This window comes from Gallinula chloropus (genome assembly GCF_964237585.1).
Source record: "Gallinula chloropus genome assembly, chromosome: 4".
In the NCBI taxonomy this organism is placed as follows: domain Eukaryota; kingdom Metazoa; phylum Chordata; class Aves; order Gruiformes; family Rallidae; genus Gallinula; species Gallinula chloropus.
Window position 1 is genome coordinate 87,789,616 of NC_140088.1, and position 70,861 is coordinate 87,860,476.

Sequence of the window (70,861 nt, forward strand, 5' to 3'; positions counted from 1 at the left end):
TGTGTCACGTGGGTGTCACGCTGTCCCCAGAGCTCACCAGTACCCACTGAGATTATCCCTTCCTCAGCAGTGATTCCTGGCAGTTTGACTCCTGGGCAGCTTGTGCTGCCTCTCTTCACAAACTGAAGGGATGGCCCGCAGCACTTGGGACATGCAGCTTTACAAACCCCTTCCTGTTGTGGCTTCCAGCAAGCGTTATCTGAAAGTCTGAACTTGCAAATTACCGTCCAGCTGCCACTGGCACAGACCTAGTTTGACCACAATGTATGAACATAGCTGATGGATGGATGGCCAGTAGGATTTCTTCAGGATCAAACTTGAAGTCAGTTGGTGGCTGGATTTGCCAGGCTTGGGCTCAGTGTGCTGAAGCAGTGGCACAGGAGCTGTTTTGGCTTTTGTGTGTTTAGAAAGTTGCTTATAAAGCACCTCTGCTGTTTGTTCTTATTTATATCTGGAAGATCTTGTATTGCTGGAGGTGAGCATGGGCCTCCAAACTCCTTACAGGTATCTGTACCACGTGCAGGAAGAAAACTTACAGAGGATTTATTAATGCAGAGTAACAGCTGCACAGGCTAAAAGTTGTCATCAAAATTATTATGCATTTCTGAAAGAATATATTGCAGAAACATTTTATGATATTATTCTTCTGCATTGAATGTTTTAACAAGATACTCCAACATGGTTACAGCTGCAATTTTGGCACTGGCATCTTTTGGTCTTAAAAAGGTATTTTCCAAAATCTGTATGCCTTTGTTCCTCAAGATCACAAGGCTGCTCTTGACTATGAATGTTTATGTAAATCTTACTTGTTAGTTTTGTTATTCCATTGATCAGGAGATTTCTGCTAATGACCCCCCCCCATGCAAATTTTTTGCTTTTATGTGGGTTTATTTCTCTAAGCCTGTGTATAGTCCTGTGTGTGTCTGTTTCCTCCTCAATGATAGGCCACAATGTGATATTGCTTATAGATCACAGATCTCATGTACAGTGTCTTTCAGGATGTTTGGCCTTTATTTCCATAAGGTGAATATCTGGGAGGGAAAGAACATACCTTATTCTGCTTGGTAAAGAACTTTGCAGCAACTCTCAGGGGTTTATTTTTATCATCTCTTCAATTACACATTGTGCTCCTGAGAGGAGTTTTTATTTTGTCAGTCATCATGAGGCTTTTCAAAGCCAGAAAGCATCAGTGTTGCATCCTTTAGGGATCTTAAATACAGTCACCAGTGTTGTTGGGTAAGTCACATGAACTTTCTCTTTGAATGAAGTGTGTCAAGCACTGTAAGAAGAGGTACTGGTCATTACAAGATCTGTGTTTCCCTCCTTGTTCTGGTGAATCCCAACTTTGCTTAATGCTGTTTGCTCATCTGTGACCCAGTTAGAGGAACAAAAAGTGTCATGTTAGAGAGACTTTAGTCAGGCAGAAGATAAAGTTTCAGGTCCTCACAGTGGTTCCAGAAATAACCAGAAACCTGGATCTTCTGTATGGTGTTGTAACACAAATCTCTGCCCTGGCATCTGAGCAGAAATACCTTATGTGAAATGACTAATAGAAATGTACCAGAAGTAGTCTTTAAATCCTGATGTGTAAAGTATCTGAATTTAATGTAATTATGTTGTAGGATGCTGCCCAAATGGACAGAGGTTCTGAAAAAAACCCATTAAAATCTTCCATGTTAAACCATATCCTCAAAAGCTAAGCTGATGTGGATTACAATTTCTCACTGTTCTTGATGGGCAGAGCCACTGTGGCTCCACAGAATTAGTTATGGTCTATCATGCTGATAATGAGTTCCTTAATAAGTCCCTTAGTACTCATTGACAATGACTCATACATCCGAACCAGGATCTCCTTGAAAATCTCAGTGTAATGCATGAAACTCTGTAGCCTGGTGAAGATTTAGGGGTTTTGTAATAACTTGTGTGTTTAAGAAAAAGCTAGGCAAGTTGTAAAGGAGAATGGCATGCTTAAACACAAGAAATCCTGGGAAGGAGTAGTTAAATCTAACTTTCTGGAAAGGCAGAGGTGAAGTGTGAGCTCTGATCTCAGTGGCAGTTGCTCTCAGCTTTACAGGAGGATAGATGTTCTGGAGTAGTCGTTAATTGCAAGAGAGTTCACACAGAGCCTCTTTTCTTTTAAAACCAAATTCAGCCTTCTGATCTAGAGAGGATGATTGATTCTGTGTTTAGCATTAAACTAGCTCTGGAAGAAAATAAAACCCTATAAACCAAAGAAAGCTTCCAAAACCAATGAAGTAGAACTTCACCTACAATGCCAGTGTCTTGAAACTGTCACAAATAATCTGCCAAACTTGTACTTTAACCAGTGACTGTGTCTGCAAGAACGCTTCTGCCCATGTCATACCTTTAACAGTTTGGGTGGGTACCAGTCTATCAAATGATGATGCTTGAAAATGTTTTGCTTAGAGCAGAAGTGGCACAACTGAAGTGTTTTTGTGTTTTTTTTAACTAAGAATAGTGAAATATGGATTTGATTTGAATGCCTGAAAGTTCTCTGCCTCTGGTATAAGATACTAAATAGGATACTGGAGTATAATATACTGTACTTGCTTATGCATCGTTCATCTTCCCACTTGTGGTCTGTGTGTTTTGATAACATTGTGGTTGAATGGGAGCTAACCTTCAATTTGATTATTTTAGGTGTTTGGAAATAAGATGATAATCCCTTCTCTGGATGGGGACCTCTTCCAGTGGGATCGGGATCGAGAGAGCATGGAAGCGGTCCCGTTCACGGTCGAATCTCTTCTTGAGTCATCCTACAAATTCGGCGAGGACGTGGTCTTAGTTGGAGGAAAGTCTTTGACAACCTATGGGCTGAGCTCATACTCAGGGAAGGTAAAAGCCCCAACAGTTGCCTGGTGGATGTGTGTTTCCAGCACTGTCTTGCAGATAGGTTGTTTATGAGACACAAATTGCAGCTGGATTAGCTGTACTGTAGCCAGCTCAGCCAGGGGTTGGGGAGTGTCAGAGGCAGCACAAGGGAAGGGACCAGGGGTTTTGTGGCCAAAGGTGAGTGCAAACAGAGGGATGACCCCTTTCTCCTGAGCTGGGAGAGGAGTTCAGCTTTATTATGTAGCTCTGCTTGAAGTAGACTTTGCTTTTCAGCTTAACTGCATATCAAAGAAGGCTTTAGGTGACACTTTATTCACAGCTAATTTAAGATTTTTCACAACTAACAGGGATATCTGTTTGAAAACAAAAATAAACGTTCAAAAGGCTAAGATTTGTTGTCAGTGAGTTTACTATCTCTTACAAGTGTTACATTTTAGTCATATACAAAAGTTAAGTTGTAAACTACTTGCTGAGTTCAGAAGGTATTTTTCTTCTGAAATTCATTGGTCAAATAAAAGTTGTGTGTTTTGAAATAAAAATACAGAAGAAAAAAGTTAGAAAAAGCACAAGAATTAATTGCATTATTCAGAGTCCTAGAATTGACATCCCTCTCCCCCTCCTTAATTTTGGATGTCAGTGAAATGCTTGTAGGTACTTTGTGTAGTGAAGAACAGACATTTGCTAAATCAGAAATGTTGGTACATTTTAAAACATGTTAAAAAATAGATTTAGTTTAAAAAATTTTAAATGTCAGTGTTTTGTTTGCCACAAAATCATGTGGGTTTTATTTCATTCTGCCCATAGATTTTAATGTAAAAAAATTCTGTGGCACAGTGTAGAGTGATGACTGGTGATAAAGAGCATAGACCCAAAACAAGAGTTCATTAAATCATTTTGATTTCCTCATTGATAGCAACGGGCACTATGTGCCAGCAGACTGCTCCTCCCCCAGTGTTCAGGAAGTGGAAAGTTTGGTTTCTCATTTAGTCCCTGGCTTGCGCTCACAGTAGCAAAGGTGCCTCATACAGGAAATAGAGCCTGACTCTTCCCCATGAAGTTTGGGTAGTCTGTTGTCTTTGGCAGTATGATTTCAATTCAGACTCCCTGAAAGTATCCAAGTGCTTTTCAAAATTGCCCGTATCACCCAATTTCTGTTTGGGATTGAGACCATTGCAAAGTCTGTGTAACTGTGAGAGTTTCCCCTTTAATGGCTGACAAAGCAAAGGAGGAAGGCTCTCATTTTAAATATATAACAGTAGTACTTTGTTTGGAATTAGTAGAGCTGTGCTGAGGTAAGTATGGCACAGAGACAGAATTCTGCTGTGGGTCTTGTAGGGGATGTTCTTTTGATGCCTGCAGAAGTAGTGGGGAATGAGTGCTAAGGTGTCATTGCTGTTAGAAGTTGAAATACATGCAAAATACAATTAAAAAGAAAATAGTCAAAATAGCCCAAACTATAGATTTATGAGAATCTTTTGAAAAGCCCTTGTTCTGAAAAGCCCTTATCTCTCAAACCATGCTTTTCAACATCCTTCAAGTTGAGTATCTAAACCCATGGAGCTCCAAATGGCCTGCGAACCAGAACTGTGTTGTAAGGAGTGTGCTGTTCACACGTCTTTGTCTCAAAGTTCTTTGGAACTCTGAAGCACAGCTCAACCTCTTGCCTTGTCCCTTAGGTGAAGTACATCTGCTCAGCTATGGGCTGTCGCCGGTGGGATGATGATGAAACAGAACAGGAAGAAACGCTCCTGTTACACCGAACCCAGAAGACAGTCCGTGCTGTGGGGCCACGCAGCGGCAATGAAAAGTGAGTGTATGGACTGTTCTGAAACAGACCAGTTCTGAAGGCATTAACCTTTTAAGGATTTGCCCTTCTTTGTACTCTCAGGCTGGGAGTTGCAGAAGGGAGTTTAGATTGTTAACCAAAGGAGTGCAGCCAGGTTGTTGGCTAGGATCTAAGCTCTTTGCTTCTCCGTGGCTTTGAAAAATGAACTTCAGTTCTAAAGATGGTTAGATAGAAAAGTTATGTGCACATATTTCTTTCCTTTAAATTCAGTGTAATTTACTTTTGCTTGCCCTTGCATACATCCAAAGAGTTTGTCATTGCTCTTCTGCCCAAGGCAAATGCCACTAATGTTTGTTTCAATTTTTGAATTTTACACAAAAGGAAACAGTTTAAATTCATCTTATGACATCCTGATTCACTTTCAAGTTTTTTACCTACTTGTGCTAACTGTCACTGTTGGATTTTTTTTCCAATACTTGAAGTCATTAGTTTCCATTTTAAGCTGATATTTTAAAATGTCTTCAATCCTTATTTTTTAAAAGTCACATTCTTAAATGTGCTTTGTTCACTTTGTAACATAGGTGGTCTGTTCTCCACAAGCTCTAGAAACCAGTTCAGTCTTTGACTTTCCTGATGCTGTCAAACTGGAGTTTTAATACATCCAAGATTTCTATAAAAATAGGCATGTGTTCTACTTTAAAAACATAATCCACCTTATAAGATACGGGTTTAGAAGGCTGGGTGACATGCACTGATACAGCAACGGCGCAACAGTTTAGTAGAGAACTAGTTATTCCCTGTTCCCTTGCTCCCTCTTCTGTTTGCAGTAAGATTTCACAGGCTGTAGTGTGTCTGTTGCATATCAGAGAGAATCTATAATTAGAACTCCAGTAGATTAGCAGATCAGATGTCTGAAAAGATAAATATTGGGTTCTGTGGCTCTTGGAGATTGATATTGGAAGGGAGAGTTCTGCCATAAACCCCTGCTCTTTTTCTTTTGTACATCTGTCTCACAAATATAGTATGACATCTGGTGCACCAGAATCCTTTTGTCTTTATAGTCAGGAACAGAGGAGCTTTCCTGGTGCAACAGTGGGGCTGCTGTGGAGTTTACAGGTTAAATCTGTGGGTTTAATCCAGAAATAGAAAAACTTTTAATAAATCAACTGAATCATAGACTGGTCTGGGTTGGAAGAGAACCCAAGGATCACAGAGCTCCAACCCCCCTGCCACAGGCAGGGCCACCAACCTCCAGGCCTGGAGCTACACAAGGTTGTTGAGGGCCCCATCCAACCTGGCCTTGAATGTATAAGTATGGGCCTTGAATATATAAGTATGAATGTATAAAATATGCCAAAGTTCTGCTGTGTACATTCTTTAAGAAGGCACTGTGGTTGCCAGACTAGTACCCAAGCATATTGTTCAAGAAATGCTTTCCCTTTCTTGCTGCTCAAGATACAAACTTGCCATCCTTTCCATCTGTATCTTCTCTACAGCATTGGGTCATGGATAAAAGAAAAGAATCACTCTTTCTCTTTCTGTAAATAAGTTTCAGTTTCTGCACTAACTCACTGGTTTACCAGAATTAAAGAGCTTTTGGCTATGGGACATGAGCAGTCTTGGTTTCCTGAAGTACCCATCAAAGAGATCCTGTGTTAGGTTACATGTGGGATTAAAATTCATTACAGCATTGTCCCTCCCTCAGCTTGAAAAACCTTACACTCCTGAGTAAATCTGTGTTGTTAATGAGGAAAAACACATCTTGTGTAGAATGCTGCTTCCTAAATGCTTTATGCTTTGCTTGGCTACCTGTTTTCCTACTAAACAGACCCAGCAGTGCTTAATAGCATTGGCCTTGCTTCACCAGCTCTTCTCTGAACTCACCCATCCCGTTGGACAAGACTTCTCAGCTTGTTTAGTTTGTGTTCTGGATTAGCACTCCCCCTCCTGGTACAGCTGTGTGCAGCTGACAGTCTGAGAGTTTACTGTGAAATACGGGCCAAATAGAAGTAATTCAGTTTAAGAATCTTCTGGATGGGGGATCTGGGATTTCCTTGGAATGTGCAATTTGTTTCTAGAAAGTTGTTTTTCTCTTTTCCTTGAAGGTGGAATTTCAGTGTTGGTCACTTTGAGCTGCGCTATGTCCCAGATATTGAAACCAGAGCAGGATATATTGAGAGCAACTTTAAATCAAATCTGAACAAAGAAGAAACAAAAATTATTTCAGATGTGGATGAGCAGGAAGCTATGATGAAAGACACAGTGATAAAAGTTTCAGTAGCTGACTGGAAGGTGATGGCTTTTAACAGGCGAGGAGGACATCTGGAATGGGAGTACCAGGTAGGGGAAAAGACAGGGTGAAATGCTACCAAAGTTTTGCATGATCACAGGTGATGTCTTTCATCTTGGGTTTCAGGTGCTGGCTTTGTAAAGAAGCATATACCTGCTTGTAGTATTTCTAACTGAAGTTTTGAATTTGTGCTGCTACATCTGCTACAGAAACTGAAGTTTTGAATTTGTGCTGCTACATCTGCTACAGAAACTGAACTAAGGAATTTGAGCATTATTCTTATGTGCTGTCCAGTTAACACAGCTGTAACTTTCCAGTTACTTGTCTCTCCTCCAGTTTTGCACTCCAATTGCTTCTGCATGGCTGGTTAAGGATGGCAAAGTAATTCCAATCAGTCTGTTTGATGACACAAGTTACACTGCAAACAATGAAGTACTGGAAGATGAAGATCTTGTGGAAGCTGCCAGAGGGGCCACAGAATCCAGCGTCTATTTGGGTGAGACACCGACTGCAGCATTTTCTGTTACTCCTTTTTCCTCTGTTAAGGTTGTAGTAAAGCAGATCTTTCTGTACCAGGAGATTACAGTTAGGAGGAGCTATAGCATGTCCAGTGTGATATTCTGCCTAATGAAGGCTTTTAAATTTAACCCATTTTACTTTATAAAGCCCCGAAATTGAGGCTTCACTAGCATGCATACCCCACAAAGGCACCTTGACTTGATGTAAAGACTTTCAAAAGGTAGAGATGTGTTCTCATATCTTCATAGCCTGCTCTGATTGTCTGTGCTGTTGTCATTCAGAGTTCTGTGTACCAGTCTTAGACATTCTAACAGTTACAGAAGATATATTGTACCTTTGGCTGTGGCAGCAGAAGTGTCTATGACTGGTCAGCCTAAACAGTGATAGTTAAAAGAATGATTTTTCTTCTCTCCTTCCTTTTTCAAAACAAACATTCCAAACCCATAAATCTTTTTTCCAGTTTGATTCTGAAGTGTCCAGTGCTTTGTAGTTCAGTCCATTGGAGATGACTGGAAGTCTTGACATTTTTAAAGACAAGTGTATAGCAAACAAAGTGGTCTTGCTGCTCGATAAGCAACGTCTCCCTCCAGCCTGCTAATCAGTCCCATTCATTTTTCCTCTATACTGATTACAGTAACTTACCATAAGGAAATTTCAGTTAAGGTTTTATGTGACTGAGTTGTCATCCAGCTGTCAGAATTCCTTTGATGTGGTTTGTGACAATTTGAAATAGTGGCCCCAAGTCCTCCTTCCTCTCAGCTGCCTTTCTGTCTCTGGGAGGCAAGCATGCTGTGGTTTTCAAAGAGTTTGTTTGCCTTTTTCTGTGAGCCTTTACATGTTGTAGCTTTTCTGTGAGTGGTTGTATGGATAAAAAAACCACAAGGGAAGAAGGCAGATTCTTCCAGTCTTCCTGGTAGTGGCTGTTGAGGTGTAATCTCATTACTCCTCAGTACCAACATTAATGAGAGTAGGAGATTTGAAAGAAGCCTTACCTATGCAAAGCCCAAGATACTTCAGAGCTTAAAAGATCGCTGGCATTTTTTCTGTGGCTCCAGCTCTTCAACAATGAAAATGGTATGACCTGATCTCTTGCTTTTCTAGAACAGGGGAAACATGTTACTTGAATCCATCCAGCCTAGCAATGAGTTTGTATCTTAAAATTCTCAGAATATAAAGAAACATTTTCAGAAATATTTTAACTACTTATTTTAACTGGGCAACTTTATTCTGGGGGTGAAAAGAACTAAAGATTAACATGTTCTCTTTTTTCACTAAGGTATGTACAGGGGCCAGCTGTATCTTCAGTCATCAGTCAGAATTTCTGAGAAATTCCCAACCAATCCAAAGGCCCTGGAATCCAGGAATGATAATGCAATTATCCCTCTTCCCAAAATCAAATGGAAACCTTTAATCCGTAAGTAACGATTCAGTTTCATTTACCATCTTAGCTCTGGAAAGACCAGACATCTCTCTCATTTCAAATATGCTTCAAACTAGTCTGATGTTTCCAGCTGTAAACCAGTTCAGAAATCATTTTTTTTAAATTAAATGTTTAATACTTGCTTTCTTTTACTATGGATTTGACAGGGGCGAGAGACGTTTTCTAAGATTATACCATTGGAGTTCACATTAAATTTAATACAGGAACAGATTTTTTTTTTTTAATAACAATTCAGCTCAGAAAATTGTGTCTTTTCTATGCTTAGACTCTCCTTCCAGGACTCCAGTGTTGGTGGGGTCTGATGAGTTTGATAAGTGTCTCAGCAATGACAAGTATTCTCATGAAGAGTACAGTAATGGAGCGCTTTCAGTTCTGCAGTACCCATATGGTAGGTGGAAGTTCCTGATAGCCAGGTTTACCCATTTATTATCTGTAAAATTCAATAATTGGCTGTTTGTTTGGTCTTAAATATGTGTATATTAGGAGCTTTTAATGAACTAGGCAATTATTACCCACGATAGGATTTCCAAATTACGGTGTATGTACAATTAGCACCACACAAAGCACTTCAGAGTGCCAGAAGCTGCTACTGCAGAGGTGTTGTCAGTGATAGTTGGTCCAAGTGGAAAAAAGCTTGGGAATTCTGTTTTGCAGAATTTGTTAACAGTGCTAGAGGTTCAGCCTGGTGCTATGAAGTTTTCCATATGGAAGTTATTCAGGTTTAAAGCAAACAGAGGTCAGGTCTTCCAAAGTGGTAACCTTTGATGGGAGACCTAGTTGCTGTGGAGTCCTCAACCTTGATTAACTAAATCTGTTTATGTACTACTTAAAATCATGGGGCATGCAAACAAAAACACCCTGTGCCTACTGAGGAAACTTAATGAGAAGACAGAATTGCTTTGTGATGGCCTGCAAGCAAACCTACCACCTCTTGTGTCTTTTACACCCAGATAATGGTTACTACTTACCATACTACAAGAGAGAGAGAAATAAACGCAGCACCCAGATCACTGTCAGGTTTTTTGATGACACAAATTACAAGAACATTCGCAAGAAGGATCCTGTTCTCCTGCTTCACTGGTGGAAGGAGATTGTTGGCACCATTGTGTTCTGCATCGTGGCCACCACTTTTATCGTACGCAAACTCTTCCATCCCCATCCTTACAGCAGGGTAAGGCTTTTTTTTCCTGAATCCTACATACAGAAAGTGTTATTGTAGCCTTTTCTCTTGGATTTGAGTCTGCAATGAGTAGCAGTAATAAGTTAATAACTAATGAGATAACAAAATCAGAAGCCTGAATTTGTTTAATCTGTCTGTGAAGACTGTCAGCTGCTCTGTACAAGTTGTTTAACTGCTACAGCAAGCAGGTTAGATTTGTTTCCACCATATCTGATGTCTTTGGAGTTACTTGTACTGAAGTTGTTTAACGCCATACCTAGGGGTACAAGCTACCTCAAGTACTTAAGGACTTGAATTGTTTGGTGATGTGGTGTTTGTTCTTGTCCTGGTAACCCTTGTTAGCTACGGAAGGAATCCGAAACGCAGTGTCAGACTGACAGTAAATACGAGCCCACTTGTGGTGATGTTAAAGACACCAGCTGGAGCGATGTCAAGAACTCTGGATACGTGTCAAGGTGAGCTCAGTTCAGCACATGTGCAGGCTTTTAGTCAGTGTGACAGCTAGAGCTATAGGGAAGAAGGAGTACACATTCACCACTTCTGACTTACCCTAGTCCTAGTCCTCCAGCTTTGCAGGGTAATCAGCAACTGGCACAACCCTGTCACCCCCTTACCAGTGGGAGATTGCAGTTACAATTTGTCTAAGCATCCCAGAGAATCTTACAGGATACCTGTGATCAGGAATGTTGCTCTTCTAATTCCTGCTGATGCATGTAATGAAAGATCGATTCCCAAAGTTCTTAATCAGCGTTTTTTCCCTCTGTGTCTTGAGTTTATGGATTAAAGCAGAAGGGCAATTGCAGATGGGAACAGATGATGGTTTGTGTACTCTGCAGAATAACTAGACCTTTGTTGCTGTTATAAAGGAGTTAAGACAGAACGATGTGTAGGTGTATGTCATGCTCTGGAGAAAATGTGACTGTTTCCTGTACATTTGTAACTCACCTAAAAGTAAGAGCTGGAGTATGTAAAATGAGGAAGAATAAGAAAGGTAGTGAGACTTAAGAACAGTGATGTCTTGGAAGGGATGCTTAGAAGGACTAGTTGCAGAAATAGTTATTTGAGGTGGGATGAAAGGCAAATTGTGATTGAGAAAATCCTTAGCTGTCACCACCTAGTTAGGGTAGAGAAACATGGGTTAAATCCCTGTGATCCATGATCCAGTGAGCATGCAACAGGCATAACAGGTCTTGCTGGGTTGTGATAGACGTTGAATAACCTTCTTCCATTCTTCTGTCCCTTCCTCACACCCTTCTCCCAGATACCTGACGGATTTTGAACCCATTCAGTGTCTGGGTCGTGGAGGTTTTGGAGTAGTTTTTGAAGCCAGAAATAAAGTGGATGACTGCAACTATGCTATCAAAAGGATCCGTTTACCTAACAGGTAATGAATGAGTTCTTGGAGTAGTGAATGAAAGGTGGGATCCCATCCCACACTGAACCATCTGTTCCTGAACTGATTCTCAGATGTTACATCACGGTGAATGACACACTTTGTCATGGGGGGGTCTGACTTTGTTTTGGCATCAAGAATTTGGCACGTGTAATCACAGCAGAAGGGTGACCTGCTTGGCTAAATTACTTGCATAGCAGGACCCTTGTGAGGATGCTGCAGCTACATGGGAATTCCTTTGATTTCCTTGATGAACAGAGCCTTTGATAACAGGATCAGTTATTTGTGGCGCTGTTAATTTGCTTCTCTCCTTCCTCTCCTTACCTTTCCTACTCCACCTTTTCTTTCTTTTCTTTTTCCCTCACCAGCTTTTCTGACTCCCATTTGTCCATTTGTTTAGTTTTCTGGTCCCACAATCCCTACCTTTTCTTTCAGTCATAGGTGGTCAAGCCATGCTGCTGAATTACCCTACACAGAGCTTGCAGCACTTCCTTTTAGTGGGAGATGGGAGACACTGCTTCTGGAAATCTCAAGTTAGAACAGCAACAGGCAGGCCAGTAGAGGGAGGGGGTAAAGCTATGAAATCTAGAATTACTATTTTTTTTAATGTGTTAAATAAGTGTGACTCTTTTAAGATAAAAGTTTTCATTCAGAAATTTAAGGTAGCCTGAATTACTCTTTTCCAAGCTTATTCAAACACTTTATATAAAAACATCTGACTTCAGATGACCCAGTTGTGGTCTTATGAAAAGACACTACTTACTTCAGTAAGACAAGAGGCTACCTGCTTTCCTGTCTGTAGAATGGATGTAGTCTTTATGCAGCCTCCTGATGTTATGCCAATTAAAAAAGAAACACTAAGGTATTACTCTCTGTCTGCTTTTGTGTCAGTGTCTTCTACATCCCTGTAGAATATTGTTGTTTGTTTGGTCTTTTTTTTGGTCCTTGTCAACAGTTGAGAACGAGATGAACCTTCTCAGTTTTGGGGCCTGTAATTATTTGAAGAGGGATGACTAAATATTTGGCTGTTACCAGCACATGCTGCTCCATCACACTTGTAACCTAAAAGAGTTACTCTGGGGGATTTGAGACATATATCTGTCTTTTGGTGTGAAGAGCAATGCTGCTGGCTTGGTTTAGAGAGGGTAGCTTTGATTAAATCCCTTTGCAGAGTTTTCTCTGCTGTGCTGTTGCTTGATGTAACCATCCCTCTTGCTTTTCTTTTCCTCACCCCAAACCCTAGGGACCTGGCTCGTGAGAAGGTGATGAGGGAAGTCAAGGCATTGGCTAAACTTGAGCACCCAGGTATTGTTCGGTACTTCAATGCATGGCTGGAAGCTCCCCCAGAGAGATGGCAGGAAAAGATGGATGAACAGTGGTTAAAAGATGAAAGGTAACTCCTGGCTTTTTTAACAATCAACAAGGTTAGTAAATGACACAAGAAGAGGGAGAGACAATGTAGGAAAGAACTGCTTATTGTCATAGCTTGTCAATTGCTCAAATGAACAAGGTACAGATATATAACATTTGGGCCTGGTGTCTCAATTTTTGGGTCCTCTGTGGTGTTAAGATCTTTCAGCCTGGAAAAGAGAAGACTGCAGGGGGACCTCATTGCAGCCTTCCAGTCCCTGAAGGGAGCAGAGAAACAGGAGGGGAATCAGCTTGTTCAAAGGGCAGACAATGGCAGGACAAGGGGGATGGATTAAAGCTAAAGGAAGGAAGGGTTAAATTGGATATTAGGGGGAAGTTTTTCCCAGAGAGAGTGGTGAGGGGCTGGAACAGGCTGCCCAGAGAGGGGGTGGGTGCCCTGTCCCTGGGGGTGTTCAAGGCCAGGTTGGCTGGGGCCCTGGGCAACCTTGTGTAGCTCCAGGCCTGGAGGTTGATGTCCCTGCCTGTGGCAGGGGGTTGGAGCTCTGTGATCCTTGGGGTCCCATCCAACCCAGACCAGTCTGGGATTCTCTGATTCAGTTTAGGAAACATCTTGTAGTTCTTGATTTGACTTTTGTAATTGAATCTGTGGGTGGGTGGTTGGAAGGCTGTGGAGCATTGCTGCTGTGGTTCAATTTTAAACATTGTTTTTTCCTTTCCACTCCTTTCTTCCTCTTTATTGTCTTGGTTTTGATAGATCTGATTCAGTGCTCCAGTGGTTCAATGAATTTATTTTAGCAAAAATCTGTGAGGAGTAATCAGTGACAATTTACAAAGCTTGGTAGGAGTAGGCTAAAAATGGAAAAATTAGATAAAGGAGTTAGAGGATGTTGAGAGAAAGGAAAAAGTGGGTGTATGTTAGCATTTAAAGAATGAAGCCTAATACAAGACTATTTAGCAGTCTCATAATAACATCTTAACATGCCTAACAATTTTTAGAATACAGCGACCTTTATATTTCAGGCACTAAATGAATGTTTTACAGCTGTAATTCTTCCAAGACACTTTAAAGAGTCATTGCAGTGCATGTTGTAAAGGATTGGATTTTTTTCAAGCTGAAGATGAGCCTGATTGCACATTGGGAATCCAGGCCATAGAGCTTGCTAAATTTTCCTTTATCAGCACTCATGTCTCAATGAGAAGACGTCATCCTCACCAAGAGAAATGGATGCTGAATCCTGGTTACTAGTGATTCCCATGCTTGGGTAGTTATTTACCACTACAGTATGACACTGTGTTCTTGGAGGTAGCAGTTGTTAAAACCTGGGCTTCTGAAAAGGCATTTCTGGTGGGATGAAGTCCTGTAGAACTGATCTCTTGGTTTTGTTCTTCTAGCACTGACTGGCCACTCAGTTCTCCCAGTCCGATCGATGTCCCCTCATTTAAGATCAGAACAGAGCCATTTTCTACAAAGGAGCACATTGAGGTTATTGCCACTTCCTCAGAGCAGGTAGGGTCCATAGGAATCCCCTGTGGTCATTCTGATTCATCTGGAAGCCAGTTTTCTCCTCTGGAATTTTCTGCCACGGACAACAGGGACTTACAGGAGTCAGAAGATCCACTGTTAAACCTTCAGGACAGCGTCCTCACGGGCTGCGATGGAGAAGACAGTACTGTCAACAGCAAGGAGCTGGGTCACTCCTTGGAAATTGGTCCTCCAGCTGTTCCTGTTGTGCACCTGAGGGAAGGAACCTCCTCTTCCATTGTCTTTGAGGATTCTGGGTGTGGAAACGCTTCTAGTAAGGAAGACAAAATCGATGCTTCGCGTGATGAAAAACTCCCTGAGGAGAAGGCAAAAAGTACAAAGGAATCCGATAAGAAATCTGCTTCAGGAAGTCCCCTCTCAGTTTCTCCACCAAGACCAACGAGTTTAAGCCTGGACCTTTCTAAAAATGTCACTGAAAAAGTCAAGCCCCCCTCTCCAAAGGTGTATCTCTACATCCAGATGCAGCTCTGCAGGAAAGAGAACCTTAAAGACTGGATGAGCAGAAGATGCATGATAGAGGAGAGGGAAAGGACAGAGTGCCTGCAGATATTTCTGCAGATAGCTGAAGCAGTTGACTTCCTGCATAGCAAAGGATTAATGCACAGGGATCTCAAGGTTTGTATTCCTAGGGTACATGTGGGAAATGCTAAGGGTTGGGGTTTGATCATCACTGAATGTCCAAACTTTCCAAATTCTGGTTGTAACTGGGTATCTCACCAGCTTTGTCCTGTAGGCAAAATGTTCTGGTTTAGTACTGTGAGATTTCTCTTTGGAGCTACCATAAAAAATGAGCTGTGCTCAAAGCAGCCTACAAAGATCTCTCCTGCTGCAAAACTCCCAAAACACATGGACTGACTCAAATGAGATGACAGGTCAGCTGTCCCTCCCCTGCATTACACATCTCAGCATCAGCAATCCCAAATCAGACTGCTCCTAATACAGCAGTGCTAGGCAGCTTGACTTAGTCCCCAGTTCCAATTTAAACTGACAGATCATGAATGTGTGGATACAGGTAAGTATTTGTTTAACATGGGAGTAATATTGCACTGGAGACAAATCCTGCTGAAGCAGTTGACTCTCAGTGACCTCAGCATGGGCGTTACCAAAGCTGAGTTAATGTCTGTACAGTACTCCAGGAAATCAACATTAATCATTTGTTATTGCAATTAAAGTCTCTGTTACAGCAAGACTTCTTGTACCTGGCACAGATCAGCTGCATTTGTTTTATGGCACTTCTAGTTCAGGTTTGTTACACAAGGTTGCTCACTGCAGAGCTATGTGGCAAAGGAAGGTAATTTGGAACCTGCTCTACCCTTTCAAGTGAATCAGATAATTCAGGTATTTTCCTCCTTTTTTCTGCAGTCACACTGCCTAGAAGCAGCAGTGTTTCTCCTGGTTAGAGAAAGTAAAAATTAAATATTACTGCTGTAGACTTGCTGGAGTTGAATTCTGAGCCAATGCCAACTGTCATAATAATGCAGCTTTCTGAAGGATTCATAGTCTTTCTAACATCTGATTACATCCAGACAGTTCAGACTGGGAAAGGTGAGGTTTACCTCTGGCATTTAATGTATCTGAAGTCAGGTGGAAACTTTTATACATTCATTTTGCTTCTGATCCTGTGTTGGTGCCTAATCTTTCTGGAACTTCTAGCTCTGGAAGTGTCAGTATGTGTTACCAAATGCCAGAATTTAATTTAATTAGCTTTATTATTATAAGCACTGAGAATTTGATTGCTTTTGCCAGATGGGGAAGAGGTAGTTCCTTTTCCCTCTGTTTATTTGAGGAAACATTAGTAACCTCAGTGGAGTAAACACTGAATCATGTAGCTTTTCAGATGGTAATTTGGTGTCAGGAGAAACAAAAGATAAAGGTGCCATCTCAGATGTGGCAGCAAAAGGGATTCAAATTCAATAACACTGAAAGGATATGTCAAAGTTAGAAAAACTCCTGAACCCACACAAGTGTTTTCTTTCCCCATCAGCATTAAGCAATTACCTTGGACCAGTTATCAGAAAAATCTTTAGAGCTTGAGAAACTGACCAGAAAAGTAATTAAATCTCTCGACTAATATGTTGTTAGACATGTTAATTAATAACCTTTCTTAACAATACTGTCAGCTGTAACTCTCTGCAGACTTCACTGAGATCACTGCTCAGTAAAGCTCATGCAGCTCTTCACTTAAAGCTGTGTTGGTCTCAGTCAGCAGTTGTGTAGTTCAGTGAACGAGACATTTTAGTTTGTGTTTACGTGGTATGAACAGCTTGGAAGGGCTCTTCCTGCTTCAGAAAACTTCCCATGTGTGTACAGATGTTACTCTTGGAACCTGGAAGTTTCTGTTGTGTGTCAATGTGGTAAAAACAGTCAATATATTTTTTTTTTTTTCTAGTTTTCAGAAGCTCCTTGGAGCAGATCTCACCTGATCTAGTATTTCCCTAAGAGACTGGTCATGCAACCTGAAGTTCATGCTAGTACTGATAAGCCAGTAAAGCTGTTCAGTCTTAAACTGAAGGAGGAGAGATTGAGAGCCTAGGAAGCAATCCTCCCCTGTGAGGGTGGTGAGGGCCTGGGACAGGCTGCCCAGAGCAGCTGTGGCTGCCCCTGTGTCCCTGGCAGTGTTCAAGGCCAGGTTGGATGGGGCTTTGGGCACCCTGGGCTGGTGGAGGGTGTCCCTGCACATGGCAGAGGGTTGGGACTGGATGGGTTTTGAGGTCCCTTCCCACCCAAATCATTCTGTGATAAGTATTAGATATTTTACAGTATTAATTGAATTAAACAGGTGTCTTCCAGATGTGAGTAGCTTATTCACATCTGTGAAGAAATGGGGATTCTCACTCTGATTGAAGAGTCTGGAGAGAAATTTCTTTGTCCAAGTGGCAAGATAACTGATCTAGAGGGTGTTTGTATTCTTCTGATTTAAATCAAAATTCTGTCCATCTGCTTTAGTCTTTGTCTTTCCAGATGTGGTCTTGGTCCCTTTTTTTTGCTGGCCATTTGTGACAGCAGAGAATACATTCTCCTTAATCTGCAGAAACTATAAACCAGCCCATTCAGGGACTCCTTCTCATGGAGTTTTGCTCCATGAAGCAAGATGGATCTCACTGAGTTTTTGTGTGTTTGCTGGAGGAAAGGAATGGAGATCAAGGCAAGGGGATACAAATTCCTAATGGAGACAGTTGTGCCTTCAGCATTAAATTCTGACATAAGGATTTTTGCCAAGATGAGTGTGCAGACAGAGGGTAGGTGCTGTATAAGTGCTTCAGAGAGAGCCAGAAGATTCTATGGGTTTACAGGGTAGTAGCTTTTGTGCACTAAATGAACTGTGACTCTGAAGAGCGTGACATTAATTACAAGAAAGTATAACAGGAGATAAGACCTGGCACAGAAGGCAGTTTTAGAGGCAGGATGTGGGCACTGTGGAACTAAGATGCTTTATCTGTTCCTGTGGTGCTTATCTCAGAGCTGTCCGTTGCTTAAAAAAACCCTAGAAGCCTTTTTTTTCTGTCCTGTTTCTGTCTTGCACAGGGTGGGTTTGTGTTTAACTGGGGAAGTCAGGTGGACTTTGAAATAGGTCAGCTTTGTAGTCCTTTAATCTTGTGGAAAAATATTGCTCTGTATCTATCTGCCTCCCCCTGTTCCAGTGCTTATGTCAACAAAGCACCGTGTTCTCCCAGCCTTGAAGGTCCAGGAGCTGAGGGAGGAGTTTGCCCAGCACCACCTGTCTCTTTACCATGCCACAGCCCTTTCCTTACACATAACCCTGCTGCTGAAGCAGTCTGTTCTGCCCCCTAAAACTTGGGCATCAGACTTTATTTGCAACCAAGGCTGGAGTATGTTTCAAAGAAACAACCCTTTGTTTGGCATGTCCTGTTGTACCAGCCAGAATGCAAATCTCTTGAGAGGTCATGACACACACACTGGTAGCAAGGGGGCATCTCTGCTGCAGTCACTTCTATCAGCCAGTTTAGCCATGGATGGTGTTACCTGGCAAGCAGGCTAAAGGAGGCCTCAGCCAGATGATCACCATGGCTGCTTTTGTGAATTGCAAAGTTCTTAAGCTTTTATCAAGAATAAAATTCTAATTCTCTTCCACAAACAGCTGTTCCCACAGTTAAACTGCAACTGAAAAGCAGACCAGGCTTCTGCCAGTGTGTCTGATAGACCATTAAGGTGATATGCTGCATGCTGGTTACTAATAGGACAAAGGAGTTTAGTGCTTGGGGATTAGAATAAAAAAAGAGTAGGAGTCAGAGCTCCAGCTTCTGCTGTGAATTTGCCACGTGATGGAGAATTGGGTAACTTCCCTGAGGTGTTCCTAACAGCTGCTAACTTTTCTGTATGTCACTCAGCAGAGCTCCTTAGTCCTAGTAAACATCTGCTGCAGAACAAGAAGTGAGCAGTCTGAGTTTCAGGAAGGGAGACTAGTCCATGGCAGGAGTAATGCCTTTTTCCTGTGTAGCCAAGATTCTTACCTAGTTCCACTAACCTGATGTTCAGTGAGCAGTTTTAACCTTGACAGCATTGGCTTACCTGAATTGGAACAAGGTGGTGTATCTGCTGAAACACAGAGACTTGGTTTTTACTTACATATTTGTTTCTTTTCACCTGTTTGTTTGTTTCTTTAGCCTTCCAATATCTTTTTCACAATGGATGACATAGTAAAGGTTGGGGATTTTGGACTGGTAACTGCTATGGACCAAGATGAAGAGGAGGAATCAGTACTTACCCCAATGCCAGCTTATGCCAGGCACACAGGACAAGTAGGGACCAAACTCTACATGAGCCCAGAACAGGTTTGTGCTCTCTGCTTTAAAGCTGTATCTGGCAGTGCCTGATTCTTGAAGACACACAAATTCCTGGGAGCTCAAACATCAGGCACTCTTTCTAGTAAATTGTTGCAGTGAAGTTCTCATCCAAGTAGAGTTTTGGGCTATTCTGAATTCCAAAATTGGTATTTTAATATGTATTTATTACAGCAAACTCTGGTTAATGCATTCATTTACCTTGCTTTTAATGTTGTAGAAAGATAAACTCTGATATTCAAGGTAATTGACCAAGGACACACTGCTGTGCAGGAAGTTTAACTTGAAAACATTTTGCTTTGCAGTTGTGCCTGCAAAGAGGAGCTGATTGATGATCAGGACCTTGCCCATCCCTTCTCATGGAGTGTAGTTGCCCAGTGTGCTGGTCCTGTCATTTTCAGCTCTGCACAGGGCTAATCGCTTCCCTAGGTTGTTTTGAAAGGGAGTTGTTTACATTGTACATAATTACATACCTCCAGCAGCTTGATTGACCAAACCTTAATCTTGAATTTTCAGATCTGTGGGAACACCTATTCACACAAAGTGGATATCTTCTCCTTGGGATTGATCCTCTTCGAGCTGCTTTACCCCTTCAGCACGCAGATGGAGAGGGTCAGGGTACGTATGGTGCTGGAGGATCCTCAGCTGGATCGTTTGGTTACTCACTTGGTGGAGCACTTGCAGTAGGTTCTTCTCAGTTTTGAAAAAGCCTTGTAATTAGCAGCACAACTACTTTATCAGCCTTGTACAGACACCCTGAATCACTGGAAATAAATTGCAGTCTCCCTAATGTGTGCAGTTGAATTGAAGCCTTAATTTCGTTACAAAGCTCCTCTGTTGTCAAGCCAAGTAAGAGAAACTATTGAAGCTGGATATCCAAGAACTCAAGCAACAAATATAGCTTGTGACTTTAAGCCTAACAGCTTGTTTTTCATTCAAGAATTGGAACCATGCTGTGCATTTTTACCATTTCTCCCTTCACTTACGCCTGCAGTGCTTTTTCCCCCAGAGCACTGGGAAAAATTGCTGTTCCTTTCCCTAAAGTAAGTCTTAGCTGTGAGTCTCCCTGAGCTTCAAGCACAATCTTTCTGGCAATCGATGGCCTTCATTGCATCAAATGTGAATTTGGGAGGTTTGATGATGCATTACAGCTCTTCCTTGCTGTTAAAAGGCATGTGAGGTCTGTCTTGCTCAGGAACAAGTTGGTAGAGAACAAAAGCTACAGTCAGAAAGGTTTTTTTCTCTTGTATATGATGAGCTATGTAGTGGGGGGAGGGGGAAAGAAGGCATCATAACCTTTATTTATCATTAACATGTGTTTACAGGGGGTTAAAATCTTGTGTGAAGATGGATTGCTTTTAGCAGAAATGCAGCAGCTTGAACCATACCATGAAAGCAGCCTGACCCAATGCATCACCCTGGCTGGTGTTGCATTCTCTTGCTTAAAATACTCTGGCTTTTTACAGTGTATAAAAGAGTATATTCTAAAGGAGGAATGACAGTGCTTAATTTGAGCCCCTTGCACTGCACCCAATTTCAGTTTCCCCAAATAAAATCAATTTGGCAGAGACACATAAAGAGCTATTCTGATTCTCAAGGTCTCCCACAGCAGTGACTAAGAGCTTTGCCTTTCTGGTTCCTGAGCATAGAAGCAAAGCCAGGAATTGGAGTGGATCCTAAACTGCTCCTAACTGTTCTTTTGCTTTATAAGAAGGTGAAAAGAGCACCCTAATTTCCTGTGACTTCCACTGCCATTCCACTCTTTGATAAAGTCAGAAAGAAACCCATCCCTTTTATTGTCAAGTTCAGCTGCTTCAGCGGTGGTTTCAGAGTCAGGTTTTCCCTGGCATCAGCCAAGCATCACCAGCTCTGGCTGAAGCCAAACATCCTCTGCCTGACCAGGTAGCCCAGGGAATTCTAGGAATCTCTGACAAAGGGCTGGAGAAATCCTCAGAGGTGGAGTGCCAGACCTGCCTTTGTCTCCTCAAGCTGTTAGGCTGTGGCAGAGCAGTTAATTTCCAAATTAAACGTTTGAAAATGGATTGCTAAATGCAGGCTGGATTGGTAGAGAACATTGGGGTTTGAAGCATGTTATTGTGGTAAAAGGCAGTTCTTTTGAACGGGAGTTTGTTGCCCATCGGTAGCTGCTCAGTATCCACTGTCAGTGGAGTTACAGCCAATTGAGTTTTACCGTAAGGTTACAATTGTTATCTTCTGTGCTCAAACTTCGGTCAAAGGACATCCTTCCTAGAAGTAATCAAGTGCTAAATACTGCCCTTCTGGGCTAAAAACGTGCACGGGTTCCTGGCAAGTAGAGAACTTGGGACATGCCTGTCGGTAGATGGAGCCCATGTGCCTGTTAGGAAGAGGCTGGCACAAAGTCACAGCGCGAGCTGCCTTCCAAACGGCTGATCCAGCTGCCCTCAGGCCACCGAGGTGAAATAAAGACCACAGAGCCAGTCATTTTGTCTTAATAATGCTGGTGTAGGTGATCCAGGGGATTGCAGATTTCATAGAATCCCAGACTGGTCTGGGTTGGAAGGGACCCCAAGGATCACAGAGCTCCAACCCCCTGCCACAGGCAGGGACACCAACCTCCAGGCCTGGAGCTACACAAGGTTGCCCAGGGCCCCAGCCAACCTGGCCTTGAACACCCCCAGGGACGGGGCACCCACCCCCTCTCTGGGCAGCCTGTTCCAGCCCCTCACCACTCTCTGCAAAAAACTTCCCCCTAATATCTAATTTAACCCTTCCTTCCTTTAGCTTTAATCCATCCCCCTTGTCCTGCCAGTCTCTGCCCTTTGAACAAGCTGATTCCTCTCCTGTTCCTCTGCTCCCTTCAGGGACTGGGAGGCTGCAATGAGGTCCCCCCACAGCCTTCTCTTCTCCAGGCTGAACCAGCCCAGCTCCCTCAGCCTCTCTTCCCAGATTTGTTGACTTCATTGTTGACAAGCCTTTAAACTGAGGGGAGGGGGGTTCCCATGAGGCTGATTTATTTGCATAGTTTGCATATTTTTTTGAAGAATAGCAGAGTAATCCAGCAGAATGGTATTTTGGAAAATTTACATGCTTTTCTTGATTTTTTTTTTTTTTGCAGACTTTAAGTGATGTCAGGAATTTGAAGTTTCCACCACTGTTCACTCAGAAATATGCACAAGAGGTATGTAGATCTGATGTGTGAATTGTGGCTTTTTTCTTTAATAATCATGGATTATTTCTTTTTGTTTGCTTTCCAGTTTCATTGCAGGTAAAAATGAGGGTGGGGTCTTTCATGTTATTAAGCTACGTTTCTCCATCCCTGTCCTTTTCTTCATTACAATACTGCAGATGGCACTTTGGTCACACAGTTCACCACCTGTAACTATATGATGTTACCTGGCTTCCCTTTGTCACTTGCTGTCACTCCTTTCACATACATCCTGACAGGATTTCTTGTGACAAATCCACCTTCACAAAGAGCAAGTGCAAAGTTCTACCTGGGTACAGGCTGTCCCACACCATGTCTGTGTGGGATCCTACTCCAGTAACTGGGGGTCTCAAGTGGGGAAACCAGAGGAAACAGTTGTGCTGTGTTCTTCCTAGTCAGATCTTTCAGTGATATGGGTGCAGGCAAAGGTGGTGATATACAGAACCCCTCCAGTAAAAAGCAGAGATGCTTTCAGGTGTTCATGGTAGTTTCAGCCCAGGGGGAATGTGGGGTGCTGTGCTAAGCTGCACCAGGACACGAATTCTCATTACATTTGAGCCATATTTAAACTACCTGTATGTTTAATAAGAGGAACACTTCTTATTTGCCATGAAAAATGACTGTGTGGCATAAACATGAAGCTAAAAATCACTCCTATTTCATTTGTTTGAATGATGCTTTTTTTATTGCAGAGGTTTTATAACTCTATTGGATCTTGGGTCAGATTTGATTTACCAAATCGATTGGAGTCCCTGACAGTAAAGACAGTTTAATAGATGCACAGGGATACACTTTCAAATATTTAATGCACTTCTGTCCACTGTGCCAGAGCACTGACACCCGAATTACTCAGAAAGCACCTGGGGACACTTCCATTTGTTCATACAGCCACGATTGAAGTCATTATATTAAATAACAAAGGATTTCTGGTGCCTGTAACGTGTGCTGTGTTTTCTTCTAGTACACCATGGTGAAGGACATGCTCTCTCCAAGTCCCACTGAGAGGCCAGAGGCTGCAGCAATCATAGAAAATCCTGTATTTGAAGACTTGGAACTCCCACCAAAACCAGTGCTTAGGCAGAGGTCACGGACAATGAGTTTATCAGGAAACAAGCATTCCAGACAACCAAGCAAATAACTATCCTCAGGATCGCTTCTTCCACTCGGCAGGTTTCACAGGGATTGTTTAGCAGAAGGGTCCTATGATGCAGAATGTTTATCTTGGAAATAGTTTACTTCAGCCTTTTTTATTTTGGCCATGTTTAATGGCTAAGACGTGTTGGACTGATTTTTCATTTACTTTGACAGCCAACAGAAGCCAATAACCACACTTCCCACATTCCAGCTTTTCTTACCTTAACTCTCCTAGGCAGCTGGGTCCAGCTCCTGTGCTTTACCAACGTTGTGCTCCAAGATCAGGGGGGTGGGGTTTTTTTTGGGTTAGTTGGGTTGTTTTGAAGCTTGTAAATTGTCAGCTTGCTGGGTGAGTGAGAGATCTGTAAGATGTAAATAGAATTAAAATACTGTATTTTTATAGAGCAAATTACAGTCTCTAAGCCTAGTGAGTATCTTATCTGGACCACTTGCTCTTTGGTGAAATGAAGATGATTTTGAAATGAACTCTTGACTCTGTTTTTGTCCCTGGTGGGTAAACTGGGAATATGCACTATTTTTAAAGCAAAAAAAAAATATACCATGGTTGTACATACTGTCACTCTCCATAGCCAGTCATTAGAGGAAATAGTTTCATACTTCTGCACTATGGTAGCTCTTAGGGAATGCATTTTATAACGATAAACCTGTAGGGAAGGGAAAGGAGCTTTTTTGCCATTACAAAAGGGGGTTTTCTAAGCAGTGGTTGGAAGAGCCATAGTAAAAAAATTATGTATGAAAATGTTGTGATTCTGGAAGTTTAAAGCTAATGAAGTCATACATGTCGTATGTAATCTTGTAGATTTGTACTTTTTTTTTCCAAAAAAAAAATCAACTGATAGGCACTTGTGTAATCTGCTAATTGAACTGCCTAATTGCCATGCTTTTATTTCTCACTGTAAATATGTTAATTTTTATTTATAAAATACAGAATCAATCCGTTTGGGTTGGTGGTGTACAGAATGCACTTGCTGTAATTGTTCGGTGCATTAATTATTGTGACTTCTTTCAAGTCTTAAATGATTTAATAAACTTTTTTTATTTATAAAAAAAAAACCAAAATAAAATAGTAATTGCTTCTGTTCAGAGCCCACAGCAGTGAGTGCTGCAGACAGCAGCCTTGTGCAGCTGGAACAGGAGGAGGACAGGCACTCTGTGTATCTCTCTGACTTGCTTTGCTTTCATGCCTCATACTTCCCACAGTGCACATGGTGATGCAAAGACCCAGCTCCTGCTTGGAAGTGAGGTGCTATCTGAAGAAAGAGGGGAACTGGGCTCTCCTAAACAGGGTGGGTAATAGAAACAATCTCTCAGCTCTTGAGAGAGAGAAGTCTTGAAGGGATAATTCTTCCACCCGTACACCTGGGTTTGGATAAATGGGTTTTCCTGGTTTAAGGGCTTTGATTTCTGGGGCTGTGGGTTCTGAAAGGAGTTTCTTAAAATGATGCTGGATTCACATCCTTCTGAGGATCACTGTACTGTGCAGAGGGAGCACTTAAACCAGCTGACACTCTGCAGCCTCACGATAAAGCAGAACTGGATGACAGAGATTGTCCTCCCTGTGCTCTTGGATAACTCTCCTAGATCCTGGCACGCCTGGCTGATGCCAGGACACCGCAGTGAATATATGGCTAGAAACATAGGGGTTAGCTGGGTTAAAACAGAAGGCAGTGGATGTGTTCTCTTCCCTTGGATTTCCCTGTCAGCTTCAGCTGTAAATGGCCACATTTAAGCCCCTCTCACCTCTCTGCCAGCTCAGCGATTACCAGCAGGGCACTGGAAATTGGGAATAAGGTATTTTTAACTTGCTGGCTGTGCCTATTCCAAGAGCCCTGCAGCATTTTGCTACCAAAAATGTTATTACATGTTTGCACTAGGTGTGGCTGCTTGTTCTGGGATGTTACACTTACCCTCAGAGGCATGTACAAATCCCACCCTGTGCAGTGCCACAAAAGCACCTGGCCGTGCCCAGCTCTTACCCACCTGTGTTGGGGCTTCCTGGCTTCTCCCAGCGCTGTGTGCTGGAGGGTGGTGTCTCTGTCTCTCTTCCTCTTGCTCCCAGGTTTGACTGGAAGGCTTTTATATAACCAGAGAGGTTCTCACCTCTCCTTCCCCTGCCTGGGCAGCTCTGCTTGCTCCGCCTGACCTGTGGGGGACAAGGACTCTTCCCTGTGCTATGCAACATCCACCTGGGCTTCAACACCCCCAGCAGCTCCAGGACAATTCTACCAGCTCTTCAGAAACAGGCTACCCAGAGGGATGTGCCTCCCATGTTCTCTTCCTCCTTTACCTCAGGTTTTCATGCTATTACACTTCCCTATTCCATCCCTGTTGTCTTGACAGATGAAGTTCTTCAGTCAGCTCAGACCACACGGTCAACCCTGAGTGAGTCCAAGGGCCTTTGGTCTGATGTGCACTTGCTCCATGCTCACATGCAGGCAGGGGAAGCAAGGAAGGCAGGCTTCCCTCAGCTCCATTCAGATGACAGCAGCAGCTTTTCACCTTGCCTGTGAGACCCCAGTCTTTACATGACAGCCCCAATGGCAGGAACCTCTGGTAGCTCATAGACAGGTTCATGTGCCTTCTTTCAGTTTATCAATGTCTAGAAACCATCCGGCTGTCTCAGTCAGTCTGTACCTTCCTGATGACTGGTTTTTTGCAGGGGGACACCTGAATGAGAAGGCAAGGACAGTGGTCAGCTTGCAGCCTTGCAAAGGGAGCTGCAGTCTGGGGCTCTGCTGCGCTGTGCAGCACTGCAGCTTTGCCTGTTCCCACAGAGGATGTCCCCTGTCCCTCTGCTCCCTTCCCCATAGCTCTTGGGGCCAAAACACAATACCTTGGCCCATTTTATCACCATGAACTGAGTGGCAGAAGCAAAAATCCTGCCTGTCCACCCTTCTGCCTGCTTGACCTAGATGCTTCCTCCAGAACAAGGGCAGGATCGTGTAGTTGTTTGTACCACTTCCATGTTACTGGAGCTGTGGGAGCAGTCCTGCCTTTTCAGGGTGATCTCTCAGTGCAGCACTCCACAACCTGCCTGTGGGGAGCTGGTGCTGTTCAATGCTGCTTGAAGCCCAGACAAGCCCTTGGGAGTGGTAAAAACCATCATTCCCATTCACCATCTCTTTTTTTAATGGTTGTGTGGTCCAACACTGCTCTGTAGCTACAGTCACAGCGTCAAGGCGTAGACATCACAAGTGCAAAAGACTCAGGTAAGGAACCATTCCCCTTCACAGGCCCTTTGGCTGGTGTCAGTGTTTGAGAGGTGTTTCAGCACGTCTCACACATCAGATACTCTCTTCCAGAATCATTCACAGGAAGGCACTGAAACAATGATCTCAGAGGTTACCCACAACAGCCTGTGCGCACCGGGTGTTCCTCCTGCCCGTTCCCGCCTGCTGCTGCTGGACCCATCCTGCAGCGTTACACACCAAGCCTGGCACTGGAAAGCTCTGAACCCCTCAGGATTTCCCAAGTGCTCAGACTGTGGAGTGCAGAAGCTGCCAGACCACGTGCTGCCTTTGTAAAGACGTGTGACCTCAGCTCTTCGCATCCCTCCTCGCGTACGCAGACTGACACACAGGGAGTTACTACACCTGGTCAGATTTGGACTGCAAGCTGAGAGCTACAGGGGCTTGACAAGAAACAGACACTGTCCCACCTTAGGCTGTAGCTCGCCACATGTGCACAAAGACAAGGTCACATCATCATATTGGTTGGGGTTTTCCTTCCCCAGCACGAAGATTGAGCTTGTCTTGGGAAAAGCTCATTAAAACATAATTACCCAGGAAGGAATTAGCTCCGTTGGTTATAAGAAATTACCCCCAAAATATCAAAGTTCCTCATTTGTAAAGCTGTGGAAGATGAAGAAATGCATCTCTGTGGTATGCCCTGTGCTGTAGTGTTCCAGCCTCTCCATCCCCTGTTTTGCTACCCGGTATTTTTCTGTTGGGATGTGCTCCAGCACTTTCTGTATCCCCACCTCCAGCAACCCATTCTGCATCCCTGCTACTTGGGTTTGCCTTTCAGGGCACCATTGGGTCCTGGCACCGTAATGCTGTACTCTAGGTCTGGAGCAGTCTTGGAAAAGGTGGCTATGGAAACCATGTCTTCTCCAATGTCCACCTGAGACCTGTGCCTGCAGATGAGCAGCTTCTTCAGGGCCCGTTGGAAGTCCCTGTTGAGGAAAGCATAGAGCATGGGGTTGATGGTGGAGTTGCAATACCCCAACCAAGTAATGATCTTGAAGGTGTCAACCAAGACTGTGCTGGTGGAGTCGGCACCTCTAGCAGCGAGCCAAACGTTGAGGACAAAGTATGGCAGCCAGCACAGCACAAAGACTGAAATGATGATGCTTATGGTCCGTGTGGCCTTGTTCTCCAGCTGCAGGTGGTTCTGCCGCTTGCTGTTGGGGTGGTAGTGAATCTCCAGGGTCTGAGACATGATCCGAGTGGCCTTGAGCCGCGACGCTCGGTAGATGAAGAAATACATGCTGCACATGACCATGAAGGGAACAAAGAACGCCAGAGCAGAAGCCACGATGGCAAAAATCCAGTTGGTGACAAAGATGCATTCTCTGCCTGCATCAAAGTCCACACCAGGGATCTCGTTCCAGCCCTGCATGACTGGCAGGAAGGAGATGAGGGAGGAGTACACCCAGACCATGCAGGTCATCACGATGCATCTGTGAAAGGGGAGAGACGGGGAGGGGATACAGGGTCGGAGTTATTTTGAGTTCAGAACATCCAGTACGATTCAATCCCCATGGTAACCCGTGTGGGATACCACTGCTCAGCAGTCCCACAGGGTGTGGAGAAGTGGTCAAGCAGGGAAAAAAGCTGGGGTAGGACAAGTCTGTACGTGAGCATCTCTAAGGACTGGGTAACTGGGGCTGTGCTTTACAGGACTGGGGTCAGTGTCAGGGGTGCTCAGAGCTGAAAGAAGAAGAGGAAAGGTTTTTACAGAGGATTTTTGTTCATACTTAAGGCTGTGCAGACTTTTCTGCTTGGTTTCAGCTTGGCCACCATCTTACCCTCTGAGGAGCAGTAGGGGTGGAGCTGATGGACACCAGACCCTCGGTGACACGGGACGCTGCGCAGCCCCCTCCTTGTTTTGGTGACTGCCTGTGCTCCTCAAATCGTTACAGTGGGAAAAACATCCCCCAAAGAGCCCCAGCCGACCTTGTCAAGCATCCTGCAACCACAGTGTCCTCTCTGCCCACCCTCAGGCCTCCTCTCCCACCCTACAGACCTTCTTTCATCGGTTCATATGAAACCTTGACAGGAGCTCAGAAACTTTTCCTGGTTTTCTGTTTTCCCCACCTGAATATCATGAGTTTAAGAGCAGGAAGACTACTGCCACGTGCCTTCTTCTGAGTGTCATTGCCTTGGGGAAACTCCCATGAAATGCCCACAAAGGGCAGAAGTTGGAGGCACAAGTCAGTCCACACCCACCACCAGCTTCTACCCCGTTTTGCAGCCCATCCTTCACCCAGAAAGTGTTTTTCCAGGAACACCATCAAGCCAGCTCTGCTGCATTCTCCTTCCTTTTCTCCTGCACCACATTAAATGGTATCTGTGAAGTTTTAAACGGTGCCTTTTGCCACATCACTCTGCAGGACCTGTCAATACAGGCCATGGCCAAGTGAAAACCTGGAGGGACCCAAAGTGAGGAGCAGCTCCACTCACCTGCCACGGGACATCCTTCTTGAATAGTGGTATGGGGTCACCACAGAGCAGTACCTGTCCAGGCTAATGAAGCACAACGTGACGATGGATGCAGTGCAGAACATGACATCAAAGGAGATCCAGACTTTGCAGAACAGCTTTCCAAACAACCACATCCCCGTCACCTCATAGATGATACTGACAGAGAAAACAGGTAGAAACCAAAGTGAGAAGGGCTGTTTTCATGCATTTCCTCAATCTTCCACTCAGGTGACACCCTATTTTAACAAGGAGGTGCTACAGATGGGCATGCAATGGAGGAAGGCTCAGTTGTACAGCAGGGATTCAGCCCCATGCTGCAAACCCAAGACAATAACCCACAGGTTGGGGCACAGCTGAAGACCACCCTGTGCTCCTTGTGCATCCCTTGAGGGAGGTGCTTTGCCCCACAGAGCTCCCCAGATTTACATCTGCACACATCTGTTTCTCACAGCTTTGCCGGTGCCCTGTGAAGCACAGACTTTTAGGAATTCTCCCCAATTTCTGGAGCATGGAAGATGCTCCTTCCTCCAAGAAACTCCCATTTCATCTGGTCTCATGCTTCACAATGAAAGGGTTTTCAACTCTAGGGTAAAAAAATAATATATATATATATATATATATATAATATATAAGTATATATATATATTTCATCCTCCAAGTATATATATATATTTCATCCTCCAAGTATATATATATATACTTGGAGGAGGAAGCCTGAGTGGCTTGTAAATGATGTAGCTCACAAATGCCTCAGCAAGGTAAATTCACCAGCCAAAAGCAGGCATTATGCCAAAATTATTTGTAATAAAGTCAAGAGAGGGGCCTGTAAGAAGCGAGTAGCGAAGGAAGGAACATATGGCAGCTGTAGGAAGGCTGATGTGTGTTTCTACAGCATTCAATTACATGGTATTCGCTTCCCCTGACTTTCAGCAGCTTTCTGCAGCTCCTGGGGTGCTGCTGAAATAACCATTGTGTGTGAATTTGATGTGAAAGGCTGAGTAACCACCTCGCCCCACAAAGCTTTCATTACCCTGTAACTTCACAGCTTGCAGGCCAAACACGGTGAGAGCCAGGCTGTTGTGCTCAGCTAGGCCGAGCCGTCCAGCGAGGGTTGGGAGAGTCAACTTCATGTTGAGGAGTCAGGAAGCAGCCCCTGTTCCCCATCAAATTAGCAATGAGTCATTAAAATGGCTTTCTGAAGGTTCTTTTAGAGCACAACTGGTGTGAGTTGGGTACAGGGCTCCCTGGAGGGCACTAGGCCTTGGCAGCTTTTGGTTATGCAGGATGCTGTGCAATGGCTCAAGCAAATGCTAATGGCCAGCAGAGCCTGTCCCCACGCTGTGGTGGCCTCCAGAGGGTCCCACTCTCCACATATGGTGAGGCTGTGTGGGTCTTTTCTAGGTGAGGAAACGAGACGTGGAAGTTGAAGGTCTAGTAAAGGGTTTGGATGTCTTGGTGCCACTCAGACATCCTCCTTATCTCCAGAGGTCATAGAATCATGGAGTGGTTTGGGTTGGAAGGGACCTTAGAGATATCTTGTTCCATCCCCCCTGCTATGGGCAAGGATACCTCCCCTTAGACCAGGTTGCTCAAAGCCCCATCCAGCCTGGCCTTGAAGGTGCTGCAAAGTGCGTGGTGTGATCACCACAGCCTTCCAAAAGCAGACTGTGCTGCTGTCATGAGCATCCCCACACACAGATCCCATCTGAGCAGGTACCCAGCTCTCCCCAGCCTGCACCTGGTGGGATGCAGCTGGACCTAGCATGGACAGGATGCCCTCTCCCTCTTCTCTGGTGTAAAATGCCTCTGCAGCTTGGAAATGCTGCTGGTGAAAAGGAGTAACGATAAAAGCTCCGAGCAGTTCACAGCACGAGCAGAAGTGAAGTCATCTCTGTGTTTTCACTGATGCAAATGAGAAGAGATGCTGGAAATACTCAGCCTGGAAATGGCTGGGCTGGCTGGAGTACCCAGACGACAAGCTGAGCACAGCTGAGCTGCTCCTTCAGCCAAGCCAAACCAGGAACACAACAGAAGTTGGACTCTTACAAAATTAAGGCACCAGGAGACAACCTTGTTCTTCCTTCCCAGCACACTTCCTGAGCCAAACTGGCTCCAGAGATAATTCCTTCCCCTTCCCTTTGGCGTGTGCTAGCATCCAGGCAGAGGAGCAAAGAGCACTTCCAAACAGCAACACAGATACCAAGCTGAGACAGTGGGAAAGCTGTGGGCCAAGAGCCCCTCTGTCAGTGGAGCTGAACAACACCTGATGGAGGTGGCAGGGTCTGTTCCTCACCATGTAGCCCACCAAGAGCTGGGAAGGGAGAGCAGGTGATGCTGTGAGCTCGTGGAGAGGAGCCCTTGAGATACCTGGATTGCACTGGGCTGAAAACCTCTCATTTCTGGGCTTCAGAAGAACGTGAAAAGGAAAAAAAAACCCAATAAAATAGCCAAGGAAGTGCCAGGTAGCATAAAGGCTGCTGCTTTGGCTTACCTCTGGTGTCTGGCACACCCTTTTTTTCTCTCTAGGAGGGCTGACTGATGTGCCCTGCTGCCTTTTGCCACAGTGACTTCATCCACATAGTGGGAAACCACAGAGCTTCTCTTGGGGAAAAAAAGTAGCAGGTGCTACTGTGAGCACATGGGGCATTCCTGCATCCCCTCCAGGCAGGGCAGAGGGAACCATGGCGTTTTGCAGGCAAGCCCAGCTCAGGGCCTGCAGCCTCCACCGTTCCCAGTTGCAGCCCAGCATTATCCCAGTTTAGACTGGAAGCTGGGAATGTGGAAGGAAGCGGATAGCCAGGCTGCCACAGCCAAGTCAGGCAGGTCCTCACCCACACACTCTGCTGGTGATTCTCAGGGAGCAAGATCAGCCAACCTGGAGACCCTTCCCCCACCCCTGTCTGGCAAAGACCTGCTTCCACAACCCCCTCTCTCCCCAACATAGAGCAGAACCCCCTGTCAGCAATAAAAATCCCCTGGTTAAGTCACTCCCCTCCTTCCCAACGACTTTAATAGGGCAGAGGAGGTTCAACCATCATCACCAAAGATGCAGCCCGAGTCCCTCAGGCAGCTGCTTGTAGCACCAGGCAGAGGGGAGAGACAGGAATGATTTCAGGACCCGAACTGAAAAATTCACTCAGCTTAGAGCTGAAATGGGCAGTGATGTTTTTAAAGGGCAGCATTAGCTGCTTGTTTTTCCACCTGACACAGTACACTCACGGCTCAGGGTGTAACTGCTTGCTGGGAAAACAGCTTTCCGAGCCAAATTCAAACGCGTAGGCAGGGAACTAAAGCATGGAATGTGAAAAGAGCTGTTGCTCTAAGGACAATAAGTGGGGTGCAGCCCCCAGCTTTACACCAGTACAGCCCATTTCTGCCTGTGCTGTACGATGCGTTGGCTGGTGCCACCGCCATTGAGTGTAAATCTCATGCAGGATGAGTTGCCCCCTCTGAAGTGCTTCTTCCCCCATTAAACACAGGGCCAGCCTGAGTTACCCCACTTATGTTAAAGGGAAATGGGCAGCCCCTTTTCAGTGCTCTGTGGGGACAGGACAAGGGGCAATGGCTGCAAGTTGGAGCACAGGGAGTTCCACAGCAACATGGGGAAGAACTTTTCCCCAGTGAGGGTGAGGGAGCCCTGGGACAGGCTGCCCAGGGGGTGTGGAGTCTCCATCTCTGGAGAGATTCCAGCCCCGTCTGGACGCCGCCCTGTGCAATATGAGCTGGGGAGCTGCTTTGGCAGGGGGTTGGACCTGATGGGCTCTGGAGGTCCCTTCCAACCCCTACAATTCCCTGTGAGTCTATAAAGAGAGAGGGGAGGTAGCCTGTGCCCCCACAACAGCGCTGCAAGTTATCCATGTGCAATGGGGGGCAAAACCATCCCCCCCATTTGTTACCCCACAGCAGCCTGCGATTCTTCTCTCCTGTTGATGCAGGCAGAAGATGTATTTTGCAAGGGCACCAGCCTTCCCCACAAACTGTGGCAGCACAGTGTCTGAAGCAGAAGGAACAATCACAATTCTGTGTTTCACCAAGAATGTGAAGAATGACACATCTGTGACAGCCTTTCATGTTCAGCAACATGGAATAATCCATTTCCTTGTGCTAGGAACAAACTTTTTTAACCCCCCGGGTGCCCCCTCCAAAGGCCAATGGGATCCTGGGCTCCATCAGCAGAGGGGTGGCAGCAGGGACAGGGAGGGGATTGTCCCTCTCTGCTCTGCCCTCGGGAGGCCCCAGCTGGAGTCCTGTGTCCAGAACTGGGGCCCCAGGACAAGGAAGATGTGGGGCTGTTGGAGAGGGGTCAGAGGAGCCACAGAGATGATCAGAGGGCTGGAGCAGCTCCCCTATGGAGAGAGGCTGAGGGAGCTGGGCTGGGTCAGCCTGGAGAAGAGAAGGCTGTGGGGGGACCTCATTGCAGCCTGCCAGTCCCTGAAGGGAGCAGAGGAACAGGAGGGGAATCAGCTTGTTCAAAGGGTAGATAATGGCAGGACAAGGGGGATGGATTAAAGCTGAAGGAAGGAAGGGTTAAATTAGATATCAGGGGGAAGTTCTTTCCAGAGAGAGTGGTGAGGGGCTGGAACAGGCTGCCCAGAGAGGGGATGGGTGCCCCGTCCCTGGGGGTGTTCAAGGCCAGGTTGGCTGGGGCCCTGGGCAACCTTGTGTAGCTCCAGGCCTGGAGGTTGGTGTCCCTGCCTGTGGCAGGGGGGTTGGAGCTTTGTGATCCTTGGGGTCCCTTCCAACCCAGACCAGTCTGGGATTCTGTGTGCAACACAGAACTGGTCCTGCAAGAGGGGACTCATTGCAGAGGAGCCACCTGCAAAGCTGGATGTCTGATGTTCAGACCAAGAGCTGGGCTCCCTCTACAGCCAACATCAAATTCCCACCCTTGGGAATTCTCCGTTCTTTATGAGGGGACCCATTATAAGGGGTAGGGAAACTGAGGCACAGAAGCACCCACAATCACCGACCCACAGCTCAGCTCTTTGAAGGGCCCGGTGCTGAGCACAGCACGGAACCTGAGGAGGGTGACATGGCCTTCGCAGGCCGCCACCTTAGATCACACCCCAGCAGCACTCCTTACCTAAAGGGCATGACCAGGCAGGCCACAAGGAAATCCGCCGTGGCCAAGGACATGATAAACATGTAGGTGACAGTGCGCAGTCTCTTCTCCACCACGGGGCAGAGGAAGACTACGGTGTTCCCCAGGAGCGTGATCAAGTCAATGAGGGTCAGGATCAACCCGATCACCACCTCCTGGAGCCCGACCCCTGCCCAGCTGCCACCTCCTTTCATATAGGAGGAGGCAGCAGAGGAGAAATTAGAGAGCCAGGTTTCATTTCTGCCCATCAGCATCTTCCTGATCTTAAAACCTGGAAGAGAAGAAAGGGTGGGGAGGGAGGGGAATATAAAAAGAGGGTTTGAATGCACATGACTTGTAAGTCTATGAAAGGAAGTGTAGAAATCATGTTTGTGCTTCATTTGCTTCAAGAACCCCCCTCCCAACACCCTGCTGTGTCTGTGCCATCACTGTCCCGTGGTTATCAGCCTGTTAGAAGTGTCTGAAACCCTGAGGGTGAGGATAAAGCAGCAGCCCTGCTTGAAGTCCTTTGTGGCAGCTAAACGCCCCCTGTGACTGAAAATGCCTCGTGTGAAGCGTGAGACAGATAAAACACCAAGTGACAGGACAGCACTGAGGGCAGAGAGGGTAACAAGCAGCTGAAATGCAAAATCCAAGCAGCTCTGCTGAATCCCAGGGAACAGCGTACCACATCCACACTGTACAGACTAAATATCATCCTTAAGGTCCCTTCCAACCCAACCAGTGATTCCATATTCTTAGTTTCTTCTCTGCCACCCACAGACCCAGTGAGATGCTTGCCCAGGCTGGCTGCTTTCAGCACCCCACTATTCAGTACACGCTCTCTCCTGGCTTGTCCTCGTGCTTTGTTAAGCTCTGGTGCTAAGACCATGGTGGGCAGCTCCATCCTGCAGCCTGGATGGCTGTGCAGAGCTGCCAGCAACCACAGGGAGAGTGTTGTGGGGTCTCAGGTGCAGCAGTGACACCTCATGCTTACGTCCCCTTCTGTGCCCAGTGGGGAGAAGATGCTCCCAACACTATAATGGGGGACTTTAAAGTTGAGGAAACTCCCGTGCTTGTGTCCACAGCTGGGTTCTCAGGTCAATCCTGCATCCCCAGGACATCCCTACTAAGCACAGGGGGGGAATGGGTCAGGGCTAATGTCCATCTAGTCCCACTGTCTTATCTCACAGTGGCCAGGCTTTGCCTCTGGTGGATCATGACAGCAAAGCAGCATGTAGCAAAGTTTCCCTGACTTCTGTTTTTCCATCTGACAGCCTATGATCCAGCGTTACCTCTGAGGATGGTAAGATGGTTTCAAGGACTTGTAAGTCCTGAAGTCACCCTGCTTCCCCTTCAGCTCACACAAGCTTTTAGCATCCATGACCTTCTATAGCAAGAACTTCCACAGCCCAGCTATACACCCTGCAAACCCCCCACCTCTTTTAGCTTGTTTTGAGCCTGTTACCAGCTCATTGGATGCCCTCTGGTCCTTGTGTTGGAAAAGGCACCATGCAAGCAGTCTCCATCCACTCTCTCAATGCCACTGGTGGGCTCATTAATGTCTGTCACATCCCCAAGTCCTCTTGTCATCTCTTGGTCAGGCTGAAGAGCCTTCACCAACTTGCTCATTCCTAATTCAGAAGCAACAGAGGACTCCTGGCCATCCCTCCCACTCCTCTGAGCCTCTGAGGTGGACCAAAATGACAGTTCCCAAGAGGTAAATGCACTGTGGATTGATATATTTGCATTACAATGTTATCTGTTTCATCCTGCTTCCCTTTCATAACAACCCCTAACCTGGTTTGCTGCTTCTGATTGGCACTTAGCACCCAGCTGACCTTTCCACAGAACCACCTATCTGAGATCCAAAGGTCTCATTCCTGAGCAGTAACAGTCTGATCAGAGCTCACTGCTTCGGGTGGGAAAATAGGATGAAGTGAGGAAATTAGGTTCTCTTCATCTCACCCCACACCTCATCACTTCACAGTTGAATTTCTTCTTCCATTTTCATGCTCAATGAGCCTCATAAAATCTTTTCTGCAGTTCTTTAAGTCAGGCCTTACCCTTCATGACCTGATTAAACTTGGTTTCACTTGCAAATATCACCCCTTCAGAGTCTTTCCAGTTGGGATTTATTGAACCCCACACACCCCAGCCCCTATCCCTGTAAAGACTATGGCTGACCTCTCTTCCTCATGGCAGCTCACCACATACTTCTCCCCAGCATTTCACCTTCCAGACAAGTGTTTATTCACACCAGGAACTTCCTCCTTAAGGCAGGGCTATTCATTCTCTTTAAAAGCCCCCATCATGAGGGGCCACACTGGAAACTTCTCAGAGATCCAAGCAGGCTGCACCGACTAGGTGCTCCTCACCCACATATCTGCTCTCTTCTCCCAAGCACTCTGTGGTTGTGAGCCTGGGCTGCTTTTCCCAAAGCAGCACTCACTTTTCCCTTGGATGTAATCACGTGTTACCTGCACCCAGTCATCCTTCAAAACTCTCAGCTTCCTCCCCTGACTCCTACTCAGGTGCTGGATTCAGCAGTTTCTTTTCTTTCAGGTTACAAAATAAAAATCAAGAGATAACTAAAGCTGCCTAGAAGAACAATAAGAGGGAAAGTTTCTCCTCTGCCCCCACCCCTCATCAGCACTGGGACTTGCTGGCTGAGACCTGAAGCTCTCAAGCTCCAGCGCTGAGGTGAGGCTGGGTGTGAGGCTCAGAGACAGCCCACTGAGCAGGCACTGCTAAAAGTCTACAGGGGGTCTCCAGCACATCATCAGTCTTAATGAAAATGCTCCTTGGACAACCTTTCACACCCTGGCAACACCCCACAGAAATGAAATTACAAACCCCATCTCCAGCTCTCACGTTATTAGCAGGAGAAGAGGATCATCTGCTAATTCTTTCTCACAGCCCCACTGGGGATGTCCTCAGATGGGGTGAGCTCCTGCAGAACAGTTTGATCTCAATGCAGCCATGCTTCCTGGCAGGAAGATTGTTCAGCCTGTTCTCCTCCCTACATGGTCCACACAGAGAGCACAGCGACTGCTGATGGGCAAACCCAGGTGGCCACACAGCCAGCTGAGCTCCAGTACCTGCCACCCCAAGGTCCACTGACCAGATCAGCTGGCTGTCTGCCATCTCCCAGAGAGGTCTGGCATCCTCACACCTCCTGCAAGGTCTAGAAACAGTCCTCTGGTTTCCACCTGGAGCTGGAGTTTCCAGCCCTGGCCTGTTTCAGGACGTGGACATCACCCAGTCAGCCCTACCTTCTCCCAGGAGAGGATGAGATAGGCTCCCAAGACATGAACAGCAAAAAACAGGTCTGCTTAATGTCAGTTTTTTCTCCTTTTTTCCTTTGGCCTCATTGAAGAGAATGCCTGATTCCTTGTCCAAGGCTTTTTACATGTAGCACTGAGACACAAAGGTCTAGAAGCCACACAAGCCAAGGCTGGGCTCACATGGTTATCAACTACATGCTCTAACTAAAGCAGGTCCTTACTTACACAGCACTGCTCCAGCACCAGCCTGCAAACACACTCTGCACTCCAGGTTCAAGGAGAAGCAGGACACAGCTATTACAGTTCATCTTTGCAAGCTCTCTCTCCTGCCCCAGTACTACCTTCACCACCAGCCAGGGTTAAGAGCCCTCTTCAAGTGAAACACTAACAGCAGGTTGCTCTAAAGCAGGATGCATCTGGGAGCATGGCACAATGATGCAGGAGACAAAGGTGTCTGGACTCACAAAAGATCAGAGAGATGCTCTCTTGCATCATACCATCTTTTGGCCAGCTCAAGGACAGGCTGCAAGGCTGGAAGTGAGACTTCCCTCACCTGATGTCTGCAATTTCTTCAACAACAAATATTCATCACTAGGAGGGTGCTTCAAGCTTCAGGTTTGGATTTGGGGTGTAAACAGCAGGGTCCTGCTGCTCCTGGCTCCTTTTCAAGGATCCCCTGGCAGAGGGGACCTTTGGTAGCCCATCTGCAGCCAGTGTCACAGCCAAGCACCCAAGCTGATGTCCCTCATCCTTTTTCCCCCCTCCTGAGCCACCTGGAGAACTGTTAGCACAGGAAAGCAGGGGGCATGTGATACAATCTTAACATCTCTGTGGAAGTCTTTGGGACAGAGGGGGATATGTTGTCCTCCCATGGGGTGTGCAACATAAATATTGGAGCTTTTAAATTCTCCTGTGAGCTGTGGCAGCTCTTGTGGAGTGTCTTTCCTGGGCAACAGTCTTTCAGCCTTCCCTGTAAGGACTCAGATCTGTGGGATAAATGCCCAGCTGTACCATGAAGTGGGGTCATCCCAGGCAGGTTTCCTGAGGATGCCTTAGGGTTTGCATTGCTCCTGCCTGGGCACTACACTTTTGCTTCCCATCAGAAGTCGATGGGGTAAATTCTGCTCTGGGTCTGCCTGAGCAAAGCAACTCCACCATTTCAGGGGGTTTCCTTTAACGTACAGGAAATGTGACCTGATTTTTTCAGCGGGCAAATCCTGAGTAAAAGGTTAATTTCACCACTAAATGGGATCTTTTGATGGCAGGAGAGGAAAAAAAAAACCAACCCACCCCACTGTGCAATCTCAAGGCTGACTGCACTTTAAAATCTTAGAGAAATTATCAACATTGGAAATAGATTTGCTGCCAGATTCTGCTCCTCTGCTAAGCCAAGTACCAGTCAGCACATGGACACATGCAGCTCTACCTGCCCTGAGACCTCTTCCCCTCTGCTCTGCAAGGCTGGTGTGCAGCTGTAACAGAGGAGGAGCATCCCCAGGTGTGCTCCCACCTGTGAAACGTACATTCAAGGAGGCCAGGCAGCAGGGCAGCCTTTGCACTGACTTCCCTTTGCTCTCTCCCTCCATCCAACTTTCCCAGTGGCAGGGCAGGGTTCCTCGGGGCACAGGTGGTTTCTTTCCACCCCTCCATCCCCACCCCAAATCAGCACAGAACAACTCCTACGGCCTCTCCATCAGCTCCCCAGCCCTGGCTATGAAAACCCAGCAAAACCCACCATCCTTACCTTCAAACCTGGCTGTGGAACGCAGGCGGGAGGCTGGAAGCAGCTGAGGAGAAAGGCTGAGCCCGGAGCGCGGTGCTTTGCCCAGCAGCAGGGTACCAGGGACTCACCCCACCAGCTCGCAGGGCTCCCGGATCCCATCCCACGGAGCGGCTCCCAGGTCCCCCATCCCATGGAGCGGGTCCCGTCCCACGGGAGCGGCTCCCAGCCCGGCTGCGCGTGGCGGATGCTTCCCGTGGGATGCCCAAGCCGCATCCGGGAGGCGGCGCGGCGATTCGCCCTGCGAGATCTCCCCTTCCCCAGCAGAATCCAGCGGGTCTATCGCAAGCCCACCCCTCCCGAGGAGCCAGGGCAGACCGGAGCAGGGAAACTCAAAGCCAAGTTAAACCCACGCGGCAAACGCGGGGGTGGCCGGTGGTGTTCGGGGGGCCACTGACCCGGGATGCCAAACCGCAGCACCCAGAGGATAGAGAGACCAAAAACCCCATCCCTTGGGCTGCGAACAGCCACGCCTTGAGGTGCTGGGATGCCAAGTCCCACCCACCGCGGGGGCAAAAGCTCCACCTCTCCGGGAGCGAAAGCCCAACGATGCTGGAGCAGGGGGGAGGCTGCTTGGGGAGGGGCTGGGGGGGGAGTCCTGCCTGGAGAGAGGGGGGGGGTCTGCCCAGGGGGAGGGGGGAAAGCTCAGCCCGAGAGGGAATTAGTGTTTGGGGGGGGAAGAATGGGTGTCCTTCGCAGGGGAAGGTGGTCCAGGACCTACCTGGGGGGAAGGAGAAGGGGGTCCCAGCCGGCGCGGCGAGCAGCAGCAGCCCTGCCCGGGAGGGGACTGCAGGACCTGCCCGGGGATGGGAAGGGGGATGCCCCGGCAGCGGCATTGACCGGTAGCGGGGAGCCCCTGCAGCCCCCCCACCCCCGCGGGGGGACCCTCCCGCCCCTCTCCCCCCGGGCAGCGTTTCATCCCTCTGGGTGCGGAGGTTCCCCGTGGAAAGGGGGCGGTTTTTCGGCGTTCAAACCCGTCCTTCCCGGCACACGGCGTCTGCCAGGGCACGGCGACAGCACAACCGGCTAATAATGGGGGGGAAAAAGGAGTGCGGTCGGGCTGTTTTTCTGGCTGCTAAAAGCAAAGGGGTTCTTTGTTCACAACATGAACCCAGATTGCTTAAAAAATCCCAGATTTTAGGAGGAATCTGTCAGCACTAGCGCTGGTGAGATGGTACCTGCCCCCTGCCTTGCTGAGGAGACTGAGTCGGGCTCGGTGGGGAGGGATGGGGGCTGTGGGGTTTGGGAGCAGAGCTGGCCAGGGTGGAAGCTCGGCAATGGGTTGTTTAGGCTTGTCCTTGGGGGAAAGCTGGCAAAACTGGCTGCTTGGAAAGGAGAGGTCCTCATCCCAGCAGCAGGTCTGTGCTTGGAGTGACTGGCACCTCTTGGACTCCTCAGGGAGCTGGTGCAGCTCAATGGGCTGGGAGAAAGTGAACTCTGCCATAAAAAGGATAAAAATCTGGTTCTTTGGGCACTTGGCAGAGCATTCATCACCTACAACTATCTGAAGGGAGGGTGTAGAGAGGTGGGTGATGGTCTCTTCAGCCAGGGGACAGGAGATGGGACAAGGGGCAATGGGCTCAAGCTGGGCCAGGGCAGGGGCAGAGCAGATGGGAGGGAAAAGTTCTTCCCTGGCAGAGTTGTGGGGCTGTGGCACAGGCTGCCCAGGGAGGGGCTGAGTCACCTTCCCTGGGTGTGTTTAAAAAAGGGTAGATGAGGTACTTAGGGATCTGGTTTAGCTTGGGATGGGAATGGTTGGACTTGATGATCTTAAAGGTCTTTTCCAACCTTGGGATTCTGTGATCACACCTGGAGCTGGGAGTGTGTAAACCTTGTCCATAGCTCCTGTTCTACACCAACCCCCCAAATCACATCCAAATGCATTGGCTCTTCACACTTGCTTGCTGTCACCTGAAAGCTCTTCCCCTTTCCCTTTTGTTTTCCAAAGTTCATTGCTAAGGGTTTGGTCTGTGGCTTCACTCATCACCAAAAACACCCTTGGAGAATTTTCTCAAGGAGTCTGGAGAGGAAACCTCTTGAGCAGGGTTGGTGGGTAACAAAGAAATCCCCATGTTCTGCCCTCTCCCTGGAGCAGCTCAGTTCTTGGCTGGGTGTTGGCCTTTCAGGTGTCAAACTTGAGTTTGGCATTTGCAATCAAGTTGTGATGGATGATGGATGATACAATGTTCTCTGTCACATTTATTGCTTCAGAAATAGCATATTGCCCTTTGAAAATGATAAAGGGAAAAGAGGAAGGGAGGGAGGAAGGGAGGAAGGGAGGAAGGGAGGAAGGGAGGAAGGAAGGAAGGGAGGAAGGGAGGAAGGGAGGAAGGGAGGAAGGGAGGAAGGGAGGAAGGGAGGAAGGGAGGAAGGGAGGAAGGGAGGAAGGGAGGAAGGAAGGAAGGAAGGAAGGAAGGAAGGAAGGAAGGAAGGAAGGAAGGAAGGAAGGAAGGAAGGAAGGAAGGAAGGAAGGAAGGAAGGAAGGAAGGAAGGAAGGAAGGAATGCTGACTTTGAATCGCACCCAGGCACAACCTCATCTCTATATTTTCCTTTAAGATAACATATTTTCTGTAAAGCTGGAGGAATAGGTAGTGCATGGAGCAGAGTATTTTGGGAATCCAGGCTGATTTCATGACCTTGGCCACCATAACCATGTGCATTTGTCCATTCCTGTGTGAAATCCTTTGGCATTAATGTGCTTAAAATTACCTTCCAATTTACAGTGCATTTGGTAAAAATGTCTTATAAACCTTGAAAGCAGAGCAAAATGTTTTATTTCTGATAAAAAAAAAAAAAGAACAGTTTTGAAACTCAAAGAAAAGTTTTCTGCCAGCTGAGCTCTTGAAGCCACTTTCTGACCCCCCCACTGAACCAAACAGGAGAACCAGGGAAGGTGAACAAGTTACAATAAAAATGCTGGAGAGATTGAGGGGTTTATTTAAAAAGCTTGTACCAAGCTCTCTTATTTCTCCAGTGCTGACAAACAAACATCAATATGTAGAATGAATTATATATGTATGATAAATAAATGCAGATTATTGAATATATTATATATTATATCCAATACACCTTTATGTTATGTAATAATTATATACATTTTATATTTATTTATATATATATATATATTTAATAGAGAGAGCAGCCCTGAGGAGAAGGACTTGGGGATATTAGTGGATGAGAAGCTCAACATGACCCAGCAATGTGCTTGAAGCCCAGAAAGGCACCAGTGTCCTGGGCTGCATCACAAGCAGCGTGACCAGCAGGTCAAGGGAGGGGATCCTGCTCCTCTGCTCTGCTCTGGTGAGACCCACCCTGCAGTGATGTGTCCAGCTCTGGGATCCCCAGTGCAAGAAGGACATGGAGCTGTTGGAGTGAGACCAGAGGAGCCCACGAGGATGCTCAGTGATGCACCTCTGCTATGGAGACAGGCTGAGCTGGGCTTGTTCAGCCTGGAGAAGAGAAGGCTCTGGGGAGCCCTTAGAGCAGCCTTCCAGTGCCTGAAGGGGCTGCAGGAAAGCTGGGGAGGGGCTCCGTGCCCGTGACAGAGGGTTGGGACTAGATGGGCTTTGAGGTCCCTTCCAACCCAAACCACTCTGTGATTCTGTGGTTTAATATATATATTAAATTTTATAATACAGGCAGTATTTCTTTACATAACATTTATATATTTATATATTTCATACATTTATAACTATATATGTGCATATATAAGCACATGTTTTCTATATATTTTATATACACATAAATACAGGAACAAGAAAAAAAACTTGTAATTTTAATTAACCTCTACTTCTTTCTTTTTAAAAATCTATGCTAAAGCATTGTTTTTTCTCCTCCTCCATTTCCCTTACAAAAAAAAAAAAAACCCAAAACAAAGCAAAACAAAATAAATTAGGGTTAATTGGGTCACCATGGGTGGGAGGTGCTGCCTCTCCAGGTGTGCTGGGGACACCTCTGCATCCCTCAGGCACCAGGGCTTTCCTCTCCCTGAGGCTTTCTTTATCTTAATGTAATTTATGAAGCCTGTCAGACTGCAACAATAGAGATTTTACAGAGTAGAGAATAATAATAATAATAATAAAGGCCTGAAGTTCTTCAAGCATCAATCTGACAAGGACAGAAAACAGCAAGCTGAGGAAGAGAGTGGCTTGGCTGAAGCGTTGCAAACGCTGTGTCAACCACTCAGTGTCACTTGTGATCGATGCCACCTGTCAGCATGTCACAAACCATCAGAAAACCACGGCACAGTTCATTATTTATTGGAATTTCTAGGTACTGTTAAGCAGGAACTTCTAGGATATGGTCTCATGGGTTGCCAGGGTTTGTCTTTACATTCCATGTGATGCTGTCTGAACAAGGGGAAAGAGTAAAATACAATTTAATTGACTTTCTGATGTTGGATGTTCTGGATGTACAGGATGAGTAATGGGACAGGGTGAGTCATCTGCATACCAGCCCCATCTCAGAAAAGCTGAACTGCAGCAGAGCTGTGTTCATGCAGCCAGCAAGGTATGGGCAAAGGTAGACTGCAACAAATCTCCTCCAATAAGGAAGATAAATAAGAGGGTAAGATAAAGGGGAAGCTAAGTAAGAGGGAAGATAAATAAGAAGCCAAACAAGAGGGTACAGAGTGTGGAATACCCAGGAATGCTTTGGGGGAGGCTTTGTTTACACTTGGTACCCACTTGGAATGCATTGTTAAAACCCCTGGGAAGGAGGAGGAGGATCTTAGAAGGAGGTGTTATGTTGCCAAGTGGAAGGATGCAAGGACACCCGTTCCTTGGTGGGTTCTGGACATGAAGGCTTCAGCAGAGGTCATACTGCCATGGCAGCTGACAACCCCATCACAGAAGGAGATTTGCCAAATGCACAGGGAATAACCAGTAAAAAAGGGCTGTAAATCACATGGCACTGGGTGGACAGGTCTGTAGGAGTGGCAGGTTTGGGTTTTCTCTTCCTTTGCCTGCCCTGATGGCTGCTCCCCCTTGCTCATGCTGTTCTTAGGGAGCTGGGGAAGAGCAGAAGGAAGGAAGGAAGGAGCATTTGCTTCCCTGTCTTGATTAGCCAGGTGTGAAACTCTGCAAACAGCTGTCTGCTGCTAAATCACCCTTCAGTAACTGCGGTGACTGACAGCCTTTCTGAACAGAAGACACTTGCTAACCACTGCTTTTCCACCAGCACTATGGCTCAGAGGCAGGTGCCTCTGAGATGTGCTTTGTGCTGGGCTGCATTGGCATGCTGCACTTGAGTTCTGGATACGTGGTGTTAGTCATCAGCTCGAGACAGGCAGCTCCTTTGGCACACGGTGCCTGCTGTGCTCCTCCACTGTGCTTTTTGAATATCTGATGTGCTGTGGTGTCTGAGGCATTTCTTGCACTTGATGAGTTCTATCTGACAATTTCCCTTTCAATTTTCCCTCACCAGACCCCATATGTTTATATTTACTCTTTCAGGTGGGATTTGTAATCCTTCTCCCTTGAGATATATATATATCTATAGATCTCCCTGAAATGAACACTGAGGGGTGACTCCTAGTGCCTGCTGCAGGCATTCAGCTCCACTCTTCTATGCACCTTCCGCTTGCCTCTCTGACACTAAAACCAATCTCACTTTTCATAGAATCACAGAATCCCAGACTGGCCTGGGTTGGAAGGGACCCCAAGGATCACAGAGCTCCAACCCCCTGCCACAGGCAGGGACACCAACCTCCAGGCCTGGAGCTACACAAGGTTGCCCAGGGCCCCAGCCAACCTGGCCTTGAACACCCCCAGGGACGGGGCATCCACCCCCTCTCTGGGCAGCCTGTTCCAGCCCCTCACCACTCTCTCTGGAAAAAACTTCCCCCTAAGATCCAATTTAACCCTTCCCTCCTTCAGCTTTAATCCATCCCCCTTGTCCTGCCTTTATCTACCCTTTGAATAAGCTGATTCCCCTCCTATTTCTCTGCTCCCTTCAGGGACTGGAAGGCTGCAATGAGGTCCCCCCACAGCCTTCTCTTCTCCAGGCTGACCCAGCCCAGCTCCCTCAGCCTCTCTCCGTAGGGGAGCTGCTCCAGCCCTCTGATCATCTCCGTGGCTCCGCTGACCCCTCTCCAACAGTCCCACATCTTCCTTGTCCTGGGGCCCCAGCTCTGGACACAGGACTCCAGCTGGGGCCTCCCGAGGGCAGAGCAGAGAGGGACAATCCCCTCCCTGTCCCTGCTGCCACCCCTCTGCTGATGGAGCCCAGGATCCCATCGCCCTTCCCAGCTGCCAGAGCCACTGCTGGCTCATGTTCAGTTCCTCACCCACCATGACACCCAGGTCCTTCTCAGCAGGGCTGCTCTCCAGGAGCTCTTCTCCCAGTCTGTATCCATGTCAGGGATTCTTCTGGCTCCAGTGCAACACCTGACACTTCACAGTGTGGAACCTCATTAGGTTCACCCAGGCCCACCTTTCCAGCCTGTCAAGATCTTTTCCCCACTGACTGTACACACTCCTCATTTCTCCTGTCCCAATCATAGCTAATTTATATTCTGGTGGTAAATAATACAGATCCTGCCACTGGCTTTTCACACTTGGCCTCCAGTGATGTCTCTGGTGATACACTTCTGCTGCAAACACCTCCATGTCTTTGCCCATGCCCCAACTGAACCTCAGTCCAGGTCACTCCATTGAAAGATCAGGATCCTCCTTGTTTTCAAGGAAACTAGAAATTCCAAAACCACTCCTGCTGAAATCTGTGGACATTACTGGAGCCTGGGCTAGCATTTAACAGACATTTGTTACCACAGCACCTGCTAACTCACGGTAGGGAGATGGATAAGTCATTATGGAATTGGAGAAAGAGTAGAAGAAAAGTGATCCTCAAAATTTAAACTGGCTCAAGGCAGCAAATGTCCATAAGCATCAGGAGCTGTATGTGGAACTGCTCAATGGTTTTCCTTTTGTGGTAAGTTTTTGAGGTCAGTTGGGGAGGAAGAAGAGCACCTGTGATTTCAAAGCTTCCAAAACCAAACTCTAAAACGCAGGAGAAGTCTCCCATCCCAGTGCTGAGCCACCCCAGTCCTCCGGAGGGTTGAGCCTGTGAATGGAATCTCTGACAAAAAGCAGGATTAGGCAGCTGCAGTGGAGATCAGGGCGAAGAAGGGGGCAGTTTGTGGGGGAACTGCTGACGCTGTGACTCATGATGAGAGGACAGTACAACCTTGGTAGCTGCTTGTTCATGAAAAGGAGTTTCAAAAATGTCTGCTCTAGATGGGCTTTGCATTGGGTATAAGCAAGCAGAGTGTTTCCAGAAGGACTTGTGGTTGCCCCCCTCCCATACTTCTTCTTACCAGCTGCAAGGCTGGAAGTACTGAACCAGTGTAATTAATTTACAGAATTATATGTCCAAATTTTGCTCAGTTATGGATTTTCCCTTAAGCTACAGAAGAGTTTGAGGCCTGGAAGCTGCAAAATCGTGTTCAGAAGCAGAAATGGCAGCACACTGCCCACGACTCACAACGCTGGCAGCTCCTACTCCATTTGAATTGTTCCTGGTGGCTTTATTTCAGCTCAGCCCCACACACATTTTACTCCAGTGAGCAGCCTCAGCTGAATCTTCATCACCCCAGGAGGAAACCTTGGGCATTTCACCCCCTAAGGTGTAACAGATACTGATGCTGCCAGATCACAGTCCTTTCACGCTGGCTGATAATCCCACAGCCATAGCTACGCCTCAGATACCCAGTAATTCACACAGACATATCTACAGCTGGCAGGAAAACATTAGCTGAGTCTCCAGGAAATCAGGGATGATTTTTACAGCAGGACCTGCTGTCACCTATCAGGAGACTTTCTGGGAACCTTGTTTATATTACATAGAAGTGTGAAAGCATCTGCTGTACCTTCCAATGCAGCTGCTTGCTCACATCTCTGGAGTAGCCTGTTAATCTCTTTGTAGCTGCTGGGCAAGTGTGTTGTGTTTATGTGGGAGATTTCTCCAGAAATTTGGTGGTACTTCTAAGCAAAAGGGTTTTGCTTGTAAAAGGGCACAGCCTAGTTATCAGATGGTCAGGTTTCAACGTGGGCACACTCCTCCCCTTGGTCTACACCACTGCACTCTCTCTCATCTGATGATCACTGTGTTTTGCCAACAAAAGCCCATTGTCAAGAAGAAGCTTTGGTATTATTATCCTTATGTTAATGAGGAATAAACTGAAACCCAGTGAGTAAGAGGGACATTCCCCAAAATGCTCTCTAATTATGGGCACCTCTGGTCCTAAGCGTCCTGGCTGAGATACCTTGGCTGGGATTGCAGCAGGGTTGTGTCACTAAGTCTTGTGTGTGCTTTTGAGTTCTCAAAGACTTGCAGAAAATTCGAGCCCAGGAGGTAAGAAGGTGCTCAAAATGAGTCATCAGAAATGAGTGGACATTTCTGTGAGCCTCCATCTCTTGCCAAAAACTGCCTAATGACTCCATGTCATGGCTTAAAACAAAACCTCTGCGCTCTGTGTGGTGACTATTAGACCATGTCTGATGTGGTGGAGAGAGATAACTGTAAATCTAGTCAGAAATGCCACTGAGCAGCCACTAGAGAACCGTTGCAGAGACCACCAAGGGGTGTTGCAAAAGCTTTCCTTGACCTTGGAAGAAAAGACCACGGTTGGGCACAGCGCTGACAAGCCAGTGTCCTGAGAGGGGGCAGAGCACCAGAGGCACACAAAGCCCTCAGAGGCAAAAAGACATGAAATCCTACATGCTGTATGAGGATGCAGCCCCTCTTTGAATAGCTGTGGTGTTTCCACTTGCTTCCAACACCTGTTTCCTGGCTCCGTTACGGATTTCTAGCAACAGCGCCGGAATTATTTTATAACTTGCTGAGGAAAAAAAAAAAACAAAACAAACCCCCAAACCCAGAAACTTATCATTGAAACCACTTGTCAGGCCAAGGAAAATGTTCTTTTCCCTCTTTATTGTTTTTCTGACAAGCTGGACAGGGGCTGTTTTCTCTTGTGCTGCAAAATCTCATTATACACGTAGATGAAAAACTAGACGGCACTAACCATTCGTCTCGCATGACTCACCACTGTCTTTCCAAATGTCATGGATGCTGGCAAGCAAACTGCCACCACGAAACATATTAGTGCCTCACAAGGCTGTTTGGCTTGATCACAGGCTGGCAAGGATGAGGCTGAGTAATTGGGAGAAGATGGGAGGAGGATTGGACCGGACAGCTGGGATTATCGTGTGCTGGAAAGGTTGCAGAAGATAAACCCCTAAAAGGCAATCAGGTGGCAACCCCCCATCACAGGGCACTAGGCTTTGTAGGGCCCAGAAGACATGAAGAAACAGAGCATTGTCCAAGTGGAAGAGGAGACACCCACATTTGGCACCACCTAAGAGCAACAATGCCAGCAACACAACCATTCCCTGGGCATGGCTTTCTTCTAACCCCCCCTGTTACCCCAGCAGCCACACAAAACAAAGCCCAGACCTGATCCCACCGAGTCCCTGCTGTAATAACTTGAGCTTCTTGCCCTGGATAGACCTCAGGAAGCATGTGGGATGGGAATGCAAGCTACACTTGTGTCACAAACACGAGCTGAGGGCTTCTTTGGGATCGTCCTGCCTTAATCAGGCTGTCCAGTTCTAACCCAGGAATTCACACTTAGCTTTGCATTTAAAATAAAGGGCTGTGAAACCATAACTTGAGACCCCCATTTCAAAACAAAAAGCAGACCCCTCTCCCCTCTGCTGGAACAGGCTGCCCAGAGAGGGGGTGGGTGCCCCGTCCCTGGGGGTGTTCAAGGCCAAGTTGGATGGGGCTCTGGGCAACCTTGAGTAGCTCCAGGCCTGGAGGTTGGTGTCCCTGCCTGTGGCAGGGGGGTTGGAGCTCTGTGATCCTTGGGGTCCCTTCCAACCCAGACCAGTCTGGGATTCTATGATGACATTTTCATGGGGACCTCCTGTGCAGGAGTGAGGCAGATGCCTCTGGGTGCCCTGCTCTGGAGGAGGGTCTCCAGTACACCATGGTGAGTCCCCAGGCATCCTCACCAGGGTGCATCTTCTCACCTGGCTGCAGACAGTGCTGCACAGCTCACACATGTCACTTCCTCACACACCTCACTGGAAGATTGGGGTCCTGCTGGGTAGCACAGCCCAGCTTCTCCTCCACCCTGGGCCTACACGTGTCAGGGCAAAGCAGAGACAAAGTGAAGGGCATTGGGTTGAGCAGAAGAGGGGTCCAGAAGAGTAAGTCTCAATCTCATCATCGTACACAATCTGCTATAGATAAGCTTTTAAATAAGCAAACAAACCAATAAGAAATCAATGTTACTTCTGAAACTCAGGAGAACTTTGAAGAAGCTCAGCCCTTCACAGCGAGCTGGGTAAGACATTCGTGAACCACAGTGTTTCCTAAATGTTCTGGCCCAACTTTCATGGGAGTGATTTACTGGCAGAAATCCTAGTGCCAGGACCTGCCTGTTCCAACAAGAGCCATTCTCATTTCCACTTTACAACCCCATCTGAAAGCACAGCCCCTCACTGTGAAATTCCCGTCCCCGGAGCGCAGCACTGGGTCTCATTCACAGGCACAGCACATTCCAGTGGCATTGGAGCCAAGGCTGGCTGCTGAGCTCTGAAATGCATGTGCTGCCACTCTGACAGCTCCTTCTGACACGCCCAGAGCAAAGACTTCATCTCACCAGGTGATGTCAGGACGGTGGTGCCTGATCACAGAATCACAAGGTTGGAAAAGACCTTTAAGATCATCAAGTCCAACCATTCCCATCCCAAGCTAAACCAGATCCCTAAGTACCTCATCTACCCTTTTTAAACACACCCAGGGAAGGTGACTCAGCCCCTCCCTGGGCAGCCTGTTCCAGGCCCCAAAAACTCTTTCAGTAAAAAATTTGTTTCTAATATCTGCTCTGCCCCTGCCCTGGGGCAGCTTGAGCCCATTGCCCCTTGTCCCATCTCCTCTCCCCTGGCTGAAGAGACCATCACCCAGCCCTCTGCACCCTCCCTTCAGGTAGTTGTAGGTGGTGAATGCTCTCCCAGGTGGCCAGGAAAGCCAATGTCATCCTGGCTTGTGTCAGAAATAGTGTGGCCAGTAGGTCTGGGGAGGGGATTGTGCCCCTGGACTGGGCACTGGTGAGGCTGCACCTCGAGTGCTGGGTCCAGTTCTGGGCTCCTCACCATAAGAAGGACATTGAGGTCCTGGAGCGAGTCCAGAGAAGGGCAACCAGGCTGGGGAAGGGGCTGGAGGGCAAATCCTCTGAGGAGCTCTAGGAGCCGCTCCTAGAGAAGATTCACGGTAGAAAATTACGAATCAGGAAGAAATAGGCAGGTAGACAGGGAGATTGTGGGAAGGGGAAGGACTAGGCATGATGCTTTTTTGTCTCTAGGCTGTTTAAATCTCAGACCATCCTGTGCTGCACTGGGATTCCGTGATCTCCTCTACAAACAGCTACATTCCCTTTCTGTCATTGGGCAAGTCTAACTGGGGGTTATTTTTAGCTTTAATTGAGTATCTCCCTTCAAATCTTATCACTGCCCACCCACATCAAGTGGCATGGACATAAATGCAGCCATAATGGAGATTACCTTATGCCAGAGAGCGCAGCAGCAGCAGCAGCAAATTAATGAACATTGTTTTCCAAGGCATTTCATCTTGAATCCAGGAGAGACTTGTTTGCTGACGTGATTCATGGCTGAAGAACAAAACGCTGCCTGGCAAGGTGGATATTTCACATTTTAACACGGATTTTCACCCAAGGATCTCAAAATATTTACAAATGTTGAACCTGATGCACACACCATTTTTTTTTCAGTAAATATCCTGGTGTTTTAATGAAGGACACTATTTTCCCCCCTTTCCCCACTGTGCCTCTCAATAAAACCACAATTACAGTTACAAACCACTGTACAACTCAATTCCCCTGTCAACATTGAAAATCTTGTGCTAACTATGGAAACTTGGTGCTAATAAACCCATAGAACACTCATAAAAAACCTCCATACCATCACTTGTCTTCTTAAACTTGACTAACACTGTCATGAGCCTTGCAGCTTCACGGGTGGAAAGTTCAACAAAGCCTTGTTGTTCCACTGGAAAGTGTGGGATGAGCGCCCAGGGTTGTGCCAATACCTGATCTGAATATCTATGGAAGTGTTTGCAGCAATGAGGATGTGTTTAAACTAGCAGGATGGGAAGCATGCTGCTTCACCCTGGTGGGAAATCAAACTCTGGCAATGCTGTTTTGCTCCAAAGCTAACAAAGCCTGGAGGAGATGAAAGGAGCATGTGTTGGAAATTAGATGTTATACTCCAAGGATTGTTTGTTGGAATCTTACTTGGTCATGAAATCTGGATGGCAAGGGAAGGGCTGGAATACAAATGCAAGGCCAGTGAAGGAAGAATAAAAATGAAACTGTTGTTAAGGATGTGCCTGCAGAGTGGCAGCAGCTCCTGGCACCTCTCGCTGCTGGGGATGCCCAGCTGTGCCTCTGCCACTGTGTGATCGCATCTGCTGGGCCAGGAGGGGAGGAAACTTCAGCTGGCAGGTCATGATACAAAAGGGTCTGAACAGAGGATAGTACATCTGGTCTGCTAAGAAGATCCACTACTATGAGCTGGATGGAATACATGGCTCTCCAGGGCAGGACAAAAATCCATCTCAGCAAAGCCCTGTCCTTCCCAGGAGCAAATAGGAAAGGGAAGGGAAAGAGAACTTTACAACATCATGGTTGAGGAGAACAGAAATTGATGGGGGGATGACACAACACTGCCACACCAGTGACTGTCCCCACCTGCAGATCTCTGGATCAGCCCTTTGATTCACAGAATCACAGAATCACAGGGGTTGTGAGGGACCTCCAGAGCCCATGGGGTCCAACCCCCTGCCAAAGCAGCTCCCCAGCTCATATTGCACAGGGCAGAGTCCAGACGGGGCTGGAATCTCTCCAGAGATGGAGACCCCACACATGTCCCCACATCTCCTGCTGGTTTGCCAGAGGAATGCCTGTGTGCACACACTAATGCTTGTTTTAGTCAAAATCAGCTGCTGGAGACAGACCTACCAGCTGCATCTCAGGTGACGTGGGTAATTGTGAGGGAAATGCCTGGAAAGCTCTCACAAACAGCTCAGCTGGAGAGGGGGGGAGAGCAGGCTCTGGCAGATGAGGGGTGCTGAGTAACCCTCTTCTGTCTCTGGAGGTGATTACAGACATGCCCCCTCCTAATCCAAGATGACAATGGAAAAGACAGGGACAATGCTCCTTCCTGCAAGCCAGGCTCTGTTGGTTTGACACTCACACTGGGTAAATACGATTTATGCTGGATAAATACAGGTTGGATTCAAGCAACTGGTAGCCAGTTGATTTATGGTACCAGCTTTACTGGGCCAGTTCTAATCGAGTTAGATGATAAATAAAATTTTAATGCAGAAAAAGAGCCAGATACAAACAAGAACAGGAATTATAAGCTGCTCTGACACCTTTTTTTCTTTGCAAATCTCCCTTTTCCTGCTCATTGCAGTGAAGCTGTCATTCACCCCTCGGATCAGCCAGGGTTTCCCAAATCAGGCACAGCCACAAAAGCAGATTAAGGACACAGGCTCAAGCAGGGACAGGTTGAGTGATGGGGGGAGGCACTGTCATGCTTAAGCCTAGCTGCTCACACTGCTTTCCTTTCTGGATCCAATCACTCTGCCTCTGTGATGCTCCCCTTTCAAAGGCAGGAGGGCCAACCCAAAGAAATCACAGCTAAGCACTGAGGGCCCTTCCCTCCTCTCATGGGTCTGAACACCAGTGTGCTTGAGCTTCAGCAAGACTGGCTTAAGCAGAGCTTAGTTTGGAAGAGGACCTAAGGGGTTACTTCATCTCAGCTTCCTCAGGCTCATGAAAAAGCCTCCTTAGTGGACAAAGAAATCCACATGGTGATGTTTGCCCGAGTTCCTGCTGCCTCCAAAGCTCTGGAGTGTGGGGTTTGTTCTCATACTTTTGCATTGTACATCCACATCCTTTTCCACCTCTGCCCTTGCCACAGCAAACCCAGAAGCAGGATGAAGTCCAGCATAAGGCAATTTCACGCTTTCTCAGCTGTTTTCTCTTTGGAAGTGAGTTAAGCAGGACTTTTCACTCCAAATCTCAACAACATGCAGACCTGAGGTACTCTTCATTCATTACCAGCTCGTTCCAAGAAACTCTCTTAAGCTCTGGAGAATCGGTATCCAGCTGTCACAGTGGGGAACTGGCTTGGTCTTGTCTCAAAATCAATAGAAAAACAATCCCTTCTCAGAGAAATAAAGGTTGGCAACACCAAAAATGCATGCTGTGCTCTGATCTCCCATCTGCATGATCCACTCAGCTGAGATGTCTGTGTACACAGGCAGGGTCGTGTGGTAGTACAGAGATGGGGAATAAAATCAGAGAAGATATGTTGGTTCTTCTGTCCCTGGTGGGATGTGGGTTTGTCCAGAGTGGGAATTTATTTCTTCTTATTTTTCCAGATGTTCTTCTAAATAACATTTTGAGATCAGTGGCTAACTCAGGAGCTGAAGTACCTGGAAAAATGTCTGAGAAGAAGAAGCTTTCCTGGCCCCTCTGTTCAGTCAGGAGGGACAGCTGGCTGGGTAGGTGCAGGAGGACAACCCAGTGCAAGGGCTGAGGAAACCTTCTCATCCCACCATCCAGCAGAGGAGAAGTTCACTTAGCACAGCTGGCAAAGCATCTCCAGGAGCCTTTGGGCAATGTGACATGAAGGAGGTGGAATTGCCTGCATTTTGTAGAAATTCATGGGCAGTAATTAGTGCTCATCCATTAGAACTGTGGCTGAAGCAGAGTCCTTTGGCTCTGAAGGCTGCATCCCACAGTGTACCAGGAATAAAATGAGGAAAATATCATGAGCTAAAGACATCACTGCAGAGAGCAAAGACTTCCACAAGCCATGTAACCAGTAGTGGGAGGCTGCGAGCTTCAGCTCTGATGCCTGTAAGTTGTTGATAGGTCCATAAAGCACACTGAAGTGCTGATCACTTCTCAGGTAGGAGGCTGAAATTAAAGCATTTGAAATTCTCCTCTAATGCTGAGTGATAAGTAACCCCCTGAGGCTTGGGATGAGTCTACAGAGGAGGACTAGAGACTAGGTGATGGGTGACTTGGGTTTCTGTCCTGATAAATCATGGAATCATAGACTGGTCTGGATTGGAAGGGACCCCAAGGATCACAGAGCTCCAACCCCCCTGCCACAGGCAGGGACACCAACCTCCAGGCCTGGAGCTACACAAGGTTGCCCAGGGCCCCAGCCAACCTGGCCTTGAACACCCCCAGGGACGGGGCACCCACCCCCTCTCTGGGCAGCCTGTTCCAGCCCCTCACCACTCTGGAAAGAACTTCCCCCTAATATCTAATTTAACCCTTCCCTCCTTTAGCTTGAATCCATCCCCCTTGTCCTGCCAGTCTCTGCCCTTTGAACAAGCTGATTCCCCTCCTGTTCCTCTGCTCCCTTCAGGGACTGGAAGGCTGCAGTGAGGTCCCCCCACAGCCCTAAAACCAGATGCTACATGAGGCAGAGCTCTAAGTGTCTCTTGGGCAGGATCTCTCTCTCCCTGCAGCACCTTCCCAAGGGTGGCTGTCCATGTGGTCCAGCCTCTGCTGCTGTGCCCTCCAGATGTCTGAGGTTTGTGTGGAAAACCCATCAGAGACTGAGCTACATGACAAGTTGCCAAAGCTCCATCCTACAGAACAAATCCCTTCAAGGGGTCATCAGGTCTTAAGCTGTCAGACATTTTTTCTAGACCACTGCAGAATATTAAGAGGAATAACAAGATGGCCTTTCTGATAATTGGGTTTCTTCTTTTTTTTTTTTCCTTGTATATAGTTCATATTGCACAGAACATTACCAGAGAGTATCATGTGCTGTTCCTTTTTTAATGAAAACACAAGATGTCCCCAAAGGCTTCTCTAATTAGAGCGGTTCAAGTGCTTCCCAGTGAGGAGACTGGTTGGGAAGAAGAAGAAAAGATAACACAGAGATCTAGACTGTCCCCAGAAAATAGAATATAGGGAAAAAAATGTTGATGAGCAGAAAACAAACCAGACCTTCTGACAAAATAAAAAATGAGTCTGAAATATTCCAGCCATGTCTGGGTGTTGTTGTCCCCCCTATCCCAATTTAGCCCCTTTTGGCTGTTTGACAGGTCTTGGTGTTACATTGTGTGGTCTTAATGCCTTTATTTCTGGTAAAACAAAATACTCTTTTTTTTTTTTTTCCTGGTGAGTGCTTGTTATAATGGCCTCAAGGGAGCTTTAAATGTTCATTTACTTTACCAGAGTTCAGAAATGCTTAGCTCAAGCCAATTAAGTTTTTAATTAAACGTGTATTAGGCAGAGAATCTTGCATAAGAAATGTCTCCATATCTTTCTTTTTCTCTTTAAGAGACACAGCAATCAGTAAAGTTTGGCAACCCCTGCACGACAAGAAGTTAAAGCCCAAGTTTTAACCTTCCCTTCTGAATTGCATGACTCACAAAATTGAGATCTCAGAGCAGAACCCTGCCACTCTATTTCTTCCCTCCCAATGTGTTGATTTATGTATTGATCATATTCCCCAGGTTCCTCTAGATAGAAAGGCTGCCATTTGAAAAAAAAATGTATAAATCAGCAGCATTTCATTTGTGGGTGCTGTGTTTCTGGGGATTGCAGAGCCAATAGATGTGATTCTGCAGCCCAGGCTGTTAAAGCAAGAGCTGGCTCAGTAATTGATCTGCGTCAGCATCCCCCGCCACTTGAATGACAATACATGTTTTAAACAGATTGGTCTTAAAAGCTGGAATGGAACTGGCAAAAAAAAAACTGCCTGAAGAGCTCCAAAAAATGAAGATGTGACTGAGGAAAGTGTTATGGGGTCTCCCCTGTGCTCTACGCTCCTCTTTGATGGACTCTGATGTCCAGAAGAGGTGGCTGATGAGGTTGATGTAACAAAAGACTCCTTATTTTTCTCTGCTTACCCAAACCCACATGAAATCCCATACCAGTTGGACATCAGGCTACAGAAAACGTTTCTGTTAGCTGGATGTGTCTGAAACCCAGCCCTTCATGCTTGATAGCAGGGAAAGGGAGACACCCTTCTCAATCTTCATAAGCTCGATTGCACGTAGGCTGCTGGTGCATTGAGTTAGGGAAGTAACAATTCCATTGACATGCAAAAATCTTCTTGGTTTGGTTGCAAAATAAATCAGGTACAGTGGAAAACAACCAGCTCTACAGTGAAGACAGGAATATTTTATAAGGATGAGTTAATCTCAGGTGAAATTGCTTTTCTGTAAGGCCAAATCTGTATGAAAGCAATAAATGGAAAATCCAGCACTTGTATCTTTTCAAAGGAAAATATCCATCTTTGAAAGTTTTCTAAACTCCTTAGGTGGAGGTGCCTAGCAGCACATCTTCACTGGCTTGTGTTGTGACATAAAATAGCTAAAACACATTACCACAGCGATGTGAAAACTCTTTACAGAGACAGAGGTGGGTCATCTGAGGTAGGGAATGAGCAGCAGAGGCAAGGCTCACCCAAAACATGCCACTACAGTTCCCAGGAGAGCCTGTGAACTTCCATCAGTGCCAACTAGAAAATGTACTGAGTGTAAGATTAAACAAGCAGCACTCCTCAGTGTATAATTTATAGGTTACTGGAGACAATGTCACACTTGGCTGTTTATTCTGAAGTGGCATCCTTCTCCTGTGATTCACCCCCATCCCTACAGTGGGATCTCATCCATATTTTTCATTTCAAACTGGTACACATGAAAAATAGCCTGGTTTTGACTTAGTGTTTGGGTTTTAAGTTTGCCCTTCCAGTTATGTGTTTGATTTTTTTAAAGCTTTAGTTTCCTGTTGTTCATCAGTCTTTCTTCTGTTCAATGGGGCCCTTCAGTACCTTCTTCAGGTTGGGGAAAACACTGGGAAATGGGAAACCCAAAGAATTTTGTTTCTAAGCTGAGGAAAAAATGGTTTAAATGTTTTTGGTTTTTTTATCTGAGAGCAAGTAGGAACTAATTTTGGAGAACAAATGAACAGAGCAAACTTCTCAGGTGTTTCTCTACAGCTATCCAAGTGTCATCTCCTCCTGGCCATGGCCCTCACCACAGATCCCAGAGTAAGGAGGTAGCCCTGGCTGACCTGCATGGCAAAGCCCATGAACAGCAGGAGAAATTTCTTCTTGCCTCTCTGAAGTGGGAGAAGTTGCCTGTTATCCCAGAGAAGGGCTGGGCTCAGCGTCTCCCCTTGTGCATGTTGAGCAACTTCCTCTTCCCACTGCTTGTGGATCACATTTTCCACATACTCCTCTCATTATGGTGGGGTTGAAATCACTAAACTCAGGCAGAGGAGTGCCTTAAAGAGGATATTAGTACTGTGAGATGAATACTCTGAGCATTTGTGGTCACCAAAGAGCACCTTGCTGCAGTACTCAGTAGTTCTCCAGTGCTTTGCAAGTGCCTGGACCCAGTCCTGAAGAGCAGCAGGAGCCCTGTGTGGAGAGAAACAGCACCAAAGCAGAAGGGTTTGGACAGCATCCCCCATCCCAACCTGCTTCCCAGCCTCTGTTTTATCAGCAGATGTTCAAGATGAGGTCCTGTTTGAAAGGTTTGCTTTGAGCATCAGTCCCATATAAGAAAATTGGGATAATACCCTAAATGTGAATTATAGATGGACTTAGACCATTCCTGAAGAGGAATCAGGATCCTCCTTCTTTGTCAGACAGAGCACCCTAAAGACCCTTCTCACCAAAAACCAGAGGGACACATGGACTCCCAGTGCTGGCTAGGTGCAGCTTTCAGAGCCATCATTTGTACCTGTGTCCATAAATCCCTTTATGGAAGAGCCATTGACCTCTAACTCACTGGGACACTTTAGGAAGAAAACACATCTTGAATGGTGCAAAAGCAAGCAAAAAACCAAACCAACAAACAAAGAAAAAAAAAAAGACTAAAAGTTTGATTTTCCTGGTTTTTGCCTGAAAGAATCTTTTAGCAAATGCATCAGGCAGTGCCTGCCAAGAGTGGTCAGCTGGGATGTCAGCTGGGGATGAACAAACACGGGGGAGGAATCTGCTGCTGTTTGCAGGGCGTCTGTAGGCACTTGAAGATCTGTCACAAAAACAGCACTTATCTCCACAGCAGGACTGACCTCCAGTTTTCTGAGCCCCCCCACATGGCATGTTCTGTCTGCCAGGGTCATATGCTACAGTGCTGTCTGTAACACAGCAAGCCTCACAAGCAATGGCCAAGGCACTCCCTGCAGCTTGGAAATACCTGGATGGAAGCAAGCTGTGAGTCTGAACAAGGATGTGTGAAGGATTTAACTCTACTTGCAGTGCTTTTTCACTGTCTTCAAGAGGTTCTTGGGATTCCTGCTAGAAGCCATGTGCCCCAGTGAGATGTGTGGACACACCGGTGTTCAAACCATGCCCCATGAGCCTCCCGCTGGCATTCTGCTGCTGGGGGCTTCTGTCAGTTCCTTGCCAGTTGGTTTCCTTCTTGGCTGGGGAGGGGATTCATTCCACACACCCATCCCCTGCTGCACCCTGGGGTCCCACCCATGGGAGTCAGTCCTTCATGAACGTGAATCCTTTCCCACAGGGCTCCAGCTCTTCATCAGCTGCCCTGGTGTGGGTCACTGCTATGGCAGGCAGTAATAAATCAGTGTCTCTCCAGTCCTCCACAGGGTCACCAGCCTCCCCCCAGCAAACCTGTTTCAGCACAAATGTCTCTCTCGCTCATCTCTGTGTCTCTGTCCTTCTCCACGGGTGGCAAGTGGTGGCAGGAGCTTGCTCCAACGTGGGTCACAGCATCTCCTCTATGTCTCCACCTGCTCCATCCAGCATGGAGCCTCTCCACGGGCTGCAGGTGGGGTCTGGGCCTTTTCCATGGGCTGCGGGGGCACCTTTCTCACCGGCACCCGAGGCACCTCCTCCCCCACCCTCCCCTGCCTTGGTGTCTGCACAGCTCGTTACATCTTCTCCCTTCTCTGGTGGCAAAATGCAGCTGCTGGTGGTTTTTCTTCTCCTAAATGTGATTCCCAGAGGCGCTGTGACCATCGCTGATGAGCTGGGCCTTGGTCAGCAGCACCTTTGGCCTTGAACGGGCCTATGTTTACTCTTCGGGGCCTGCAGAGAGCTCTAGCTGCTCCTCACAGCAGCCATTTTCTCCAGCCCCCCCGTCCTCTCCCAGCACCCAGCTACACAAAACTGTGACAGAAACAAACCCAGACCCCAGGGAGTTTAATATTTTATTCACACCACGAAAAGCTGAAGCAAGTCAGTCTACTTTATAATTGCAAAATGCCCACTGACCTGTAATAGGCTTCAGCAGTGGACGAGTGCTGTATTTCTGGTCACAGAACGGGAGGAGAAATGCAGATTTCATGAGTTGCCAGGGGAGATTTATAATCAGATTTATATCTCTGAGCTTTCTTCAGACAAATAAAAGTGATTTCAGTTGTTGCTGCATGTTGTGCTGTGTGCCCAAGCCTGGCAGTGCAATTAGTATTAACCTGGGGGTGAAGGGCACGCAGGGACCACCACCATGCTTTGGGTGTTAATGAGTATCACCACTTACCATTTGGGACCTGGTAGCTAGATAGACTTCCTTGCCATGCTGCATCAGATACGTAACCATCCATGTTCAGAGCACTGGAACCTTTGCTGCCAGAAAATCTCAATGATGACAGCACTTGATGCAGGCCAGAACAGATGAATGTTTATCATTGTTGCATATCTCTTTAATAAATGTCTGTAGAGTATCCCAAGATGAGCAAAGGTTGGCCCACAGCAAGTGCTACTGTATGGAGGAAGCTATGCAGCCAGAAAATACCCAGCTAGGGCATTAAAAGCTTGAATTAAACTCCCAGAGCTGATCATTACTGGAGCTTGCCCAGGTGCTTAGCAAGGACATAAAAGACTCCCATTAATGAAAAGTTCACAGTAGATAAATGGCAGATGGTACCTGGGGGCAGGAGGTATGATGCACAAAGGACTGATTAATAGGGACTGTAACTTGGATGCTTTGGATGCTGGACATCTGGATTGGGGGGTGCACATGGTGTTTTTCCTGCAAATACAGTATTGTAATTGGGTTGAGAAACACAGACATATATACAAACACACAAATGTATATAGACATGTCACTAAATAAAACATTGTCAAGACCAAACCCTGGCCATGAGGCTGGGCAGCCAGAACTGGCCTTCGTCCACACTAATTAAGGCTAATCCTCTCTAGCAGGTTTGTCTTGGAGAGCTGTGGAGTAAGGAGCCAACTCAGTTATGTGGACCACGGTAGTCCAGTGTTTCAGCTGATTTCCCTGTCCCTCTCATTTAGCAGCATAGATGTCCCTTCAGCATTCCTTTTAACCCCATTATCCATGGTTTGTTTCAATGTGGAAACAGAAGAACAGCTTTCAGTGCCATCCTCCAGATCAGACTATTAATTATTCATATTGGTCAAGGTTTTGGATGAACAAGGGACAGAGGAGTGAGCTCTTGACATCTCCAAGGAGAAAAAAAAAACCCCAACCAAGCAGTGCATGAATAGGAAAACATCTATTACAGGATGTGCAGTAACCATGGAAAACGTGACTCCAGGAGCAGCTTTGTGAGGGGATGACTCAGGCATTGGTCATCCCCAGAAGTGTGGTCAAAACAGTCAGGATTACAGTGAGGGGAAGGCACCTGCATTGCAGAGCTGAGGTGACTCAGCTGGAGATTTTCATCTTCAGTCTCTGGGATCTCTGTCCTGTCGTGCCAGCCCCATCACCAGGAACACCCCCCAGTCCATCCAATCCTTCCTTCCCAGCAGCTGCAGGCCTGAGAGTCTGGGGCTCACCCTTGGGTGCTTTTCCCCTTCTTCCCAAGGTGACATTTTGGGGGAAGGGAAGGTCCCCTTCAATGCTGCATTTGTTCAGAATGAAAAACCCATCTAAAAATTCAGATGGGTTTCACCTGCTACACCGTGCGAGCATGGTCAGGGTGATACTGAGTGTAGGAACAGCTGACTCTGCTCTGACAAAGGTGAGTGATCAGGTTAGGTGAAAAATGGATAAAGACCATTGTAATTTCCCCAAAGACCTAAAAGACCTTTTATCAAGTTTCCCTGCTCTCCTGCCCTCTTCCTAGAAATGTATCAGTGAAAGAAGGCCTGATTTTGGCTCAAAGGCTGTTCTCAAACCGGTTTTAAGCTATAGAAATTACCTCCCCAAACTACAAAACACCCCATCATCACACATACATCCCACTCCCAACCAGCACCACCTTACAGTAACTACCCAGAGATGTCCAAGTTGTTCCCTATCCCACAGATCTACACCACCACCCTCTTTGCCTACGCCCTCCAGCCTTTCCTTAGGGAACAGAGGGACTCCATATGGTCTTCCTATAATCGCCTCTCTCCACTTTCAGTGTGACCTCCAGAGTTAGGTAACTTCCAGGGATGACAGAAATGCTGCTGTGATGGTTTTCCTGCAAACACAGTATTTATGCCCATGGGTTGAGAGAGAATTGTATGCAAAGCTGCAGCATCAGAGCTGGCACTGCTCAGGCTGGCTGCAGAGCTCTGTTTGGAATAAAATCCATTTATTTCTTATTAGGCAAACAGAAAACTGATGCAATCGACATGACTGCTGAATACCTATCATTCCCTGGCTGTGTCCTGGCTGGGTTTCCAGGCAGCAGTCTGCAGGCACAAATACTCTGATGTAACTAAAGAGTTTCATCACCAGCACCTGAGTCAAGCACACCATAACAAGACCTCCATCATCTCCCCACACATCAACAGGTCCTCGGAACATCAGGGTCCCTGGGACAGGCAACATGCTTGCTGCTTCAGTCACTCCACAAGGATCTTCATGCCCTGTAATGAGATCTTCATCTTCTTCCAAGCTTAAGGTCTTGCCCTCATATAAGATGTCCAAGTCTATGGAGCCCTCATCCACCAGCATCTTGCCCAGCCCCAGGCACTGCACAGACTCCGTGGGTGTCTTACTCCCCTGATGTTTTCCCTTTATTTCACCAATTCTTCATTGCAGTTTCTTTCAGTCATCAAAGCTGCACTTCTCCAACAGCCTCAGGGGGTGGTTTGTAGGTCTTGACCCTCTGTTTTGAGCCAGCATCCCTATTTTTCAGGGCTCTGCTATTTCATGGCTCATCACACCTGGTACCCAGCACCATTCTGTACAGCGTGACCATGCAACGAGACTAACTCAGCACTGGTGTCTTGCAAAGCCAGCCTAAGGCAGGGCTGCTAGTAGTACCTACAAGCTGCTATTAGTAGAAGCAATATTGGGTTTATTTGGTTTAGCACAAGTAGCTGTGACCACTGCAGGCACAAGGGCAGGGAAGGGCGATGGGGAAGGCGAGCGCTGCCAGTCATGGACCTGCAAGCAAAGAGCCATGGTGGGGGTGTGTGGGGCTCCTCTCACTAAATTTTTTTCCAGTGTTAGAAAGTCTGAGCTTTCTAAAATAAGTGGAAATCTTCCCAGGGAATTTTATAGTGTTTGGATGCAGCGTTCAGGGTAGGAGAGCACACCTGTCCCTGCAAGGATGCACCAGGGTGATCATAGAATCCCACCCCACCAGTGAGTAGCTGGGGGTGCACAAGGAGTTGGGAGGGGACACAGCAGGGACAGCTGATCCCAGTGACCAAAGGGAGAGTCCATACTGTGTGGCATCGTGTTGAGCATGTAAACCTGGGGGAAGAAGAAGAAAGTGGAGACACTCAGACTGATGGCATTTGTCTTCCCAAGTCACCATTAAGCATGATGGAGCCCTGCTGTCCTGGAGGTGGCTGAACACCTGCCTGTGATGGGAAGTGGGGAGTGAATTCCTCAGTTTGCTTTGCTTGTGAGCATGGCTTTTGCTTTCCCTGTCCAACTGTCTTTGTCTCAACCCAGGAGTTTTCTCACTTTTACTCTTCCAATTCTCTTCCCATTCCCCCTAGGGGGGGAGTGAGCGAGGGGCTGTGTGGGGCTTAGCAGCCAGCCAAGGCTAAAGGAAGTTCAGCATTTAGTCCATTCCTCAGTGCTATAAAAGACTAAACTAAAGATGGAAAATGCTACTTCTAAACTCATGATGATGAGCATCCTCTTCCCTGAGCAGGCGTCTCCGTTATGTATCCTGAGGAGGATGCTTCCTGAGCACTCTGGGAGGATGAGGTAGAGGGTGGTACACTGATGCCACACTCCAGCGCACAGGCTGCACTGCGGGTGTTGGGACCACATGTTGCACCTCCAAACTGAGTATTTCCCCTTCCACCCAGGAGATGGCACTAAGGCACCCACACAGAAGCACCACTTCAGCCTAACCAAAAGCTGTTGTGGCGGAGAGAAAACCTGCAAGATTTACCTTCACTGGGTTGTGCATCTCAGGATGGGACCAACTGAGTATCCTTCTGACTGCTTTGTGGATGCCATCACTTGGATTTGAAGTGGATTGTCCTTCTCATTGCTCCAGTGTGTTTCCCACCAAAGAACTGGTGGATAGGTAAGTCTCCATCCAGGGACATTCCTTTGTTTCAGACACAGGGCAGCACCAAATGCTTTGGAGATAGATGCCCAGGGTCAACCAGAGCAGTAACAGGGCAGCAGGCTCCTGGAAAACATCTCCTGATCTCCACAAGCCACAATGTGACTCATGTCCAGCTTGTTTCTCTGTGTTGTTTTTTTGACCCCAGCACTCTGTGCCACTCAAATGAAGAGGCTCCATCCACTGATAAACAGGACCATCATTGGAGGCACCAGGGAAATAGGGAAGCCTCTGTGGCTGCTCCCTTCTGTCATCTGGCTATATTGTCATGCAGTTTGAATGTCCCCTGTTACAAGACAGTTGTAACTCCCTGGAGCGGTGTGAGAGCTTGTTGAAGCTCTTTGCATGGTGCTGCCTGCTGCCCACCCTCTCACGTGCCTCATCTGGCTTGGGGCCATCTCCATTTCCATAGCAGGGACTTGGAAGGAAACAAAATACATTAACAGAAGTCACTGCCAACATCAGAGAGACTGGTACTGGGAGGGGGCAGTGGGGGCTGGGAAAACAGGATAGAAAATAAATGCAATTCTGGGAAAAGAACTGGCAGGAGGTGGGGATGCAACAGGCTGGACCCTGGGCACGGGGGCTGAGACATGCAGGTTTCAGAAACCCAGTCTCTAAGCCTGGTCCTCAGAGCTGGAAAGCAGCTAAATGAGAGTACTGCCAGGGTATGCAGGAAGGACATTTATCTTCAGCATCAGCAGCTTCCTTCCTTCTCCCTGGCACAGAGTTAAGGACCACATTAGCAAGTCCAGCATCCATCTGTCTGACTGAGCATCCTCGTTGCTGCCTCTGACAGGATGCATCACAACCAGATATTCTGATCCAGCCATTTGTTCCCACCGTGGCTGCTGGGTTTGATTAGCATTTAGCAACATACTTCTCCTAGTGAAGATGACTTGAAATTACCTTGTACAAGTGCCCTAAGCTTTCACCCAGACACAACCCCTGTCAGCAAAACAAAGCAATGCCAAAACCAGCTTGAGGAGCCCACCTCCAGCACAGGGAGGTAGGGTAATGGTGCTTTTTCTCATCAGAGAAAACTATGGGTCAAGCTATGGGATTGATTTTGGGGTGGTGCAAAAGTACATGTCCCATTAAGAACACCTCTACCCTTGTGGTCTGCTTGCCCGAGGAAACCAGATGTCTGGGTCTCCTCAGGAACCTCAGATGTGAGGAGTGTTATTTCAAGTTAAAGGCAGTTTTGTTGCTTCTGCCCTCCCAAGTTCTGCAGCCACCAGGCCACCAACTCAGATAAGGTGGAAGCCCCCAACACCACAGGGGCTGTGATCAGTAACGTCCCACACCGGGGCAGCTCTGCAGGAGCATCGGGACCCTCAGTACCTCCCTGTACCATCTGCTCAGAGCTTGGCCTTGCCAGGTGTGGTTTTGCTAAATCCCCCAGTGCTTCTCTTCCCATGGCCATGGCCCTGGCTCTCCTAAGGTCTGCAGAAAGTCACAGGTAAAATTTGCTGTGGGTAGGTGGTGATGGGTTGAAACCCCTGCGGAGTTTAAGGGAGCAGGAGAGGAGATTGTGACAATAAACTCACTGGGACAGGGGTCAGTGTGTCCCTACAGAGTCCCTGTCACCAGCAGGTCTAGGCATGCTTGATATCACTGTAAAAGAAGTTCTTTGTTGCCATTATCATCACCTCTTGAGATTTTGGCAGCAACCTGTTAAGATTCTCTTGCTTATCGCTCAAGACCACAAGGATGCCTCATTAAAAGCCCAACCTTGTAGGTGCTAGGGAGACACTTCTCTACACCACCTCCCCTAGGCTATTTTCGGCATCAGTTCCTAATGCCCAGAGTCAGATCACCAAAGCTCAGCAGAGAGACTGTGACGGGCAGGGTCCTGCCCGGGACCATCAGCCCTTCCAGGTCTCAGATCGGTGGCTCTCCATTGCCATCTTCAGGCTGGGAGCAGCCTCGTTCCTTCCAGAAATCCTAGAAATCTTCCAAACAAGGCATAGCAAACTCCCTTCCAGCTTGCCACAGAGTCACAGAGCTGTAGGGGTTGGAAGGCACCTCCTGAGATCATGCAGTCCAACCCCCTGCCAAAGCAGCTCCCTGGGACAGGTCACACAGGTCGGTGTCCAGATGGGTCTGGAATCTCTCCAGAGAAGGAGACTCCACACCCCCTGAACAGCCTGTCCCAGATCTCTGTCCACTCCACTGGTGGCCAAGCCCTAGAAAAAGGTGTTAAATGCAAAGGAGGGGAAGGAGGTCTGCAAGGCTGGTCCTCAGCAGTAAGACAGGGACTTCCCTCCCTGAGAGTGGACAAGGCTTTGGAGAGTAAATGAGCACAAGCCAAATTAAAATAAGTAAAATAAATGAGCACAAGCAAAGCTGTTTAACACAGGCTAATTCTTGCTGTGAGACACAGTTCATTGCCAAGTTTTCTTTATAGGATATAAATTGAAACTTGGGTTCCTGGGGGGGGTTTTAATGATAATAGGTGGTTAAAAAGGTCTCTGCCAACTGTTTCACATTTGACACACACGGTGGTGGGTTGGGAAGACAGGAGGTTTCCAGGCTTGATGGACAATATCACACAGACAGTTTGAAGAACCTGTAACCACAGAACAGCATCCTAAAATAAATCAGAAAATCATGAAACGATGTAGATGCCCTCGCCCAGCAGGACCAGGTTTGATGAGGTTGCTCAGAGCTTGTCTTGTCAACTCCTGAACATCTCCCTGCAATTCCCTTACCTCTCTGGTCTTCAGACAGTGCTTGACCATGCTCACAGTGAAAAAACATTCTCCTAATAAGATCTGGTGGGAAAATCACTTTCTTCAAGCCCAGAAAATCACAGAATCATGGAATGGTTTGGGTTGGAGGGGACTTTGGTCAGTCATTTAGGGATGACAAGGACAAATGCAATGAGCGGTGACAGGTCACAGAATCACAGAATCACAGGGGTTGGAAGGGACCTCCAGAGCTCATGGGGTCCAACCCCCTGCCAAAGCAGCTCCCCAGCTCATAGTGCACAGGGCGGCGTCCAGACGGGGCTGGAATCTCTCCAGAGATGGAGACTCCACACCCCCTGGGCAGCCTGTCCCAGGGCTCTGGCACCCTCACTGGGGAAAAGTTCTTCCCCATGTTGCTGTGGAACTCCCTGTGCTCCAACTTGCAGCCATTGCCCCTTGTCCTGTCCCCACAGACACTGAAAAGGGGCTGCCCATTTCCCCTGCATCCCATCCTTCAGATATTGATAAACATTAATCAGGTCCCCCCTTAGTCTTCTTCTCTGCAGGCTGAACAGCCCCAGCTCACTCAGCCTTTCCTCACAGGGGAGATGCTCCAGGCCCTTCAGCATCTCCGTAGCCTCCTCTGGACTCTCTCCAGGTGATCCCTGTCTGTTTGATCCCAGGGAGCCCAGCACTGGACACAGCACTCCAGATGAATACAACAGCAGTGAAGCTGTTACCATTTTATCTCATTTTATCCTGATAGCTTGTGCCAGGTCTCATGACTCTTTATACATTTTCCCACTGCCTCAATCCCTGAAATCCCACCACTACTCCCAGCTCTAGGAGCAAAAATGCCTAATCCCAGTACTTACCACGGCCACCCATCACACCACTCACTGGGCTGTGTCCATGGCAGCCCCTGTCCCTGAGGACAGCCCGGAGCACAGCCCTGCAGCAGGGGGGTGAGGTGACCTGTTCAGCCTCCGCAAGAAAATGCTGTAGTTGTCCTTGTACTCAGACACCCAGCAGTTCCTGCAAAGAACATGGAGAAGAAGAAGAAAACCTCCATCTTCTGCTTTGTAGGACATAGGGACCTGCCTCTCCTTCTGCAATGGCTCACCACACAGCTGGGAAAGGGCGTAGAGCAAATGAAAGTTGATGACAGAACCACAGCATTGTAGGGCTTGGAAGGGACCTCCAGAGATCATCGAGTCCAACCCCCCGATGGCATGGGGGAGAAGGGCAACCAGGCTGGGGAAGGGGCTGGAGGGCAAATCATAGGAGGAGCAGCTGAGGGAGCTGGGGGTGTTCAGTCTGGAGAAGGGGAGGCTGAGGGGAGACCTTCTCACCACCTACAACTACCTGAAGGGAGGGTGCAAGAGGTGGGTGATGGTCTCTTCAGCCAGGGGACAGGAGATGGGACAAGGGGAAATGTGCTCAAGCTGGGCCAGGGCAGGGGCAGAGCAGATATTAGAAACAAATTCTTCACTGAAAGAGTTGTCAGGGTCTGGAACAGGCTGCCCAGGAAGGGGGGTTGAGTCACCTTCCCTGTCTGTGTTCAAAAAAAGGGTAGATGAGGTGCTCAGGGATCTGGTTTAGCTTGGGATGGGAATGGTTGGACTTGATGATCTTAAAGGTCTTTTCCAACCTTGTGATTCTGTGAGATGGGGAGCAGCCTGTCTCTGTCAGGAGCAGCACAGATGCTGTGACACACATGGTGTCACTGGGACCAATCTTCCACCTAGATCCACCATTGCAGAGGTTGCCCACACATAACTCCAGGTTGGTAGATCAAAATCAAGACTTTGGTGCAGAGCTGAAATATGTGTGTGTGTGTTGGGGGGGTGGGGATGAGGCAGTGGGGAGGAATTGCCTTTTCAGTGTGAAATGAGCACTCAGGAGCGGTTCATGCCTGTCTGCTCATAGTGTGTGGATGAGTCACATTGCAAACAGCTCCTGCCCTGATTTGTGAGAACCCTTTCCCAGGGGAAGCCCAGGTCTGGAAATGTAGAGATGTTCCTCCCTCCCCAGCCCCACAGGGACCTTGGCATCTTCTTTCCACGGGGACAAGGCTGTCCCAGGAGAAGTTTCCCCACTCCTACCAACCCCACTGCAAAACTTCTCAGGAAAAGGTTTAGCATGCCTTGAGAAAGCATTTGGCCCCAAGGGAATTCAGGTGAGTCCATTTCATAACACAAACACGGAGAAATACGCTTGAGAAACACCTTCCAATCTCAACCAGCTCCAACACTTCCCTGCCCTACTCTTACCCTGTCCCCACGCCCACCAGCCACCCTCTCCCCTCCGCCCACCTCTCCCTTACTGGTTTAAAAGCTCATCTTCAGGGAAAATGTGAGAAAGGTTCGTATTTGTTCTGCAGGATCCACCCTGGGCTTCTGTCCAGCGCTGGAAATCCATGTTGTAGGTACTTCTCCAGTCAGGGTTGGAGCCCTCTAGTGAAAAAGAGTCCGAATAATTGAGGCTTTTCTGGGGGTCTCTGTCTCCTGTATCCCACAGTCTGAGTGTTCCCCCTTCTCCTGCACTCCATTGGCCACTTGTGCTTTGAGTGCTCCTGTTAGAGCTACTGTGATGTGCCAGGGGGAAATCTTCATCACACATAGAGCAATGTCTCTGCTTTACTTGATCAGAGACTAAACCAGGGAAGAGGCCCAGGGTCCACGTAGCCTCGAGTGAAGACTGTAACATCTGCTGTACTATCTTCCCCAGAAATCCCCACAGAAGCTGGGTTGAAGGGGTGCCACCTCCTGTCTGCTCTCCAGAGATGCCCCATTGGTATGTTACCACCCTCTGGGGTGGGGGGGATGGGGGTGTGTGTCCCCTTCTGCCCGAGCTGTGCTCAAACGTGCTGCCACCTCCCCTGGCAGTGAAGCAGGGAGGATGCCCAAAGAAGAGCTGCTGGTTGCAGATGTTTCAGGTGTTCTGTGTTTTTTACCAGTGACACGTTCCTCTCATGAGTCATTCATTAGGAAAGTAGCTGTGCTGCTTCCACTGAGGCTGAGGTCACAGGTGTGTCACAGGTGTGTGACCGGGTCAGGCCATTAACACAACCCCAGCAGTCGCAGCAGCACTTCCCCTGCTGTGATGTTACTTCCAGGGATGAGCTACAGGGGCTGGTCCACATGGAAGCTGGGATGAAACGTTATTTGCAATGCTTCAACATGTTCTGGAAGATAATAGTTCTTCTCTGCCCTGGCCAGTAGGTCTGGGGAGGGGATTGTGCCCCTGGAATGGGCACTGGTGAGGCTGCACCTGGAGTGCTGGGTCCAGTTCTGGGCTCCTCACCATCAGAAGGACATTGAGGTCCTGGAGCAAGTCCAGAGAAGGGTGACCAGGCTGGGGAAGGGGCTGGAGGGCAAATCCTCTGAGGAGCAGCTGAGGAAGCTGGGGGTGTTCAGCCTGGAGAAGAGGAGGCTGAGGGGAGACCTTCTCACTACCTGAAGGGAGGGTGCAGAGAGGTGGGTGATGGTCTCTTCAGCCAGGGGACAGGAGATGGGACAAGGGGCAATGGGCTCAAGCTGGGCCAGGGCAGGGGCAGAGCAGATATTAGAAACAAATTCTTCCCTGAAAAGAGTTTTTGGGGCCTGGAACAGGCTGCCCAGGGAGGGGCTGAGTCACCTTCCCTGCGTGTGTTTAAAAAAGGGCAGATGAGGTACTTAGGGATCTGGTTTAGCTTGGGATGGGAATGGTTGGACTTGATGATCTTAAAGGTCTTTTCCAACCTTGTGATTCTGTGATTCGCCCCACTGGTTATGGGGACTCCGTGGTCCTTCCCCTGTGTCATTTACTTTCCCTTCAACCTTCCTTAGTCTCTTCCCACAATAAATTCAAAAAACCCAAAATCCAAGCTGAAGGCCACAAGTCCCCTGCATGAGGCAGCTGCCACAACCTCCATCTACTGACCTTCCACCAAAACAGATGAGCCCAGGTTCATGCTCCTGTTTTGCTGAGTGTCCTGCTCCCTTGCTTGGCACATCTCCAGAAGGAATTGTTTGTAGGTGGCCCAACCCAGAGCCGGGTTCTGCCTGCTCAGCAACATCCCTGAGAGATGGGAGAAGAGGGTCCATTAGTCAGGAAGCACCATCAATTACTCACCCAAATCCTACCCTTGGGTGGGAGCAAGCAAACAACAACAGCAAGTTGGAGCCTCAGCTGGCATAAATCAGGGGAGACCCATTCAGTTCAGCAGAGCTTTGCTGAGGTGTGTGGATTTTACATTGATTTGGATCAGGAAGA

The 70,861-nt window shown here is 47.2% G+C and overlaps 2 protein-coding genes across 2 annotated transcripts; one reads left to right on the forward strand and one right to left on the reverse strand.

Annotated features, from left to right (window-relative positions):
• Positions 1-2,661: 2,661 nt before the first annotated feature.
• EIF2AK3 (eukaryotic translation initiation factor 2 alpha kinase 3) lies at positions 2,662-24,572 on the forward strand. The gene is made up of 15 exons (XM_084263719.1): positions 2,662-2,856; positions 4,530-4,660; positions 6,745-6,979; positions 7,266-7,425; positions 8,725-8,862; positions 9,155-9,277; positions 9,840-10,060; positions 10,412-10,524; positions 11,331-11,453; positions 12,706-12,855; positions 14,226-14,991; positions 19,002-19,169; positions 19,695-19,796; positions 22,276-22,338; positions 23,327-24,572. Exons 1-15 carry the CDS (start codon positions 2,677-2,679, stop codon positions 23,501-23,503), a joined length of 2,850 nt encoding a protein of 949 aa, XP_084119845.1. The 5' UTR covers positions 2,662-2,676; the 3' UTR covers positions 23,504-24,572.
• A 2,953-nt stretch (positions 24,573-27,525) lies between these two features.
• LOC311191187 (histamine H2 receptor-like) lies at positions 27,526-37,452 on the reverse strand (the record flags this gene model as incomplete). The annotated part of the gene is made up of 4 exons (XM_084263286.1): positions 27,526-28,201; positions 29,205-29,381; positions 34,309-34,597; positions 37,407-37,452. The coding sequence occupies 4 exons, from the start codon at positions 37,450-37,452 to the stop codon at positions 27,526-27,528; spliced, it is 1,188 nt and encodes a 395-aa protein (XP_084119412.1).
• Positions 37,453-70,861: the final 33,409 nt, after the last annotated feature.

Bases quoted from the DNA above. Each gene is read 5' to 3' on its own strand.
- EIF2AK3 (XM_084263719.1), top strand. From the start codon at position 2,677: ATGATAATCCCTTCTCTGGATGGGGACCTCTTCCAGTGGGATCGGGAT. The intron at 4,661-6,744 runs GTGAGTGTATGG...TTTTCCTTGAAG, and splicing joins CCACGCAGCGGCAATGAAAA to GTGGAATTTCAGTGTTGGTC. The intron at 12,856-14,225 runs GTAACTCCTGGC...TTGTTCTTCTAG, and splicing joins CAGTGGTTAAAAGATGAAAG to CACTGACTGGCCACTCAGTT.